Consider the following 58,518-nt stretch of genomic DNA (forward strand, 5'->3'; position numbering starts at 1 on the left):
ATTAACCCTGAGAGATATGAATGCAGTCCTAAACAAGAGATATGCGTGAAACACATTGGGGAAAACTATGACAAATACTGCCTCTCATGTGAAATCCCTGTCTGTTTCCAATGTACAGGGCACAGTAATCACGATGTTAAGGACATTAAAAACGTGTGTGAAAACCAACGACAACAACAAAGAGAAATCATGCAGAAGATCAAGAGTGAGATACTTTATAACAGTTGTATACTTCTATTGGATATCAGAGCAAATATAAAGACTTTTCGCAAACATAAATCGATCAGTCACTCCGCTATGAAAAGAAAAGCCAACAAACTGAAAAACCTGTTTGACGCTGTGATACGTGATGTTTATTTAAGAAGCAAAACCTTATTGTTTCAGAATTCAAATCAACAACTCAGAAAACTACTCGAAGGTATTGCCAATATAGAGAAATATGAACTTCAATCTGAAAAATTACTGAAACAGCCTGTAAGATTTCTTCTATTTTTGAGACAAGCTGGTGTTCCCAAGTCAAAGAACATTCACAAAATGTCCTGTTCTACCCAATCAGAGAAAATCAAGACAGTTGATTTGATTAAATTTATAAGTGAAATCCAAATCACAGAGATAGGAAAAAGACAAGCACAAAATAAATGTCTGCTGAACGTCATGCCTACACCTGTGTTACACAAATCTATCAAAGTTAGAGGTGTTGAGGGAGTACTACACCTGTCCCGTGTGTCTTCAGACAGGGTCTGGATTAGCAATGGAAGAATGCTTTTTCTGATAAGCACAGAAGGTAACGTTATCAATATTCTTAGAAACACAGTTAATTACCAATGGGGTGAATCATGTAGTTTTATGTATAATTATGGAGTGCACTCTTTAAACAACGATGGTGAACTCATTTATCTACATCTCAGAAAGGGGGTTCAAAAACTATCCATTGATAACAGAACGCATTTTAAACTGATCGAGAACCTAGGACCAATGGATCCAAGCTGTGTCTACTGTTCCTTAATTAATGGAGATATTATGGTCGGGGCGTACGATGATTATATGGGAAGGGGCATGGTAACACGGTACAAAAAGTCAGGACAACTCATACAGACAATACAATATGATGAATCCGATCAGCAACTCTACAAATTTCCTGCATTCATCACAGAGAATAACAATAGAGATGTCATTGTGTCTGACGTATTGCGATATGCTGTAGTTGTAACAGATAAAGAAGGAAGACTTCGCTTCTCCTACACAGGACCTCCACGAAGTAAATCTCATCACTTCTTTTACACTACGCATCGATCAGGAACAATATTGGATCCACGTGGAATCTGTACAGACGCTCTGTCACACATATTGGTGTGTGATGATAACACCCACACGGTGCAGATGATTGACAAAGATGGCCACTTTTTGTCTCTGTTACTGACAGAACAAGAGGGAATAGAAAATCCATACAGTCTGAGCTATGATGAAAAGAACCATCTTCTCTGGATTGGTTCATCGCGTCTAAGCCGAGTACATGTATACAGATATATAAACAGGCGGGACATCTTGACAGGTAATAAAACCAGTGACGGATTAAAATGATTCCTCACAATTTCGAGCTATATATAAACGATGTTATACAAAAGCAATTTTTTTGATTCTATCCCAAAAAATCTGCAGTAGTGGTAGAGTGTTTGCTTCGTGATCGGAAAGGCCTGGTGTAACGTTGAATTTTGACCCGGGTTGAAAATTGACCCGGGGGTCATTTTTCAACGTTGAAAATTGAGACTAAAGGTGTTGAATTTAGACCCTTATCCGTTGAAAACTGAACCGGGTCGTGGAATTTTGATCATGAAACCGGTTCAAAATTCAACAGCATAAAACACATACATGTATTTATGACTTGGTTTTCACAACTGTGATTTAATCCATAGGCGTCGGGAACGGGGGGAGAGGGGAGTAAGGATGCTTACCTCTTTTTTTTCCAAAGATAGAAATAAATATAGGCTTTGAACAATGTGAAATTGGTTTAGCCCCCCCCCCTTTTCAACGCGCTTTCAACAGGCACGTTACGGTGTAGTCAAAGAAAGAAGAGTGAGTGGTAGTTTTGAAAAAAGAAATTGGATCCTAAACCAACCCCCCAATAGGATTTTTGGACAACTAGTTTGGACAATGGACAGTGTTTTATTTCTTGTCATTTTTTTCAGATTTGACTTTTTTCTTTTTAAATTAGATACCCCCCCCCCCCCCGCGAACTTTCAATTTGCCAATGTAATTAATGCACACTTAATTCAGTAATTCAGTTATATTCTTAGAATAAAATCTTTAAAAATATCTTAGATTTCAAAGTTACATGTAGCATAAAATCGGAATATTTCGTGTACATGTAATATTTATTTAAAAAGAAATACATTTGTATATGTAAATCCTGAATATTAGTAAACATAGTTACAGAAAATACCATTTAGTTCATAAATTTGTTTATTTATATATTTTTTTTTTTTGCTAACAACACTTCATTTATTTAATTTTAAAATTCCTAATATTAGTATTTGGAAAATGGTGAGAGTTTAACGCATGATGCACGTACGTTTTAATGCTTATTAGGTCACCCGAGTAAACTCAGGTGACCTATTGCTATCCGTTTTCGTCTGTCGTCGTGCGTCGTGCGGTGTGCGGTGCGCTTCGTGCGTTGTGTGTTAACATTTGAACATTTTCAGCTTCTTCTCTTCAACCGCTCAACCAACTTCAACCAATTTTGGCATAAAGCATCTATGGGTGAAGGGGAACAAAAATTTAGAATTTCATGGTCCCTGACCCTGGTGCCTGAGGAGTGGGGCCAAAACCACGAAAATTGGTGTAATCTTTAAGAATCTTCTTCTTTACTCCTGGACATCAGGCAGTTTAACTGTTGGCATGATTGTAATGAGCACTGAGTCCTTTACCAAAATTGTGAAATTTATGGCCCCAGGGTCAGGGGTTCTAGTGCTAGGGTGGGGCTATATAGATTATATAGTGAAAATGCATTATTTCTTTGAACATCTTCTTTTCTGCTCCTGGGTTTTAAAAAAACAACTAAATACATATTTATGATAAGCAAAAGTGCCTCTTCCGAAATTGTGAATTTTATGGCCCCAGGGCCAGGGGTTGTGGTATTAGGGCGGGGCTTTATTGATTATATAGTGAAAACGCATTAATTCTTTGGAAATCTTCTTCTCTGCTTCTGGGTATTAAATAGACTAACTACTACATATTTATGATGAGCAAGAGTGCCTTTACCAAGATTGAGAATTTTTTGTCCCCAGGGTCAGGGGTTGTGGTATTAGGGCGGTGCTCTATTGGAGAAATATAGTGAAAATGCATTAATTCTTTTGACAATCTTCTCTGCTTCTGGGTATTAAATGAACGAACAAAGTACATAGTTATGATGAGCAAGAGTGCCTCTTCCAAAACTGTGAATTTATGGCCCCAGAGGGGCTCTCGTCTTAGGGTGGGGTTCTATTGATTATATAGTGAAAATAGATTCATTCTTTGAAAATCTTTTCCTTTGCTCCTGGGTTTTATGCTAATGATCCAAGAATATATATTTATGATGAAGAAAGGTGCATCTAGCAAAACGTTTATTTTTTATGCCCCCCTCTCCAGGAAATCATCGGGGTGGATGGGGGTGTCATATTCTGAAAATAAATAAATGCTTTGAAATCTGCTCTTTGGTATTAATCAACCATTTTATGATAAAATTTGCAAAATTTTGAAATACCAGGTATGTGGCCCCTGAACCAGTGGTTCCTTTGGAGTGAGGTGAAAAACTGGATATAAAGTGGAAGTGCATTTTCTCTTTGTTTCTCTGATATACCTCTGGGTATTAAGTAAATAAAAGCATGCTAGGTTTATAATTATGATAAGCAATGGTGCATCTTTCAAAAAATTGTGAATTTCATGGCCTCTGGTTTAAAACACGAACCAAAGTTAATTGTTTGAAAGTTGTTACACACTACTCAGGTGACCTATAAGGCCCATGGGCCTCTTGTTTACTTATGCACAACATTAATAACTTGTAGTGTCCAACTTAATTGAAAAACGTATTTTTTCAAAATAAAAGGTTTGATGATTTTTTTCGTATAGTTAATCAAACATTTCAAGAACGAACCTCACAATTAATACATATTTATTATTATACATATTTATTTTGTCAAGTAGATGATGTAAAAGTGGGTGATCTCCCTTTTTTGGGATAAGTACCATACATATTCGAAGAATGTGTGTGTGTTTTTTTGTTTGTTTTTTTTGTATTTGTGACTGGACTATTTTCTTCATTTTTGTTTTTTTTTTAAATAAAACAATGTTTGCCTTACATACACAACCCTGATTTTCAACGTTTTCTTTTTTAGTTTTTGTAATAAAGTAGCCAAATATAACATTGACCCCCCCTCCCCAAATCGGGGAAACACAGGATGATTTGTGAGGAATTTTTGAAGCGGCCCTTCCATCCAATTAGAGAAACATGGTTTGGTTTTCAACAATGGCTAGTTTCCCTTTCTACATTTTGTTTGCTTGTTTGTTTATTGGTTTCGTTTATTTATTTTGTTTATGGTTTTTTGTCACAATATTTCAGAGGGTTTTGATACCATACCCCGCCTCCGAAAAAAAACTTTATGATCCTCTCTCTCTCTCTGTTTCTTTGAAGAGGAATGCGATTTTTAGTTGTTTAGATCAAAAAGTCCATCCCAGATTCTTACTCTAGTTCTCATTCTCAAAGGTTATAAATACTCCGCAAACGATCGATTTTTAGTCCGAGGCAGGCTACTGACAGATAAGTTTGTTACAGGGATTTCACCAACATTGGTTAAAGTCAGCATTATTTATATGTTATAGTCACTATATTGATCTTTTAACAAATATATCCTTTCATTGGAATCATTTTGACCGATGTGTTTAATTCTAATTTTCAGGCTTTTAATTTTGTAAATTTTTTACTGAATTATACAGGGCTCACTTTCTAGAAACCAGCTAGATTTCCAGGATTTCATAGTTTCGGATTTTAGAAAGTATTGTCAAAAGATAAAGTTGTCATGCTTGAAGATAACTGAAATCGTGAACTGATCAAAAGTACATATATACACGGGATGACAACTTCCCAGTTTAAAAAATGTTAAAACTCTAAGGTGGGATCAATATTCAACAGGGTCTATTTTCAACTTGTTGAGGTCATCAGGGAAAAGAAAAAAACTAATATCAAGCTGTTGAAAAATGACCCCGGGTATAAATTCAACGACTTTTGGTCTCAATTTTCAACAGAGAAAAAACACCCCTGGTTCAATATTCAACGTTGAAAAGTGAACCCCGGGTCAATTTTCAACTGGGGCCAATTTTCAACGTTACACCTGATTCGTAAACATAGATAGTAACTGTTCTTTCGCCAAGCGGCACTAAAAATGAAAGTCACGGGTCTTTCGGATATGACCTTTAAAACGTAGGCCCCATGTCACGAATGGCATTGGGACGATAAATAACCCTCACTGCTGAATGGTCCTGAGTGCCGAGTAGAGGTCTAAATTTGAAGCTCTTCGCCGGCACACGGTAACATATCCATATGAAAAAAATCTGGAGTGGGACGTTAAACAATATACAATCAATCAATCACATCTGCAGAAATACACCGATCGTGTTTCTTTTTTTAAATGTTGTTGCTTTATCAAAAAAAATGTAATGTTGCATGTTCACTTGCCGTAGTAATTTTTTTTTCAGACGTTTTAGTGCTTTAAGGTTCTTAAAACCTTTTTTTCAAAGCATACTTAAGTATTGATATTTTGCGATTTATAAGGTGCGGCTCTCAGAGAACTGGTTGACAGAGATAAACTAGATGCGCAAAGTCCAGGTGGAAATGAAGAAAAACCAGAGTTTGACTTTATGTATATTTAATTTGCACTGAAAGTAAAAAAAAAAGGTCCACAAAATGAATTTTTTAACATATTATTAAAGCATTGATTTTAATTTTGATTTCTGTTGTTGTTGTCTATGCACATATATCACAGGTAAGATTATGCTAGACAAGAACAAAATGTATCACAACCTTTTGTCTACACAGCTTCTATGGTAATTATGACCTTAAGATAGGTTGTGGGTTTGATTTTGTCATCAATTTTGGTTCACAATTTCGAAGATTCAAGAGATTGCTATAGGCACAATTGATTAAGACGTCAGTTCATCATAAAGACAACGTTGTGTTGTTCCCCATTTCATCTTCTGAACAAGATGTGTTTGTGAAGCACTATGCACCATCGACAACAACGTACGAAAAAGCTATTTTTTTGCGTATGGGTAACAGACGAGGTCACAAGGTCATTGACCTTGATGTTATTTGAAAGAACTTTATAAGTAGAGTATGCATACAAAAAATAAAGTCTCTATCTCTTATGGTTCAAAAGTTATGGCGAAGATTATAGTTGACAACAGACAGACTGACAAACAGACAAACAGATAAACAGAAAAACAAACAAGCAGACAAACAGACAGGACAAAAACAATATGCGCCCTGGATCTATCGATCCGGGAGCATAAAAATGACTTTATAAATAGTATGTACAAACCAAGTAGATTAATAATACAAATTACATGTTGTTGTACGTCAACTTCGAACATGTATGAACCAAGATCTTTGTTCACTTAATTACAGTCTGAATTCTTATATGATCTTGTGTTATGTCTCAGAACAGAGTTAATGCAATACCAAAGGAAAGGAAACAAATATCTATTGTAAATGTTGCTAAAAGTTAATAACAAGAGGCCCAAGGGCCACATCGCTCACCTGAGCACATCTACTAGAAAAAAGAATATATCAGATCAAAACTGAAAGTTAACCGGGGGGGGGGGGCTTGAATTTTAACCCTCCTGGGTGTCATGATTTGAACAATGTACAATCTACACTACCTGAGGATGATTCCATGTAAATAGAAAAATATCACTAATCATGGCTTTGAAGTACTTGAAAAGAAGATTTTAAAAGGTTTCCCTATATATCCTTATGTACAAATTTGTTCAGCCATTTTGGGCCCAAAACTAGCCCCAGAGGTCATGATTTGAACAAGCTTGAATCTTCACTAACTGAGGATGATTCCACATAAGTTTCGTCTTTCCTGGCCCAAAGGTTCTTGAGAAGAAGATTTTAAAAGTTTTTCCTATATATTCCCATGTAAAACTTTGGTCAGCCATTTTGGCCCTATCCTAGCCCCGGGGGTCATGATTTAAATAAACTTGAATCTACAATACCTGAGGATGATTCCACATGAGTTTCATCTTTCCTGGCATAGTGGTTCTTGAGAAGAAGATTTTTAAAGATTTTTTCTATATATTCCTATGTAAAACTTTGGTCAGCCATTTTGGCCCCACCCTAGCCCCAGGGGTCATGATTTGAACACAATTGAATCTACACTACCTAAGGATAATTTCATTTAAGTTTCATATTTCCTTTCTCAATGATTCTTAAGAAGAAGATTTTAAAAAGATTTTTCCTATATTTTCCTAAGTAAAATTTTGGTTGGCCATTTTGGCCCCACCCTAGCTCCAGGGGTCATGATTTGAACAAATTTGAATCTACACTACCTGAGGATGATTCCACATGAGTTTCATCTTTCCTGGCCCAGTGGTTCTTAAGAAGAAGATTTTTAAAGATTTTTCCTATATATTCCTATGTAAAACTTTGGTCGGCCATTTGGGCCCCACCCTAGCCCCGGGAGTCATGATTTGAACAAACTTGAATCTACACTAACTGAGGATGATTCCACATGAGTTTCATTTTTCCAATTCCAGTGGTTCTTGAGAAGAAGATTTTTAAAAGATTTCTCCTATATATTCCTATGTAAAACTTTGGTCGGCCATTTTGGCCCCACCCTAGCCCCAGGGGTCATGATTTGAACAATCTTGAATCTACACTACCTGAGGATGATTTCACATGAGTTTCATTTTTCCAATTCCAGTGGTTCTTAAGAAGAAGATTTTTAAACATTTTTCCTATATATTCCTATGTAAAACTTTGGTCGGCCATTTTGGCCCCACCATAGCCCCGGGGGTCATGACTTGAACAAACTTCAATCTACACTACCTGAGGATGATTTCACATGAGTTTCATCTTTCCTGGCCCAGTGGTTCTTCAGAAGAGGATTTTTTTAAAATGCTAATAATTTTTCACTAATTCATAATTATCTCCCCTTGGAAGAGGGCGTGGCCCTTCATTTGAACAATCTTGAATCCCCTTCACCCAGGAATACTTTGTGCCAAGTTTGGTTGAAATTGGCCCAGTGGTTCTTGAGAAAAAGATGAAAATGTGAAAAGTTTACGACAACGACAACGACAACAACGACAACGACAACGATAACGACAGACGACGGACAAATTTTGATCAGAAAAGCTCACTTGAGCCTTCGGCTCAGGTGAGCTAAAAATGAGTCAGCGTATAATTTATGATATGCACAAAAAAAACCTTGCTCCTTCATAATTTAGCTTATCCGAAAACTTGAAGGACTGTATGAGGGCAACTTATTATGACCCCGTAAACGAAGTTTCGGGGGGTATATAATTTTCGTCGTCTCCGTCCGTCTGTGTATATGTCTGTCTGTGTGTCTGTCTGTCTGTTTGTTTGTCTGTTTGTCCGCAAAAACTTTAACTTTGCCAATCACTTTTGATTTAGAGGAACTGTGACTTTCATATTTCACACGTGTATTCCATATGACAAGACCTTACTTTGGATACCACCAAATTTGACCTTTTGACCTTGATCTTGGAGTTTGACTCACTTTTACACAAAAATTCCAAACTTTTTCTTTGGCCATATCTTTTGAACAGTAAAAATGAGGATATTTATACTTCACATATGTATTTTTTGTTGGAACACCGGGTACAAGTAAATTCGGCACCTGGTGAATTCGGCACTCAAAGAAAAAGTGAATTCGGCATCTAGTGAACTCGGCACCTAGTGAACTCGGCACCAGAATCTGGTTAATTCGGCATCAGATATTGGTAAATTCGGCACCTTTCATTAAAGCCATATATGGCGTATGTACAATGAAAATTATTATACTAAAATTATAAGAACTTATTAATTGTATCATTACTTTATATAAAGATAAAACTTTTCCGTAAATTACAAAATCTAAGTCAATTGCGTTATAAAGATATCACAATTTAATTTGGATTCTCGGAATTTTCTCCGACTCGGAAGAAAATACAAAAGATTTAAATAACACAATACAGAGAAGATAAAACCGTATCATTAGATGAAAGGAGGTGTTCTCCGTGTTCAGAATTGTATGAAAAGTTTTAATTTAAATGTAGTAAGTATATTTATTTACTTAATTTTGTATTTTTCAAAAATATATTTTATTAATCAGTTACGCCATATATGGCTTTATTAAATCGAGATATTTATTATTTTACTTAAGATTTTTCCTTAATATTTTCCTTTTGACTATTTGTTGATTAATGAATTTGCCTTTAAGAGTTATTAAACATTTAACTGAAATTCATGTATTTTTCCTTGATTTGCAGACACTAGTTTAAAATTATCCGTAAATATTTTCTTTTCTGTTTTATTTATTATTTTGTAAATGTGTTTTTGGTGACATTTCATTTACTGATTTGAAAAAAAAACCCAAAAAACCAACTAATTAATTTTTTTTAACGGATTGATCCGTTTTATAAATGTCGTTTTTGATGGGATGATGCGTTTAAAATAAAATTGTTATGAAATAAAACTGGATACAAATTATATACATTTATATCTACATTTCAGTACTGAAATTTCCTTTAAATATTTGAATTTAATTTTCAAAGTCATCGGTAATCATTATGATTTTTTTTTTTTTTTTTTTTTGTATAAAGTCCCTTCTCAATGAAGAATTTAGAATTTTAATTCGAACTTAAACGTACATCATTGAATATTGTTAAAGTCGTATGTGGCGTATTTTAGATAGGTACAGACTAACAAAAATGAAGATTTTTTAAATTTGTTTTGTTACTTTGTAAAGACAGGACTTCCTGTAAATTACACAATTTAAATCGATATTCGAGATCCAAAACAACCAACCCACCTTTTCCCGACTCGGCATTAAATATCAGAAACATCAGTTTCTAGAAACATGGGGATATCTAAGTTCCAATGCGGTGAAAAAAATAATTTTATAAATACCAAATATGTAAATCTACACATAAATCTCCCATTATTATTATTATTATTTTTCTTTTTAGCTCGAATACGTTAAATAGTTTTTTTTTTTTGAATTCTCAACAAAACGGGATGAAATTCTCACGATATAAAGATATGTTAATGGTTAAGATAATATGCCATCTTCATCTTGCGTGAGGTAGTTGATATCATTGTAGCTTTTATAATTCTTTTATGAAATCCTTCGATACTGAACATATTTTTTAAAAAGTCTTACAGGAATTGGGCACAAAAAAGGAGTTGGGAAGAGTTTGGGGAACATCCGCTACGGTCCCTGTTATATTAACTCTATATAATTTACTATTTGTTAAACTATTCAACGAGTCCGTATTCAGCATTTATTTTATTTACTTCTGTAGTGACCGCTCCCACAAAAAACGTTTTTTTTTGGTCATCATTATATTTGTTACATATTAGATAATCCATTTGACATCTAATTAAAATGTTCTATACTCGGTAATAAAATACATCTGGTTATTAAACACGTGGGTTTACAACCCAAATTACACGACCCCATGTAGATTCCTACCAAGCCTGCTGCTTTTAGAAGAATTTTTTATTGAAGTGAAATTATAATCATTATGTTAATGTCTTTTTATATTGACTTACTGATGAATATATGGAGCATGATGATCTGTTAAAAATAAATATAATCAATGTTTGTTTTTTTTTCAAAGCTCGAAAAACTTGGAAAATAACCGTAATATATGTATATGGACTAAAGCATAGACGATACATTAATTGTACATGTATGCTCCTCGATATTAGTATATAATTTGCTAATATTTTGATACAAGAAAATTGCTATTTTATCATTCACTATCAATAGAAACAGCTATGAAGATCGATGATATTAAAAATATTTCCGTACAATCACATTTTTTCTAGATTCGTGCCGTGTATTCTTTGCTTTGTTTACTTTTATGGTGTATGTTTCGCTGCTGTATTATTTTAATTTTTTGAAACTTTAAATCTAGACAAAGATTTTTAAATAAAAAACCTAAAGTGTGTATAAACTGCAAAACGTCAATTAATTCACCCCTTACATTAGAAACATTGAAAACATTGGCAATAGAAAGATAAAAATAGATGAAAAGTAAGTCGTATAATATAGGTGCCGTATTCACTAGATGCCGAATTTAACCAGGTGCCGAGTTTACTAGGTGCCGAATATACCTGGTGCCGAATTCACTTTGCTTGGTGCCGAGTTCACCAGATGCCGAGTTGACTAGAATTCAAAACACCTTTCATTGGATACTAACAACCTTGACCCTTTGACCTTGACCTTGAAGATGTTGGTACTTGTGAAAATAACCATGGTAATAACTTTTGAACGGTAAGGGGTAGGGCTTTCATACTTTATATGTGTAATCCTTGTGAAAAAAAAACACTTCACTGGATACCAAGAATTTTGACCCTTCGACCTTGAACTTGAGTTTGACCTACTTTAAAAAAGCACACATTGACTATAACTTTTAAAGGCTTATGGCTAGTGCTTTTATACTTTAGATATTTAATTGATGTGACACAACCTTTCGTTTGATAACAAGAACTTTCACCCTTTGACATTGATCTTGGAGTTTAACCTACTTTTTAAAAGAAATAATCTTGGCCATATCTTCTGAACGGTTAGAGTTAGGGCTAGGGCTTCCATACTCTACATAAGTATTCTATGTGGCAAGATCTTTCGTTGGATACAAATTACCTTGAACTTTTGACCTTGACCTTGGAGATTTTTGTACTTATTGAAAAAACTTTAGCATTGATCAACTTTCAAATTTCACAATTGTTTTCCAGTGAAAATATCCTACTTTAGGTACCAATTTATTAAATTTGCGTTAACAAACGTTTAATCTTTGCTATGTTGTCATACGGGGGCATCAGTGTTCCACAAACACTTCTTGTTTATAATTCAAAGGAATTTGCATATTGCACCATCACTGCCAATCAAACAGGGGCAAAATTATTTGAATACTATCAAGATGGATTCATTCATCAACACTAAAAATGCTTGAAATTAAATTACGTGTATTTTCTTTTTAATTATAATAATCATCATGATCATTTCATGATATCCTTCATGTGTATGCTGGGTAACAAATTCCGAAATGCATTTTAAAATTAGATTAAGACACTAAAACAAACGGACTGTAAGACAAATACGTCAATAAACAATTTACAAGTATCAGAAAGTGCATGTATATGCAATTTATTTAATTTATATGTGCTAAATGTAAGTGTTTTTCATTTTGTATACATTGATTTGATTAATAAAAAATCGAATTTTATCATGCCTTCGTAAAGGAAGTTTCGGGGGTATATATTTTTTGTCGTGGCCATCTGTCTGGCTGTATGCCTGTCTGTTTGTCTGCAAAAACTTAAACTTTGCCCTTTACTTTTACTTAAGAGGACCTATGACTCTCACATATTAAACATTGTGTTTTTTGTGAAAAGACCTTTCTTTGGGTACCACCAAATATGACATTTTGACCTTGGAGTTTGGCGCACTTTTATACAAAAAACTTTAACTTTGGCCATATCTTTTGAACAGTAAATACCAGAATTTTTATACTTCACATATATATTTTTTCGGTGGAAAGACCTTTTGTTGGATACCAACAAACTTGAGCTTTGACCTTGACTTTAGAGATTTCCGTACTTATGAAAAAGAATTTAACCTTTGCCATAACTTTTATTTGATACGGGATAAGACTTTCATACTTCATGAATGTAATTTTGTGGAAAGACCCTTCAGTGGATACCAAGAACTTTGACTCGTTGACCTTGGAGTTTTACCTACTTTTAAAAAGCAAATCCTGACTATAACTTTTACAGGGTTAGGATTAGTGCTTTCATACTTTACATATTCAGTACATGTGACTAGACCTTTCATTTGATAGCATGACCTTTGACCCCATGACCTTGACGTTGAATTTTGACCTACTTTTCAAAAAGCTTTACCTTGGCCAACAGTTAGGGCTAGGACATACTTAACATATGTACTCTTTGTGGCAAGTCCTTTCATTGGATACCAAATACCTTCGTCTTTTGACCTAGATCTTGGAGAGTACTGTATTAATAAAAAAAATAAACTTGGCCTACTTTCCTATTTCACAATTGTATTTCCAGTGAGAATACCCTAATTTTGGTACCAATTATGAATTTCTACAAAGAGAGGGGAATATGAATCGGGTTCACAAGTGTGTGTGAAAGTCATTCAATATACTGGGTCTCACCAATAGTTCAATGATTAGAGCGCTGGCACGGTATGCCAGAGGTCATGGGTTCGAGTCCCTATTGAGACTTGACTTTTCATCCCACCTGTGACATTTATTTGAACACAATCCAAATCAAAAAAGGAAAATCAAAATTCCTTTTTTTAAACCCATTATTTCAAATCTGAAGGCATTTTAGGCTACAATATCATTAAATGCAGCTCCTCCAGTCTTTTTTGCAATAGAAAACCCTAAAAATTCAAACTTTTGGATCCTTTATTATTTAACAAAGAGACCTGCGAGGAACGTTCCTCTCAAATAATCTTTAAATATACATGAATCTTTATCAAAAAGACCTGCGAGGAACGTTCCTCTCCCTATCTGAAGTGCACTCAATATATACATGAATCCTAAACAAAGACACCTGTGAGGAATGTTCCTCTCCATATTTTAAGTGAACTCGGTATATACATGAATCTTTAACAAGGAGACCTGCGAGGAACGTTCCTCTCCCACTTAAAATGAACTCAATATATACATGAATCTTTAACAAGAATAAATGTAAGGAACATTCCTCTTCCAGTTTGAAATGAACTCAATATATACATGAATCTTTAACAAGGAGACCTGCGAGGAACGTTCCTGTCCCAATTTGAAATGAACTCAATATATACATGAATCTTTAACAAGGAGACCTGCGAGGAACGTTTCTCTCCTACTTAAAATGAACTAAATATATACATGAATCTTTAACAAAAAAAAAAAAAAAAAAAAAAACTGCGAGGAACGTTCCTCTCTCAATTTCAAGTGAACTCAATATATACATGAATCTTTGACAAAAAGACTTGCGAGGAACGTTCCTCTCCCAATTTCAAATGAACTCAATATATACAGGAATCTTTGACAAAAAGACTTGCGAGGAACGTTCCTCTCCCAATTTCAAATGAACTCAATATATACATGAATCTTTGACAAAAAGACTTGCGAGGAACGTTCCTCTCCCAATTTCAAATGAACTCAATATATAACGTGAATCTTTAACAAGGAGACCTGCGAGGAACGTTCCTCTCCCAATTTGAAATGAACTCAATATATACATGAATCTTTAACAAGGAGACCTGCGAGGAACGTTCCTCTCGCAAAGTTCAAGTGAACTCAATATATACATGAATCCTTTACAAAAAAAAAACCTGCGAGGAACGTTCCTCTCCCAATTTCAAGTGAACTCAACATATACATGAATCTTTAACTAGGAGACCTGCGAGGAACGTTCCTCTCGCAATTTCAAGTGAACTCAATATATACATGAATCTTTAACAAAAAATTTTCGAGGAACGTTCCTCTCCCAATTTGAAATGAACACAATATATACATGAATTCTTAACAAAATACTTGCAGGAAACATTCCTCTCCCAATTTCAAATGAACACAATATATACATGTATCTTTAACAAAAAAACCTGCGATGAACGTTCCTCACCATATTTCAAGTGAACTCTATACATGAATCTTTGACAAAAAGACTTGTGAGGAACGTTCCTCTCCCAATTTCAAATGCACTTATTATATACAATGTCATGAACCTTTAACAAGGAGACCTGCTAGGAACGTTCCTCTCCATAGTTTAAGTAAACTCAATATATACATGAATCTCTAAAAAAGAAACCCTGCGAAGAACGTTCCTTTCACAATTTCAAATGAACTCAACATACATGTATATGTGAATCTTTAACAAGGAGACCTGAGAGGAACATTCCAATGGCAATTAAAAATTAACTTGACAAATACATGAATCTTGATCACACTGAGCTGTAAGGAATGTCCCCCTCCTTTACAATTTTTTTTTCTTAAAACATGAAAAATCAACAAAAAAAGAATTTTTTCTTAATACATGACCGTTCACAGTAGCTCAGTCGGTAGAGCGCTTGCTCCACGATCGGGAGGTCGTGAATTTGAATGTTGGCTGCGAACGACCTAAGTCGATAAAAATGGGTAGCTACTGTTCCTTCACCATGCACTTGGCACTTTTAAGTAAAAGTTGCGGGTCCTTTGGATGAGACCTTTTGGAAGAAACTGAGGCCCCGTGTCAGTGGCAGGCGCTGTCATGATAAAAATCCTTCACTGCTCAATTGCCCTGAGTGCCAAGTAATGGTCAAAATTTGAAGCCCTTCACCGGCATACAGTGACGTCTCCATATGAGTGAAAAATTCTCGAGATGGAAGTTAAACAATATACAATCTTAATACATGAATCAAAGGATATGAATATCTTGATAAAGTTGACGAGACAAGAATATCAGTGGTCTTGTTTAAAGTCATCATTTCCTAAGTTCTGTGCTTTAAACCGTGACCTTGTCAACAAATACAATTTGTCATTGAGTCAAATGCTGACTGACGTTTTCATACCAATTGTTAGTCCATTATTTATATACACTGAATTGAATACAGATTTTTCCGTTATTTCCTGATCATGACAAGGAGCACATGGCGGATACAACTGGTCAGCAGGAGATGCTCACTCCTCCATGGCACTTGATTCCACCTCTGATGTTTCGGAGGTCCGTGCTTGCTCTGCTCCTATTTTGTATTGTTTTATGGACTTTGAGATTAAATACTGTTTGTTATCTCTATATCCTTCATCTCCCTATTCCATTCAGTGTAGTTTACATTTATGAATCCTAATCTGTTTGTATTTTTCTGGCTTTGATGTGTCCTAGTATCTAAAGTTGATTGAAAGATATTGCAGAAGCATAAAGAATATGATGCTATGGGTTATATTAACATTTACACATATACTTGAGCGTTCCTTCTTTCACAGTATGTAACAAGTTGCAGTCCTGGTTGGAATGTGAACAAGATAAGAATGCTATGCAATGCAGAGGATTTTACTGGATTGTCCAATTCACAATGTTGAAGGTATCCATACATTTCTTCCCATTTACACACACAAGAGAACCTGAAAAATGAATTTACAAGTATTATATATGAAAGCACAGAAAAAAGTATACAGTTTATGTATACCATTGAGGGAGTGTATTTACTGAAGCACAGTCAGTTTTATTATAACGATATCAAAAATAAGACTACCAGTATTTCAAAATCCTTAAGTGCAATCCTATTTCTGCACTACCTGAGTATGATTCCATATAAATATGATTATCCAAGGCTTTATTGTCTTGAGAAGATTTCAAAAGATTTTTCCTATAAATTCCTATGTACAACTTTGATTGTCCATTTTAGCCCCATCTTACCCCGGGGTCATATGATTTAAACAAAATTGAATCTACACTACCTGAAGATGCTTCCATATGAGTTTTATCCTTCTTAACAGAGTGGTTATTGAGAAGATATTTTAAACATACCACCAAATTTTCACTGTTCCTTAATTATCTCAACTTGAAAGAAAGCATGGCCCTTCATTTTTAGACACTTGAACCCCCTTCACACATGGATGGTTTGTGGCAAGTTTGTTTGAAATTGGCATAGTGGTTCTTGAGAAGAAGTCAAAAATGTGAAATTTTTACAGACAGATGGGCAGACAGACATACTACAGACAAAATGTGACCAGAAAATCTCACTTGAGCTTTCAACTCAGGTGACCTAAAATGCAGAAATCTGTTCAGCATTGAAAAGTTTAAATATAATGGTAAGAAGTAAGGGCACTGCCAATACACTACCAAGACATGTCATAAATTCATAAAAAAAGTAAAGTTACCTCTGGATTTTCATCTTCATTTGTAAGTATTCTCTGCAGTTCTTCAGGAATTGCTGGGTGTTCCCCCGAGTCAGAGTCCTCAATGGCATTTGGATTGTATTGTGGTATCTTTGGAAGATACCATATTGCCCCTTTTCTTGAATATCTACTGGGATTGCTTTTAGTTTCCTCCAAGAAAGTTACAAACTTTTCCCACCCTGCTCTCTCTGCTGTTGTCATCATCCTTGCCCATATATTAAAACTTTTCTTGACATTAGCCACATCAAGCTTCTCCAATGATGCTGTCAAGATATTGGGAACATTTGTTGGCAGCATTACCGTTCCATTTTCCCTTTCTTTGAAGAAGCTTCCCTGCAAGGACTTCCAGGAATGGTCCACATTTTTTCTGTAGCAGATGTGTACATCCCCTGTCAACTCGTTCAGTCGATACCTTATTAAACATAAAAAAGATATACATTAGCTCCTTTTGTCTTATTCTATTTTTGTTATGATTTTTTTTTCTTCTTTCCATATTATATCTAGCAGAAAAAAGAAAACATTTTTACTCCATAGTCATAATCTCTTAAGCATTAAAATATAAAGTGAAAAGGCTTAACTAACTACATTTTGTAAATCTTTTTGTTGAATCTTCTAACAGTGAATGACTCTTAAAAATGTTAAACTAGAATCAATATGTGATTGAATAATTCCTAATATTCTGATTGTGCCTACACTGCTCCCCACACCTTTCTTAATGTATTTTTACTAAATGTATTTATTTAGTATGAAAATAATGGTTGTCCTTTCTCACATTCTGATACAGGACACTAGCAATCATCTTTCAAAGGACATTTAGTCCACTGTAAAATGTACAAGATGTTCCGAGAACCCACGGGCCTTATAAGTCACTTGAGTATCATGTAATAACTTTCCAAGAATTGAATTTAGTTCATGTTGCAAACCAGAGGCTAATAAATTCTCAATTTATATAGGCACCATTGCTTATCTTAAGTATACGCTTACTTCGGTTACTTAATTTTCAGAGGTAGATCAGAGTAACAAAGAGAAAATGTATTTCCACTTTACCAGTTGTGCACCCCTCCCTACAGGAATCACTGATCCTTGTGCCACATGTAACAACAATATACCTAAACTTTCTTTAGAACATTTGGGTACAAAAATACACAAAAAAGCAAACAGAGGGATACTGGTGTACATGAACGCCACACCACAAAATATCCCTTCCTGAGATCAGTGTCTATAAATATGTTCATATAATTTACTATCTAAAATATTACACACCTAAAGGTGTTGGTCCTTGTGTGGTATTTTACGCCTTTTAAGCAAGGAGATAACCACCCAGATATATCAAGATAACCTCTTAGTTCCTCTGCATTGTAGAGGATGCCACTCATCTCTGGTAGCGTTGCTGCATCTCTGTGTCTGAGATTATCAGCAATGACACTGAACATCTGGTCTATATCCTCATGCGTGTGGCCCACATGAAGAAAGGAAAGTTGGACCTGAAATGTCAAAATAAATGAATAAAAGCACTTAAATCCTAGGATAAGCTTTTAACACCCCCCCCTTTAAATCCCTTTTCAATACCTTTTTAAATACTGTAGAAGTACTTTTTTCCGCGTGGTATTAATTTACGCTATGTACGCGGTTACAAATTTTCCGCGGAAATTTGTCCAAGCGTACTTAATATAAATGTAATGCATTTAGTGACAATCTAGAAAATCCGCGTAATTTTCTATCCGAGGATTAAACAGAAATTGAAATTCCGCGGAATTATGACCCCGTGGAAAAAAGTACGTTTACAGAATTTAATTAAAATTTCAATAATTTAATACCTTTATCAAATCAGACTGGTTACTTAAAATACACTAAATTGTTTTTTTTTTTTTTTTTTTAAATTTTTACCATTTTTCTGTATCTCTTCTTTTGCCCATACTATAAAGAATAAAATTCGTTTGATATCACATTTGGCCCCATGAATTTAAGAAAAACGAAGTACAACTTGAATCAAAACTGCATACTGAAAATTAAAGAGGAAGATACGCTTGATTAAAAAATAATCAAATTTTTGGAGAATGTGTTACGTAAATGGTATTTTTAAATAGTCAAAATATGCATGGAACGCTTTTTTTCGAAAAAATCAATAAATTTTAACGACTAACAAGCGTAATTGAATAGGTCCGCATCATAACACCACTCTTAAATTTTTACATATGAAACATCGTTATGTAAGCTTTTTATTTACAAAAACTTACGATGGTGTTATTGTGCGGACCATTTTTTTTTTATTTTTTCCTATTTACATCATGGTAATGGAAATATACAAGCATATGAAATGTTGTCATATGAACATATAAAATGTGCATGAAAGACAAAATACCAGCTAAGTATCGATCAATCTAATTAAAATTAGATGTTAGATCTGCTCGCATACTCGCTACACTAACATCTAACAACATCCCATAGAGGGTCACGTCAGAGGTCAAATTAGGAACATCTCTAGACTTATTCACTTCGATAACGTCAACAAATATCTGATGATTTTGCCAGCGACAATTTGATTGGTTGATAGAATTTGACCTCTGACGTGACACTCTATGGGATGTTGTTAGATGTTAGTGTAGTGTGGTACCAGAGCCCGACTCATCCGTGTACGACCTATCTCAACTAACATTGATCTCCCTGACCTCCATCTTGCCAGACGTCTGCTAGACATAGCCTGTCTTATTGACCTAATCTGGAGGGATTTGTCAGGTAATTCGTCGACCATTACGACATTGGCGTCGCCGGTAGCTGTGGAATCTGCGAAATTACGCTTTTCTTGGTTACCAACTTGCAACAACATATTTTTTTGTGAAATCACCGAGTATCTCACGAACCACGTGTTTGCTAATGTTGATGTTTCACAACTTGATTTGTAACGAATAAATACAAGTTTTTACTTATTGTAACCCAATTTTTAAGGATTAATTATTGTCAAAACATTAATTTGTTACAGTAAAGTTGATTAATTTTCATATTTTAAGATAAATTCCACCCAAATTTTAGGAAAACAAAAGTCACGTGACCTACTTTCCCTCGCTTTTGGTATATACGGCGCGCATTTCGTGCCATATAATATTCATTGCTTTTCAAATTAATATTATTCCTTGAGTATTTTCTTGATTAATTATTTCAAATTCAATTAGAAAAATAGAGTGATTATCACTGAGATTGTATTTCCTGCATTTTGACAATATAGCCCCATATCCTGTGTAGGTATTGGGGCCACTGGCTCTGCTTTTGCTCTAAACTATCATTCTATTTCCTATTTTGTAACCACTTTGTAAAATAAAATATTCATAACTAACAATGGCTGCTGGTAAACCAATCAATCTGTACAACGCCTCAGAGACAGACCTGAAATCATTGGAGGGTATTGGACAAGCTAAAGCTAAAAGAATTCTCCAGCTTAGGGAAACAAAAGAAGAGTTCGACTTTAATGATGTGGCTGATGTGACCCAGATTGCACTCTCTCAATGGACAGAATGGAGTGAGGCAGGTGTTGTCACCATCCAGAAGGCTCAGCCAGAGACTTCAGCAAACCAGCCGGTACAAAAAGCAGAGGATAAAAGTGCTACGCAACTGCATTTGACCTTACTGGAAATGAACAAAAGCATTCAAATGCTTCGTGATGAAGTCAACTCCTTACGGTCGCAAGTTGTCCTGAAGTCGGATGTTGATTCCATGGGCCAATTGTACAACACGCCACCTGTACTGACCAATCAATTTGATATAGAGAAAAGCATCGACAAGTCGCTTACTCTTACAGCTGACACAGTTCAAACCCCAGCCAAGCCGTCAGAAACAGGGAAGGAACAGAAGCTAATTATAGACAAATTGACATCTGTCATTCCCCCTTCAGGATACATTTCAGATCCTTTCAAAGGGGCCAAACAAAAAACAAGCACACCCCTGAATGGAAAGTTAGAGAGTGCTGATTTCCAAGATCTAACACCAGTTCAGCTGAGCTCTAAGTTTGAACAGGATCTTCACTTCCCATCCAAGAAGAAAGGAAATGGAAATGTTGAAAAGAGGAGCAATGAAAAATGCATATCAACATCTGCTTTGGCTCCTATTACTTCCCAAGATAAACCCAATGTGATGGGGTCTCTGACTCCTAAGGAACAAAGCAGGGGCAGGAAGACCAAAAAGAGTAAACGAAATAGATCGCCATCGTCCAGTTCCTCCTCAGATGATACCATGTCAAAATGGACTCGTACATCAAGGAGCAGATCCAGAAGCAAGAGTCCACAAGTTCAAAAGATGCCCGTATTTAAAGACACTGAAAGCCCAAATTGGGAATCCTTTATTTACCAATTTGAAAGGGTTGCAGCTCATCGTGGATGGTCCTCCCATAAGAAGGCTTTCCGTCTTCTAGATTGTTTAGGGGATGTGGCTCTGGAATATGCCAGGAAAGTGAACAAGAATGGTGACTATAAAGAGCTGAAACGGCAATTAAAACAGAGATTCAGCAGAAAGGAAGTACCTATTCTAGCTCGTCGCCAGCTCCCCTTTACTAGGCAACTGGAAAATGAAAATGTGGAAGAATTTTCTCAGCGTGTCTACTTCCTAGCATTAGATGGTTATGAGAGCTGTCAAGGGAACATGATTGAGGAAATAGTGATAGAAACCTTCCTACGTGGCTGTCGAGATAAAGAAGCTGCTATGAAAGCTATGGATAGAGAACCAACAACACTCCAGAAAGCTGTAAAGTATGTGAAAACAGCCATTGCGAACCATCGTGCTTTATACGGGACCATAGGAAGCACCAGAGTAGCCTCCTATTCTCAACGACAAGTTTCATTCTCGAGCAGGGAGGGATCCCCAACAAGTGAACCTTCTCCTCGTAGGGCTGATACTAAGCTCTCTAAGGAAGACAACAACAATTCTCTGGATAAGCAAATCTTACACCTTACAACTTTAGTTGAGAAATTAACCACAACAATTCAGCAATCCTTTGGCAGAAATCAGAGTAGTTCACCACTATTGAAAGTGCGTTTCCTAGAGAGATCTCAAAGTCCTAGTCGATTACCAGCCAGGGGCCAGCACTTCTCGTCTCCAAACAAAAGAGACAACAATACATCAGATGAAGCGAGAAGCCCAATGAAGGGTGATTTAAACAGAAAAGGGTCAAGCCAGTAGGCCCACACTTGACCCCTGATAAGAGTGGCCTAGGAGATAACGTTGTTACTATTAGGAGGACTTTAGGAAAAAGCATCAAACTAAGTGTCACCATAGGAGAAAAGCCTATTAATGCAATTGTTGACACAGCTGCTATGATAACCCTTGTCAATGATAAAATAGTGCCAGACAGCCAGATAGCTACATCTGAGTTCATAAAGCTTAAGGGGCTAGGTGCCAAAATAGTGCATGGTAGATTGCTCAAGAACGTTCCTCTCAATATTGGTGATCTTCATGTAACTTGGGACTGCTGTGCGGTATCAATGAATGATGACATGATCCTGGGACTAGACTTTCTGGAAGCCAACCACGGGATCATCAACATTAAGAAGGGAGTGCTGTTTCTCGAGGGCAGGAAATTTCCTATAAAGTTGATTTCCGACCCACCTGAAGGGCACCAAAGCTCTCACATCTGGATACGGAGGACAACACGTGTACCGCCTAACACTATTGCCAAAGTATCAGTTCAACTAGATAAACCATTATCAAGTGACTATGTTGTTTCCCCTTTACATCTAAAATGTAATGTTCTTGGATCTTATACCCTACTAAAGGACTTGAGTATAGGACAGCGGGAAATGTTCAGGCAGCATCAACAGCGGCTTTTGGCGAATGGTATGACCATTGATAGACCCTTTACTATAGCAGGGAACCCCGTCATGGCCAGAATTGTTGACAGTCATTTCCACCTCGACCAAATCCTGCGCAGGACCAACTTCAAGACCTGGTTTGAACTAGAGCAGCAGTTCGGTGCAAGGGTTTAGGTGCTACATGCCGTAGCTAACTATGTCTTTCCCTGTCAATGGGAATCTTGGCAGGCACACATATTGGATGCCAAAAACATATCAGTTTCCTTTGGTATCCACCCACATGTTGCTGACCTGGCAGAGCAGTACCTTGACAGGCTCATGGACTTAGTAACACACCAGCATTGTGTAGCCATTGGGGAGGTTGGCATTGATCTCACCACCAACTGCAGATGTAACCCCTGTGCGAGGCCAGTGGCATGTAGGGAGCGTTTGCTGCAGACACAACAGGGCTTTTTAGCAGAGGCCCTTAACTTGGCAAGAGATGTCGGTAAGCCTGTCATTCTACACTGCAGGGATGATGGATCCGGTGAGGCAGCCAAACGCACCTTGGCCATGATCCGTATGATGGACATGACACACCATGCTTTCCATCGACATTGCTTCACAGGTTCTGTGGAGGAGCTACGCCAGTGGGAGATGGAACTGCCTGCAGTGAAATTTGGAGTCACAATGAGATCAGCGCAGGACCCAAATCTGGTGGCCAGGATCCCAGTTGAGCGCTTGTTGTTGGAGACAGATGCTCCATATTTATTACCAGCTCCTGGATGGAAGATGAACCACCCCTGGAACCTAGCATCTCTTGCTGCACAGGTTGCTTCTATCCGCAACACACCAGTTTCATTTATCCTGGAAACAAGTAACAACAATGCCAGGCAGTTCTACAGATTATAATTTTTTTCTTTTTTTTTTCTCATCATGTTCATCAATTATAATTATAGTGTATTTTCTATATTTGTATAGATCAATTACTTCAGAAAAAGTAATTTTTGTTATGCAAGTGTATAAACACATTGTATATTTTTCATGATTACTCTACATTTTTCTTACAACATGTATATGTGAAGGGATTATGTCTCTCACCGGTACTTTGTTGACAAGTAGTCATGATTGGGCAGTATTTGTATGTATATTTTTGTACTTTTGCTCAAGTTGACATTTATATGATTTTGTACAATATTGGGGGGTGGATTTTTTCAAATATCATTACTGATTGATAAAATTCGCCAATGATACCCTTGGCTCTACAAGGAGGGGAGGAGTGTGGTACCACAGCCCGACTCATCCGTGTACGACCTATCTCAACTAACATTGATCTCCCTGACCTCCATCTTGCCAGACGTCTGCTAGACATAGCCTGTCTTATTGACCTAATCTGGAGGGATTTGTCAGGTAATTCGTCGACCATTACGACAGTAGCGAGTATGCGAGTGGATCTAACATCTAATTTTAATTATATTGAGTATCGATGAATACCCTAACAGATGACAAATTCATAACACTCCTATAATTACGAGCGGATCTGTAAGGAGTATCATGATTATTACACCATCTTTCCTTGTATTAGCCATACCTTTTCACTTCCGCGTCTCCGTATCTAAGCGACAGCAGCCTGAGTTCGACTAACATGCAGACGAGATGAATGATCTACATCTAGCAGTTTAGATAAAGTGGAGGTAAATAAAAGGTTTATATACATTTTTCTTTAAAACTATATATACACACAAAGTAAAATTTGTTATGTTCCCCAGGAAGAAAATTAGCACGATTACAGTGGTATTGAAAAATTATGTAATATCTGATATGTATCGATACTGATAGACCCTTTACAAAGTATATATTACGACTTATTAATTTATTTTAGACGGCAACTGAGGGAGACATATATATATATATATATATATATATATATATATATATATATATATATATATATATATATATATATATATATATATATATAAAACAAACAGATATATATCCGTCAATGGAAGTTTTAAAGCTTTAATATTAGTTTTAATATGCGAGTATAACCTAGGTATGCAAGAAAGAGAAAATGAATAATATTCTTATTATACAATAATAATAATGTAATAGAATTAAAATGCAGGGTTTTAAATACCGTGAAAAAAATGTTTTACATTCATTCTTAAACGTAATGCGTATCTATATTCATTTTTCCTAAAAGAAAGACATTATTAACCGTGTTTATGTTTCGTTGAATAGACGTCATTTTACAAAATTGACGTCACAATGGTTTTAAATGAATTTATGTATAGATGAGTCTAATCAATCTATAGATCTACAATTATGAAAAAGGATTTGAAGTTTCTTCACAGAAGAACTCAATATATAGCTATGTGTCATCAATTACATGCCTTCCAACTGGGGGGGGGGGGGTCAAAAGGCAAACATTTTTAATGCCAAATTCTTTAAATACATGCTACATTTCCCTAATATCACTTCATCTTATTGCAGTAACACCTTTAATCTTCTGTTAGTTGCTACTACCAATTTTGATTTTCTTCTTGTATTTTTTTATCATTACTTGTGTGCCCTGATGGGCCCCAAATTGGTATCAATAAATCTTATCTTATCTTATTGTAGTCAAATATTGGGAGGGGGGGGGGGGGTAACCAGCCTGTCAATGAATATTTTCTATAGCAAAAATAATGTTGGGTAAAAAAGTTGCTACATGTACGTGCCTGATACATATAAACTATTTTGGGCACATGTTATTTGATCTGAAAATAAATTACATCATAAGTAATAAAAACAGAGAGAATATTGCAATTAAGAAATCATGAATTTATTTGTCGAAAGGAAAAAAAATGTGACTCGGGAAAAATATAAATAATTACTTTATAATATTGGACTTTTACGAGATGCGCTGACTTTTACAGTTGACGAATCACTCTCACACTAGGACAGTACGGAAGCTCATTTACGTAAAAAATATTTAGCTTTACATTTATTTCAACAAAAATAATGGGGAATTTCAAAGCGCAGGTACGTGTGGACAGGAACCCCCCTCCCGATATTCAACCCCTGGGCTTATTGGGCATTTTTTTTTCACAAAGTATATTTATAACATTTAGTCATCGTGTGTACAATACAGATGTAAGAAAAAATCGCAAAAACCCCAAAATAACCGCAACACAAAAAATATTCCTCTATACATTATAAGAGAGACCTTTCTCTCTTATAATGTCAAGAGGAGTATTTTTTGTGTAATCCAATCAGCCCCAGGTTGAATATCAGGGGGGGGGGGTCCTGTCCACAAATACCCGTACGTGTTTCAAAACACAGATACGTTTTCTCTAACAAAAAAATTATCAATTCGATCTGTACCTCCGTAGATAATACACGTTTAAATGTCCAAGTAAACAGTCGACTGTAAAATTTGGTGCTTCTCGAAAAAGTTGGAGAGCAACACGCATAAAACTGAAGAGATTTTTGTTAATTAAAATACAGTAGAGCACGTTTATAGCGAGCAGAGATATCTCACGTCCTGCAACGTGTTGTTATTCCCTGTTTTGCATGTTTTAGTGTAGAATGGAAAACTAAATAAATGAAATGGATACTGCTAATAATATTTTCAGGGATTGAGAAAAAAACCCATTGATAATAGTATTGGAGACGGTAGAATTAGAGCATATTTTGACAATCCATCATAATTTCAGGACAGAAAATAAAGCGTATTCATAAATTCATCAATTGATTTTTTTTTCGTTCTAACTGTAGTGAATAAAATTTCAAATCATTAAAAGTAGTGGTAATATCTAATCTCTAAATTCTAACAGATGCCAGGCACTGGGAAACGGGAGTTCCCCTGCATTCTATGCAAAAAACGAACAAAAAAAAAATGAAAGGCGAGCACTGACAGCAGAACAAAAGCAGCTGGTGAAAAAAATAGGTGTGTCTGATCCATCTGATAGAGATGTGCTTTGCACTATATGTAGGTTTAAATACCACGTACAGCTGAAAAAGAAGATGGAAAGAAAAACCGCTGCGCCGAAGGATGGTTTATATTCACCGCAACAACAAGGAAACACTTCCAGATATGCCAGGAGTCCACCCTCGGTCACCCTTCCGCTACCATCGTCCGCCACCAGCCATGCCCGTTGTTTCATCTGCAAACGACCTGGGCCTAAACTAATTGTAGTGCCAGCAAGTGAGAGAAACTCTGTTTTTCTGCATCAGAATATCCTTATTCCTTATGGTTCAAGGTGCTGTATTAAACATATGCCAGATGGCAGGTTTAACTCAGAGGCCCTAAAACAGATTCCCGTTTTCTCACAAATATCAAACTTAAACAGGAGCTCCATCCTCGACATTCTACAATACTTGCGAGAAACTGCATTGAGGTACGAAACATCTCGACTTGATTTTGACCGAGAAAATGCTTCCAATGATCAACAGTACACAAGTCTCACTGGTCTTAGCAAACATTCCTTTGACGACCTGTTGTCTTATGTCAGTAAGATTGTTAAGAATACCTCTGTACGCAGTGCTCGGAATAGCCTTGGAATTATTCTTGTTAAGATGAAATCCGGCCTATGCAACAGTATTCTGTCCACCATTTTCAACATATCGAAAGCAAGCGTACGTCGGGCTATTCAATCAGTGCGGAGGGCATTAATGGAAAAATTTGTTCCCCAGAACCTTGGCTTTCAGCACATTACAAGAGAAACTGTCATTCAACAGCACACAAGACCATTAGCTGAATCATTGTTTGGCGGAATAGGAAATCAAGCACTGTTAGTTCTGGACGGCACTTATATATATATCCAGAAAAGCTCCAACTTCACTTTCCAAAGGAAATCATACAGCTTGCACAAAGGACGTCCACTTGTCAAACCGATGGTGATCGTCTCTACTAGCGGTTATTATATCTCTGTTATTGGACCCTATCTTGCGAGGAACAACGACGCGGCCATCCTCCATCACATCATGAGATCAAACAGGGAGGACGTATTGAAATGGATCGAGGAGGACGACGTTTTCATCGTCGACAGGGGATTCAGGGACTCCGTTTCGTACCTTGAAGAACTTGGTATTCAGGCTATTATGCCAGCCTTTATGAAGAAGGGGGAGAAACAGATGTCCACCCAAGATGCAAACACAAGTCGTCTTGTAACTAAGGTAACTGTTGAGATTGAATTTAATTTAATTAGAGTCACGCTTTTTAAGTGTTTGTAAGTTTTATGTGTTTATATACGTTTCTTGCATTTTCTTTAGATTCGATGGGTGGTGGAGTCGGCCAACGCTCGCATTAAGAGATGGAAGTTGCTTGATTGTATTCTACCAACAAGTCAAGTACCTTTTATTGGCGACTTTGTCAAAATTGTATGCAGCATCTCAAACAAGTATTACCCACCACTGTCTTCAGGTTCGTCATAAATATACATATATAAGATTTTATTTTTTTTATATGCAATATTAAAAGTCTGTAAATATTAAAGGTTTCAAATAATTTTGTACAGGTGACAAAGACGCCGATATGGCTATCGCAGCCAAGATGCAGTTTCTTGCAAAACAAGTGAACCACCTTAAGGAGGAAGTTGAATCCAAGAAACTCCACTCACATGTAGCCATATGGAAAAATCCTGCATTTTCTTTAGATTCGATGGGTGGTGGAGTCGGCCAACGCTCGCATTAAGAGATGGAAGTTGCTTGATTGTATTCTACCAACAAGTCAAGTACCTTTCATTGGCGACTTTGTCAAAATTGTATGCAGCGTCTCAAACAAGTATTACCCACCACTGTCTTCAGGTTCGTCATAAATATACATATATAAGATTTTATTTTTTTTCATATGCAATATTAAAAGTCTGTAAATCTTAAAGATTGCAATAACTTTGTACAGGTGACAAGGACGGCGATATGGCTATCGCAGCCAAGATGCAGTTTCTTTCAAAACAAGTGAACCACCTTAAGGAGGAAGTTGAATCCAAGAAACTCCACTCACGTGTAGCCATATGGAAAAATCCTGCAGATCTTGATTCTTTGGGGTTCCCCCATTTAGACGAGGATGAAATTAGGAACATAACTTGCGGGATATACCAGCTCAAACTTGCCAGCAGTTATGCAGCAGAACATTTTCAAGACGGGAGTGATATCTTGATACACAAAGAAGACCCAAGTTTGCTGCGAATCAAAATTCAGAGTAGACATATTTCATCGAAATCATATCTCCTATGGATCCGTTACGACGAATCAAGCATCACCGGATGGTACTGTCGGTGTAAAGCCGGGGCCCGTGTGGTGGGCGTTTGTGCACATGTCGCAGCCGTGATATGGTATTTAGGACTCGGTCACTACAAAGGATCGTTTAAATCTGTCCAAGATTGGGGAAGATTCGTTGATGACGCTACAGTTTTCCCAGACCCAGTAGACGAGTCAGAGTCAGACGAAGATCCAGTTGAGGAGTAAATTAAATTGAAGTTGTTTAATAAGCTCAGAATAAGCATTATAGGTACATGAGGTATTGCAATTCTGAAAGAGATTATCATTTGCTGTTTTCTCATCCATTCTAACTCTGCTTTTTGAACTTGTATCTGATTTTGAAGTAAATATATAATAATTTTCTGTATTCAGTACATATGCTTGTAAGTTTGAGAATGTTCACTGTAATAATGATCATTATTAGTACATTTTTGTTTTTTAATTAACTTTATTACTTCCAAAAATGGCTATCTAGTAGAATATGAAGGTACATCTTATATTATGTATATTCATTTCAATAAAAGCCTTCATTTTTATTTCTTCTTTAAGCCTTCACAGTGTATCTATTTTGGTTACATTTGATATACATCTAGGCCCGTACGTTAAAGTAGGTAGTTAAAGATGAATTTAGATTAAGTTCATTGTAATGTAACAATATTGGAAATCCATGCCGTAAAGTAAATCAAAGTAAATCCTTGTTTACTACACTTCCGTTACTACTTTCGTTTCAAACAGGATTTACCCACAAACAAACACACCATCGATTGTGTTACTATAACCCCTCTAACTCCGTTGTGTTAGGATATAATTCGATGTATAATAATCGTACTCAACAAGATCCTCGTTTAAATAATGCTTCTTATGTAGTATTATCAACACTTGCTGTTGAATATGGACGACATCGAGAAACAAACTTGTTTTTAATCTTCTTTTATCACTCCCCATGAAATTAATTTCAACTGCTTCTTACGACCATATTTATTATAAAATGTAAAATTAAGATATGTTTTATTAAGTGAGTCCAATACAGCATAAAACTTGTAAATTCTATGTTTTTAGAATTGTTTATTTTTGAAATACTCCCAGTAACATTTAATCTCGGTATAAACAGTTTTAACCGACAGCCTCTTTCCGACCAGTAGAAAAATCAAAAACGATTGTTAAAAAGATTTTTTTCTGTTAAATTAAAAAAGGCTTATCATTTTCATTGATAATGTAAATATTTATATTTGTTAAAATAAAATTTAAAATATTAAAATAAAATACAAATTATTTGAAAATCCGACGTAACCTTTTTACTCATAACGTCGCTTAAAGCAACGTCAAAATTGCGCAACGTTATCACAAAGCATGCTATATTTAAATTCAATTAAAAAATAAGTAGAGCATTGGACAATTTTAAATTTGTAATTTTATGAAAATATACACTCCATTAAATTATTTTAAGGCCCATTTTTTGATTTGGACACGGGGCCGAATACAGACCCAAACGAAATTTGTTCTTTATAAAACTAACTATTGTAATTCAGTCTGCAAAATGATTATTAACAGGTACCTCATAAAAAATTCGACGCCTGACTAAAAGCTCCAAGAAAGACAGAACAAACTTATTCTTATTTTCTCTGAAGCAGTTGTCTGCCTGTAGGTAGAGGACAGGAGGCAATGATTTCCCCTGTCAATGTAAAAAACAACATTTTGTTCAAATTCTTAATAACTGGTAAATACACTGCAGGTGTGTGCAACTATCATTGCCCGATGTCCGGGCTACCAATTTTAGAGGTCAGGCTAGCATCGTCCTTTGGGCTTAGCCTAGTAAATCTAAAACTATGTACTGTAGACGTACTTTTTTCCACAGGGTCATAATTTTGTGGAATCTCAATTTCTATTAAATCCACGAATAGGAAATTATGCGGATTACATAGACTGTCAGAATATGTCTTACTTTTATATTAAGTATGCTTGGACAAAATGCTGTGGAAAATTTATGACTGTGTACATAGCGTAAATTAAATTAATACCACGCAGAAAAAAATACTTGTACAGTATATGAATATTTTTGTCGACTTAATTGATGTATGAATAAACTTTGGTTTAAAATCATAATCTTTAATTTTTTTTTAGTCTATATATATTGTGTGTTGATATCGCCAGTTGTTTTAGTGACAATGATAGTTGCTGAATCGCTGCATTTCATTTCCGGAAATATGCATAGCATTTCCAACATTTTTATATTTTATTTCCGACATTTTTTTTCCGACATAATTTTTTTTTTCATTTCCGGAATTTACCTGTGCTGCAATTCAATGTTTTCTCAGTAAAAGAAAATGGAATTTTAAAAGTATGTATGCCAAAATATTAATCATAAAAACATCTATACATATATGCATACATGTAGCACTAAGTCAAGGTAAAAGAGTTTAATGGGCATAAAACTTTTTCACCATATCTGATGTGCACGAAATTAAATGTCAGTGACAGCATCATTCTTATATCCAAGTCACTGATAGATTTACAAAAGTTGATTTCAATGATTTATTTATTCCTTTAAATTTTTCATAAGTAAAGTTATCAAATTTTGTTACTAAAGGTACTACTTATGTATTTGAAAATGTCGGAAATGAAAACAAAAAAATGTCGGAAATGAAAACTAAAAAATGTCGGTAATGAAAAGTTGATAATTACCAAAAATTACAGAAAAGAAATGCAGCCGATAGAATAGGGAGAAGTACCTGGCAATAAAAATGCACAAACTATTATTTGTTTAATTTATTTCAACTTATCGGACTAGTATCTTTGTTATTGCCACTAGCCCAACCGGTTAGTAACTATTTTTTTTTAATTGCACACCCCTGCACTGTAAATTTTTATACGGAATATTTCTGTTTTTTACCTTTGAGTGGTTCCATAACACTTTCATCAAAACATTCAGTGTAAGATTGGAATCATGTTTGTACTGGTGCAGGTCTGTAAACAGATATTTTCTATTCAGGCCATGACACAAAACTCCTACATCTATATCTACATTATACAGCGTTCCATCAAACATGATGAGTATACGCTGGCCCTGCGCAAACGGACCTCTAAAATTAAATCAAAAAGTAGGAGAGAAAAAAAAAAATTTACAAATAAAAATTAAAAACTAAATGCCATGAAAAGTTTAAATTAAACAAGTGCTTTAGGAACAATTTACATTGTGCATAAAAAAGTGTATATCTATATATATTTACAATGTACTCTAGCTGATTTGTTCTGAATATAAGAGTTATGGAACATAACTTAGGACCAGAGTTCTGAACTGGTCCAGAGAGGCCGCTGCCACCACTGAGTGTGGGAGAGTATTCCAAAGAATCACTGTGTGGGGAAAGAAACTAAATTTATAATAGTCAGTTCGTGTACTGAAGGTCTGAAAGTGAAGAGAACTGGTATTACGTGTGATGGTCGTTGTCTGAGGTACAAGATAAAGGCTTTGATCTATAGCTACTAATTTGTGTGTAATTTTATACAACATTATCAATCTACATATTTTTCTTCTGTGATCTAATGTTGGCCAATTTAGATGGTGTAACATGTTTGAAACACTACTTGTATTATGGTATCTATGTGTGACATAGCGTGCAGCTCGTCTTTGTACATTTTCTAATTTGTCTTTAAGTTTTTTTGTATGTGGTGCCCAGACTGAAGAACACTATTCAAGGTTGGACCTGACCATTGATTTATATGCCAAAGATTTTGTTTCTTCAGTTTTTATCTGCAAATTTCTTTTTAAAAAACCCAATATCTTGTTTGCCTTAGAAGTTATATTATTGATATGAGGTTCCCAGGACATGTTGTAGGATAATGTTACCCCTAAATATTTTGCTGTCTTTATAGATTCTAATGTGTGTCCTTTTAAATTATAGTTATATTTTACTGGTGTGCGAGATCTTGTGATACTGAGTGAATTGCATTTTTGAGGATGAAATTGCATTCCCCAGACATGTTCCCAATTAGCTAAGGAGTCAAGATCTTTTTGGAGGATTTTACAGTCATTTTGATTATGAATGGGTCGATAAAGGATGCAGTCATCGGCAAAGAGCCTTGTATTAGATGTGACAGATGATGGTAGGTCATTTATAAAAATTAAAAATAGAAGGGGCCCAAGGACTGACCCTCCAGTAACATGCACATTCAATTGCCTTGTTGCTGCAAACTCCTATAATGAGAATTAAATATTATTACAGAAGGAAGGCAGTGAGACATAAAAAAGTAAAAAAAAAATTGATTTCATCTCTGTATTTCTTGAAATTTCATCACCATCCCTTCACAATTATATCACATATTGCTCATCAAAATACAAGATCTTGCCAATAAACATATTATCTTTATAAATAATACATGTACATGAAGAATTGTTTACAAAATGTAATATCAGATTTGTTTGTGTGTTTGTTGTTTTACGTTCATCTCAAGAATTCTTCACTTATATGGAGAAGCTACCACTTGCCAGTGGAGAACTGCAAATTTTGACCTACTATGGCGCTTGGGGCCATTGAGCAGGGAGGGATCTTTTTAGCTCCAGCACCTATTATGACATGGAATCTTGGTTTTTTGGTTGCGGGATAATTTGAATACTGATCCCGATCACAGAATAAAGAAGAAGAAAAACTGGGGAGGGTGGACAATCGAGAAATATTTTAATAATGGCCTAATATTTTTCCTATTCACTCGGTAAAGGTAAATACCTAATAACAATGTGTTTTCTCTTCGATAATATTTGTACCTTGCTTGGTCTTCCCTTAAAATGAGGAATGTTTGTTTTGGACTGATCCATTCCATCGATTATGAGGCTTATGTATCTATCAGGTCGTCGTCTGCTTACTGTTCTTCGTCTGTAATATGCTGATTTCTCTTTCCTATAATATAATTATATGTCTAAATTAATTTGCAGAATCATGATAGCATATTTTATGTGCCCATATTTTGAGTTTTGCTATATAATATCAATTATGGGTACACCACAAATAACAACATCAATGTTGTATTGTTATTGTATTAATGGAAAACTGTGAAAATCATTTCAAGCAATTTACTCATTTTTAGTAGAAAGATGCAGGGACCTATACACTAATTAAAGTATATAGGTTCCTGGAAGATATGATACTGTTTAATATTTATTTACATTTGTCTGTGCAGATGTTCTTGTTTCTTTAGAAAAATTTCCTTTTTTTCTGGGTTTAATTGCTTGTGTAGTTCTCTGTCAAGCTTGTCACATGTAGTGCATCTTGTAAACAAGTTACTCTGTAATACATAATAGAAAGGTATTCATTGATATGAATTAACCGAACAAAAGAACAGTTAATTAATGTTATGTGGTAGTTGTACTTTTCTTTATATTTTTAGGATATGTATTTTAAATTGTACACATTATTCTCATTCTTTATTTTATTCATTCAGTCATTCGGTCATTCACTCATTCATTCAGCGCTGCGCAATGCGAGTTACTAACACTCTATGTTGTCTTGTTCAGTGTCTGTTATAAACCTAAATACCCCTATTTAGCTAAGTGTTGTATTCCAGGTAGACTACCAGGTAATGTTGTGAATGGGTTATTCCATTATGTAGTGGGACATTGATTTCTATTGGTCAGTGTGGTTGATTGGTTGTAAGGTAGAATTGGCGGGAATTACTATAATGATTTCCCTTATTCTGAAGGGTGTATACATGTATATAGTGGTAATACCTATTTGATAGTGTTGGAGACACCACCCTTATTCCTGTAAGTAATTTAATAAATAATTAAATTACTAAATAAGTATCTAAATAATTTCTTTATGAATGAGATATCTAAATAATTAATTTTAATCTAAACTTGCTAAATAAAGTGTGAGTGTGTAAGGAATGTATATAAAGATTTATAAAGAACTATGAAAAGCAAGTTAACCATTTTAATCTATTCTTGCATCCTAAATAAGGGATTTGAGAGTTTGTTGTAATTTTTAAGTATTGTTAATTAGGTCAGATATTTGAAGTGAAGTCAGATTGGTTTAGCTAGGAGTTAAGAATTCACCTTATTCCATAAATGGGTATGTGTTTGTGTATTGATCAGATTGATTAATGTAAATATTGTTTATAAGTTATTTCTATGAATTAGAAGTAAAGTTTAATGGTTTAAAGAGATAATTAAACTGAATGAAATGTGACCTAATTATTTTAAACGGTATAAATGAATTATAAATGAATGTGTTAAAGATGCGATTATCTGTTTGTATTGTCTTTGTTTTGTTTTATGTGTGTGTGCTTATATGTTACTGTTATTGTAGGGTTGATTTGATCCTATCCTATTCCTATCTTACACCAAAATAAATTTGGATCCACACCCTGAGCAATCGATCTTGTTGTTTTATATTGAACAAGAACCGGTTACAAAAAATGGCGCCTAACAGCATTAGACAACCGATTGGTGGCCGATGACTACTACCGACTACTACTCACTATTCCCGGAAGTAACATTCCTGGAGTGCGGCGGACAGGTGGTTGTGTTTATGTGTATTGTGCACGTGTTCTGTGTATTCGTTCCATATGTGATGTGAACTGTGACGCCTGTGTTGTTTAAATGTACGTACAGTCTGTATGATTACAGAATCATGGATCACAAAATCGCCAGCTGGTAAGACTGTTTGTTTTTGATACTTTATGAGCTCAAACTTTCGTGCATGAAACTGCAGTTACAGTATTACCCAGTGACGTGACTGACATCAGCTGATTCTATATTTAGAGTTATAAGGTCATTTTGCTATAGCTGTTTATTTTGCATTTGTGTTTATTTTTTTGTGTGTCTTGGTCATAATTATTTTTTGTGGTTGTTTATTATTTGAAAGAAAGTTGAGAGCGGGTCGAGAAAGTGTAAATATTACTCTAAACGTAAAGGTTTAAATTTTTCAATTATATCTGGAATTAAACTTTCGCCTTAAACTACATTTTATTATCTGCCCTTGACATTCCTTAGCCATATCCGGTGTAAACAAAACCACGTTGTCTTGAAAGAAAAGAGTATTTCATTCATTGATCCCTCACTGCAGTGTTATTATTTGAAGGTTTGTTCGTTCAGTTCTTAGTAAAAGGTTGACATTCGATTGTTTATTGCATTAAACTAGATTCAAATCCAAACTTTGCAGTTTTTATAAAAATGTAGGTCAAATACCCAAGTAATTGTCCTCAGTCAACAACATTGAAATATTTTTGTCTTGTCTTGTGTGTTTACTAAACTTGCGCTTGCTTAATTAGTTAATTAGTCTTTATTAATTAGAATATATTTAGTAGATTTTTCTTAAAATTTCACTTAGAATTTTGCTGACATTTTTTTCATTTGTTCATTGATAAAATAATTAATTGCTGAAATTATTTATTGACATTTGCATTTCAGGAACTTCTTTGTCATTACAATTTTGATAATTTTTTTATTACAGATTTTTTTTTTCAGATTACATAGCAACTTTGATTAGTAGATTTTGCTAGTATTTATTTAATTTATTCTTCAAATTCTTTTGCAGGTAAACTTTAGAGATTAATTAGATGTAGAGATTAATTGGATTATAGCAATTAATTATTAAATGATGTCAGAAGTAAGTATCAGATGCAGCCTTCTGTGACAATGCAATATGGTCAAGGATATGTATCTAGAGGAAGAGGTCAGTATTCAGGCTTTGCATCAAGAGGAAGAGGTCAGTATTCAGGATTTGCATCAAGAGGAAGAGGTCAGTATTCAGGCTTTGCATCTAGAGGAAGAGGATATTACGAAGAAAGAAACATTGACAGATACGGAGTCAACAGTAATGAATCAGAGTCTGAACAAGTACCTGTAGACCCACAGAATAGAAACAAGGATGAAGGAGATATAGTGTGCTACAGATGTGGTCAGTTAGGGCATTTAAGTTATGGATGTAGAGTCAAACTGGACCACCGACGTTTAAACTACACCAGGCCTGTTTCGAGACGCGGACGGTAGGCCTTAGTAATACTGAGCGTCACAAAAGAGGAATTATTGGAGATCCGACAGAAGTTGAGCTGACTGTAAATGGCATTAAAACACATTCTTTGTTGGACACTGGATCAACAGTTTCAACAATTTGCCAGTCCTTTTATGATGAATATTTACAAGATATCGATATTCATAGCATCCAAGAAACATTTAACTTCAGTGTGCAGATGGAAGTCATTTACCGTACAAAGGAGTCATAGATTTACAGATATCATCACCAGGATTGGAAAATAATACAGTACATTCTGGATGTTTTCTTCTCGTAGATGATACCAATTACCATAGGAACCTTCCAGTTCTCTTAGGGACCAATATCCTAAACATGATTATGGATAGTTGTAAGGAGACTCGTGGTGAGCGGTTCCTACAGAAAACAGATCTCACATGACTTGGTACTCAACATTTAGATGTTTGACAGTTCGAGAAAAAGAGCTACCCAAAAATGGCTACAGGATAGGAGTCATCAAATCTGCTGAGAGGGAGCCAATAACGATCCCATCAAACTTTGAGGTGACTATTGAAGGATTTACTGATAAGATAGTTCCCTACCATCAGACAGTTGCTCTTATTCAGGCCACTGAGAGATCTGCCATACCAAAGGACTTGGATATAATTCCAAAGATTATGGATTATCAGATTCGAGAACCAGTAGCAGTAGCAGTCAGCAATGTGACAACAAGAACAGTCAGAATTCAGCCGAATTCCATTATAGCTGAAATTCAGCCAGTCACTATTCAAGAATTATCAGAGCAACCAACACCAGAAAGTACATTAGGGAAAGAAGAATTCAATATTGCTGAGGATAATGTAAGCAGAGACCAATACTTAAAAGCTCAAGAAATGACCGACAGAAACAAGGACATGTTCTCGAAGGGACATATAGATATTGGGCACGTTACAACAGTAAAACACAAAATAGAATTAACAGATGAAACGCCATTCAAGCAAAGACACCGATGTATTCCACCAAACATATATAAAGAAGTTAGGGACCACCTACATCAACTTATGGAAGCAGGAGTGATACGACGATCCAAATCATCCTTCTCCAGCAACGTTGTACTAGTAAGAAAGAAGAACGGAGAGTTAAGGATGTGTGTAGACTACAGACAACTAAACAACAAGACAAAGAAAGATGCATATGCCCTACCAAGAATAGAAGACATCTTAGACAGTCTCTCAGGAAATTCTTACTTCACCGTATTAGACGCAAAATCTGGTTACCATCAAATTGAAATCGAAGAAAGCCAGAAGGAAAGAACAGCTTTTACTGTAGGGCCACTAGGTTATTATGAGTATAACCGAATGCCGTTTGGACTATCCAACAGCCCGGCGACATACCAACGACTAATGGAGGATTGCCTCGGTGATTTACATTTGAACATCTGCTTCATATTTTTAGATGACATCATAATTTTTTCTAAGACTTTCGAAGAACATCTGAATCGACTTCAACAAGTTTTTGATAAACTTAGAGACGTAGGGCTGAAATTATCACAGAAAAGTGCACTTTCTTCCAGAAAAGAGTAAAATATGTAGGACATATTGTATCCAACGACGGCATGGAGACGGACACAGACAAAACAAGTAAAGTTATCAACTGGCCAACCCCTACAACAGCAGAGGAGGTTAGGAAGTTCCTTGGATTTGTTGGCTATTATCGTAAATTTATTAAGAACTTCAGTAAGATCGCTAAGCCATTATGCCAGTTAATGCCTAACCCAACAGAGAGCAAGAAGTCAGCTAAGAAAAATTCAGCAAAGAAGTGGGGATGGGGTTCAGAAGAACAAGACGCATTTGACCATTTGAAAGAAGCTTTAATATCATCCCCGATCCTAGGCTATGCAGACTATAACATTCCGTTTGAGCTCTACACAGATGCAAGCCATCACGGACTAGGGGCAGTACTTTATCAAGAACAGAATGGAAAGAAGAGAGTAATCAGTTATGCAAGCAGAGGGCTGACCAAGGCAGAAAAGAATTACCCTGCCCACAAATTAGAATTTTTAGCTTTAAAATGGGCATTGTGTGACAAGTTCAAGGATTATTTGTTAGGAAGCAAGACGAAAGTGCTAACAGATAACAATCCACTCACTTACATTCTAACTTCTGCTAAATTAGATTCCACAGGGCACAGATGGTTAGCCGCCTTAGCAAATTTTGATCTAGAGATCCAGTATAGACCAGGCAGAAACAACTCGGATGCAGATGGACTTTCCAGACTTACTAATTCTGAAATTCAAAATTTTTCTATTTCTACAGATTCTTTCAAAGCCTTGTGTCATTCCATAGAAGCTCAGGTTCCATATGTAGAGAATTTTTCTTTAGATTTAGGTATTTTGAATCAGATTAATTCTCCTACAGGTAATTTTCAATTTCAAGCAATCAACTGGGAGACATCTCAGCACAAAGACCCTATACTGAGGAACTGGATACAGCATGTTAGATCAGGAAGGAAGCCAAGAATGGATGAACTACCACCTACTCATCATTCATTAGCATTAATCAGAAACTTTCATTCTTTTATTTTAGAAGATGGAGTGCTGAAGAGAAAAGTGGAAATAGATGGAACCACTAGGAAGCAGCTAGTAGTACCCGTCGATTTGATTCCAGTCATCCTTAAGAGTCTACACAACGACTTTGGTCATCCAGGTAGAGATCGACTTATCTCCCTTGTCAAAGACCGTTTTTACTGGAATTGGCAGAATCAAGATATTGACTTATGGATTAAGAGATGCCAGCGATGTCTTAGAAGAAAAGTCCCTACCAACCAGCGAGCACCTCTTATTCCAATCCGGACATCTTATCCACTGGAATTGGTCTGTATGGACTTCCTCACATTAGAGCCATCCAAAGGAGGTCTCCAACACATCCTAATCATAACAGACCACTTTACAAGGTTTGCCCAGGCCATACCAACCAAGAACCAGACAGCAAAAACAACAGCCGAGGCCTTATACCAAAACTTCATCACCAAATATGGATTTCCAACCAGGGTACACAGCGACCAAGGAGCAAACTTCGACGGAAAAAATTATTAAGGAACTGTGTCAGATCACAGGAATGAAGAAGTCCCGAACAACACCATACCATCCCATGGGGAATGGGATGTGTGAACGATTTAATCGTACACTCTTAGATATGCTTGGTACACTACAGCCATCCCAGAAATCCAACTGGAAGATGTATTTGTCACCATTAGTACAGGCATACAATAGCACCAGGCATGAAAGTACCGGACAGTCCCCACGTTTCCTGATGTTCGGAAGAGAGCCCCGATTGCCAGTAGATTTAGCTTTTGGGCTAAACAACAGTGAGGGCAAGTCATTAACAAAGTATGTAGCTTATTTAAGAAGCAGAATGAGTACAGCATACAAGTTGGCTATGGATTCAGCAGAGAAAGCTAGGAGGAAACAGGGTAAGTACTATGATTTAAAGGTACGGGGTGCAAATTTACAGGTTGGCGACAGAGTTTTAGTTAAAGTTTTGACATTCGATGGAAAGCACAAGATAGCGGATAGATGGGAAGAAGAGCCCTATTTGATTCACAACCAGCCAAATCCTGATATCCCAGTCTTTGTGGTGAAGAGGGAAGATGGCATTGGAAGAACTAAGACTCTTCATAGGAATCTATTACTGCCAATTGGATGCATCGACCCAGATGAGCAGGAAAAAATTACCAATAGACCAAAACCAAAACCCAGGAAAAAGAAGCCGCAAAACACACTAAGAGTAGAAACAGATCAAGCTAGAGAGGAACATGTAGTAGAAGAAAGTTCCAGTGACTCGGAAGTTGACTATTATTTCACGGTACCGGTACCAACAGCTAGAAAAGCTCCAGCTGATGACCCACATGTCATCACTACTGACGGAGCTGAAGAAGCTGAGAGAGTAGAGGAGCAGAGGTCTGAGCCAGAGAGGGTAGCCCGGAAAGACCCTGAACCCCAGGTGGAAGAGGGTAATGGCTCTGAGCCCAGTGAGAATACAGACAGAGTATTAAGAAGATCAAGGAGAGAGAAAAGACCACCAAAACGGTTTAAGGAGTATCAAGTTTACGAAGTAAGTACTGATGACAGGAGTAAGAGTAAAGTAGATATCCTTAGACAAATGTTGGAGGATACTGACGTTCCAGAGGAACGGTTGATCTTATTGAGAGGTCTGAAGGACCTGATTACCAAACTTTAGTACAACTATGTTTTTATGACTTTATTGTATATAGCAGGTTATGGCGTTACGCTGAGATTAATGAAATGACAGGGACGTCATTTCTCAAGCGGGGGGAGTTTGTGGTAGTTGTACTTTTTATATTTTTAGGATATGTATTTTAAATTTTACACATTATTCTCATTCTTTCTTTTATTCATTCAGTCATTCACTCATTCATTCAGCGCTGCGCAATGCGATTTACTAACACTCTATGTTGTCTTGTTCAGTGTCTGTTATAAACCTAAATACCCCTATTTAGTTAGGTATTGTATTCCAGGTAGACTAATGTTGTGAATGGGTTATTCCATTATGTAGTGGGACATTGATTTCTATTGGTCGGTGTGGTTGATTGGTTCTAAGAACACAATCCAAAACAAAAAGGGAAAATCAAAATTCCCTTTTTTTCACCCAAGGTTTACAATCTGAAGTCATTTTGTGTTAAAATCCTATTAAGTGTCTCCACAAATTTCCTTTTTGAAGATTTTTTTTTAAGTATTTGAGGAACGTTCCTCTTTCTACACTTCAGATGCATTTGTTATGACCAGACTTTTGAGGAACGTTCCTCTCTCTGAACTTCTGGTGCATTTGGTATAACTAGAGATTTGAGGAACGTTCCTCTCTCTGAACTTCTGGTGCATTTGGTATGACCAGACATTTGAGGAACATTCCCCTCTCTAAACTAAGATGAATTTATTATCACCAGACATTTGAGTAACGTTCCTCTCTTACAGATGTGCACATACAGTGTGTATTTTTAAATCCCTTATGAATGAACACATCAGGCATTTGAGGAACATTACTCTCTCAAATTATCTTATTATCGTAGGTATCTCATGAATATTCAAATATTAGGCATTAAAGGAACGGTTCTCTTCCAATTTCAAATATCGATACTATATACACCATGTACACTGGAGGAACGTTCCTCTTCAAACTATTGACACTGGATTTACTAGTCTAAACACAACATATCTGAGGAGCGTTCCTCATCCAATTTCAAATATTGATACTATATACACTGGAGGAACATTCCTCTTTCAACTTGAAACTGTATTTACAAGTTTTAACACACAATATCACAAACGTTCATCAGTCAATTTCAATTGATAATACATACTACATGTATATAAACAGTACATTTTTGAGGAACGTTCCTCTACCAAAATCCTATCAAAAACACTACAACCATGAATCTTAATACACTGAACGTTCCTCTCCCCATTTCAAAATTTGTCACTGAACTGGAGGAACATTCCTCTTCCCACCGTTGACAATGGATTCATGTCGAATACTCCTCTTCTGATTTCAAATGTTATTATACAACTTTTTACATGAATCAGAGTATAATTGGATTTGAAGAAAGCTGTACACCCAGGTACTCCCTAATGTAAAAGAGTAGATAATCCTGTTGATTTCATAAAGTCAAATTTAAAGGTTGAGACTATTCTGACACAGAAAAATAATGCCTGCTTAAAATTTTGGCAACCTTTTGCTTTACAGACATCAAACTTAGTATACTGGTTCTCCCAAAGGAATAAAGACCCCTACTGATTTTCTATTATATATAATATATGTTATCAAATGCTGTACATGGCAGGAAATAAATTAATTATGTTGAATACAAGTAAAACATGTTTAAAAAGCAGTGCCAGGGATCGAGGGATGATTTTGCATTATTATGAGCGGAATTCGTTATTGAAGATAAAAATACATAATTAAGTCACAGGGAATATTAAAGCACTTCGCTGTAACTCAATTCAACATAAGTGTGTTGGCAAAAATCATGTATTACTGTATTTTGTTAATTTTTTTTTTATTATTTATCATCTACTTATCTCAATTTATTTATTTATTTTTGGGGGGTGGGAGTGGAGTTGGGTGGGGTCCGTGCCCATACTAATTCTTTTTTTTGGCTTCCTAACACAGGAAACTTTGATTGAGAATTTGCTCCTTAAAAAATTACCCCCCCCACCCCCCCCCCTTGCCACTGAACTTATCCTATATACTTTCTAAAAATATGCAAAATATACATATTTATGTAGTGTTTTTAATTTGTACTACCGGGTATATTTTTTAATTTGTAAACTGGCATGATATAACATGTCCATGTATTAATTAACTATACATAATTGATAACAGACGTACACTCTATTTTGAATTAAAATTTTACACAGAGCTGGTATATTTTATATGCCAAGTCAGTGTCTTATTTGCTTTTTTAATTCAAACATTAATTGATTTGATAAAGAGAACAATAGCTGTGTTTCACCTAGTTCAATCCAAAAATCATCCGTTCTTCACTAGATGCTCAGCACTGTTAATTCTGATGGTTTTAGAGCAGAGCAGAACACATTCAACGAGGCTCAAAGGAATAATCTAGTGTGTCAAAGAATTAATGTGTTTAGATGAAACAGAGCCGTATATTTTGTTTATGTATGGCCAATGCTGAAATCTTAAACTGTGAGACAATTATCGCTTCGTCGGCTCCACTAAGTGGTGACTGGTCAAATGTTTATTCTTTCCCAAGATATCGTTAGCTCTTTTACTTGTGTGTATGAACAGGAGTACTTAATATATTAAAATCATGAGTTTTTCTTTGCTAGCAATACAGTGACCTTGTCTGATATCATACCCTGCTATAAAAACATGTTAAAATTTTACTATAAATTGGTTACTTTGAAATATTATGGAAAAAAACCCACAAATTCAATAAATTATTATAATCAATATTGTATCCTTTTAAACTATATGCTGCAGTTAGAATAATAAGGATAAAATTTAAAAAAAATAATTATAAAAGATTTAAACACTTTTTTGAAACAATTTACCGGGAAATCATTTCTATTTTTATAAAAATTCTTGGCATATTTTGTTGTGTTGTCAACTGCAAGGATTATGATCAAAGCTTAAGTACACGTGTACAATTTATAAAAACATATAACACAAAACCTTTTTCTTAAAGTTTTTTTTTGTCATTCTATATATTTATCTTTTAAAAAAAAAATAAATAAATACAAACTCACATTTTCTGATTGCATTAATTGTTTTAACAGATTTTTAATATTAAACAAATTGGAATACAGTCCAAAATAGAGTGAATATGAAGTTTCTTTTAGTTGTCAATTATCACTATCCCACTGAAAAATATATTTCATTCTAAAAAAAAATCCAAAGGTGGCATCTTGTTTATATTCCTACTTACACCTATTGTTAAGGATTAGTGTAATACTTTAACAATAACTTAAGTATACGTATTATTTAATTATAAATAAGTATTTATAATTCAGATCTTAAAAAAATTGTTTATTAGTTATTCATTTTATATGTATGGTCGATCGGCAGATCATGTCGTGTGTACTCAGTGTCCGGTCCCTGATAAAAGAAAAAAAGTATTACCAAAAATACGAGTAACAGTTTCACTAGTTGATACTTCTATCATTTTATGCATATAACCATAATTTTGTTATTATTTATTTATTAGGTTAAAGCGGAGAAAAAATGCACTATTCAGTTTCATTAGAAAGGTTCATTTTTATAAAACATGCCTGATATGTACACCAATGAAATTCTTATTCTTAGAAACTCAGTGTATGTAATTTCAAAGAGTTTAAGACAATCTTCTTAAATTATTTCTACATAATGAAAGCAGATAAGACCGGGGTTTTGTAAATTGACCTCAAGATTTACAGATAACATAGTCTTTTGACCTTGCTGCAGCTGGCTAAATTATTAAATCCCAAATGACCAACACTGCAATCCAAGATATAGGAAATCTTTGAAATTCAGATTGCATTTTTCTGAAATTAACAATTAAATCAAAGATAGTTTCATTATCAAAGTATCTATCTTTGAAAAGGGGGAAGGAAGATGAGCAATAGCCAATCAATAAAACAAACAACTGTATAACTGTATTACTCAGTACAACATTTCTTTTGATACATGTGCTAATAATTTAATAAAATATTCTAAATCAATAAAACATTTTTAAGGTTTTTTTTTTTGTTGAAAATATGGATTCTTATTCCTGCTTATGTAAGATCTGATAATAAAGTGCAGGACATGCTGTTTTCACATTATTATTATTATTAATATTTTTTTTTACAAAATAATTCTTTGGAATGTTTCTTTGCATTTAATATGTACAAACCAGATTTTAGCCTGAGATTTGTTATTCCCGAACCAGAATAATTAGTAAAGTTTTACAGCGTATATAAAGTTCATTACATTTTTTGTTTTTTAAATATATTGAAACTATCCAGATTTTAAGGAGTAAAATTTAAAACTCTAAAAAGATCTTGATTCTCTCACTGTTTGGGTTCTGTTCTACAATGTAAATTGCTTCAATCTTCTGACTGCAGAGACATGTTTATCTAAAACACGATCAAGTCATCATAGCATCAGCACTGATCTTTACTGTCCATGAAGTCACAGGGGACAGATAGTTGCCAGAGCTGATCGCCTATAGCCAGTGTTCCATGAGCATATATGATTGGCAGTGATTAATAACAACTACACTGTGAGCTGGGGCCAGGAAGACATCAAGGTCTCAAAGTCTTTATCTTGAACGTAGAGAATGATGCTGGAATTAGGGTTACTAGACAAATCCCTATTATAGAATCAATTCTTCAATTTTAAGAAATACTAATTTAAGTACAACGCTAAATGTCTTAAACATAAAACATTAAAATGCGTTAAATCATACCTACGCTCACTTATTAAAATATCAACTTCCGCCAAATATAGTACACTCTAAATATAAAACATTTACAGTATTTCATTAAAATAGTATGAGAAAAAAAGAAAGTGTCAATTTTGCAATATTCTTAATACAGTATGGAAATGCTTTCATAATCCATGGGCAATTTAAAGTTCAAAATTTTAATTTAAGTTTTGCAATTTTTTTTATATCGATTTTTCCAGTCTATTTAATATTTAGATTAGACATCAAAACTTGTTATTATGTACAGATTGTTTCGATTATTCTAACTTTGCCTGAATCACATCTTTGATAATACGACATGCTGCTGTACTGAATGTGACATTTTTCCTACAGAAGATGACATCCAAGAAACTTGTTGAAGCTGTTTTACTGTGACTGATGAAAAAATGCTATGACCTTTGGAGACCAAGGAATTGGAATCGTCTCTATTAATAGGGAAAGATGTAACCAAGAAAGAAACATGGTTGACCTTCATCACAACTTTGGTTTAATTTCATGGTAGAAAGGAAAAATACTGTGGGTTTTAACCTTTTAACCAAGACATTTTAATATGTGATCAAACTGCCATTCAGTGAAAAAGTCCTTTGAGTTGATACATAAACACTGCACATTGCACATGCTTGTTCCGAAGTGAAAAATTTGTTTGTTCCTGTACCTAGTTTATATTATGCTTTAAGAAAGCCTTAATTCAAAAAGTACTTTTTAAATGACAAACTGATTTTTCATATATATTTTGTAGAGTGTGTACAGATAAAAATTGTTTCTATGAATATGTACTGCATTTCATATAAAAGAGAGAAATGTTTCCCAAATTCTTCATGTACGATAAAAACTAATATAATATCACAAAACACATGATAATGTTAGAGAGGAATGTTCCTTTAAAGTTATTTTTAAATGGGCTTTGCAATGTATCAACAGATATATCCATTACAAGACAGAGGAACGTTCCTCAAATGCGCGGGTTGCAAGATTCATGAGGTATACGTAATCAACAGAAATACAACCATTTGTGAGAGGAACGTTCCTTAAATGCCCGATTTAATATGAATAAGGTATCAACATATACAAATCTGAGAGAGGAACGTTCTTCAAACATGTAAGTATCCTGTGTGTACAATGTTAAATTTTAGTGAGGAACGTTCCTCAGATGCCTAATGTTTGACAATTCCTGAGACAACCATTTGTGAGAGGAACATTCCTCAAATGTCTGATATTTGACAATCCTTGAGATGCCTACAGTAATAATTCAATTCAAGCGAGGAACGTTCCTCAAATGCCTGATGTTTGACCATTCATGAGATGTCTTCAGAAAAAGTGAATTTGAGAGAGGAACGTTCCTCAAATGTTAAGATTCTTTAAGTATTTAAAAATACACGCTGTATTTGCACATGTAAGACAGGAACGTTACTCAAATGTCAGGTGATAATAAATTCATCTTAGTTTAGAGAGAGGAACGTTCCTCAAATCTCTGGTCATAACAAATGCATCTGAAGTGTATAAAGAGGAACGTTCCTCAAATCTCTGGTCATAACAAATGCACCAGAAGTGTAGAAAGAGGAACGTTCCTCAAATCTCTGGTCATAACAAATGCATCTGAAGTGTAGTAAGAGGAAGGTTCCTCAAATCTCTGGTCATAACAAATGCATCTGAAGTGTAGAAAGAGAAACGTTCCCCAAATCTCTGGTCATAAAAAATGCATCTGAAGTGTAGTAAGAGGAAGGTTCCTCAAATCTCTGGTCATAACAAATGCATCTGAAGTGTAGAAAGAGGAACGTTCCTCAAATACTTAAAGAAAATTTCAAAAAGGGAACTTGTAGAGACACATATAAGGATTTTAAGACCAAAATGACTTCATATTGTAAACCTTGGGTGAAAAAAAGGGAATTTTGATTTTCCCTTTTAGTTTTGGATTGTTTTTAAGGTAGAATTGGCGGGAATTACTATAATGATTTCCCTTATTCTGGAAACTGGTTTCTGAAGGGTGTATACATGTATACAGTGATAATACCTATTTCATAGTGTTGGAGACGCCACTGTGGCTACGCACTTTGAAAAAATTACGCACTTTGAAAAAATTTTTCAAAGTGCGTTAAAATTGGGACAAAATCAACGCACTTTGAAAAAAAATTTCAAAAGTGCGTTAAATTTTGGACCAACTCAACGCACTTTGAAAAACATTTTCAAAGTGCGTTAAGAATCTACATCAATATGTTTTACCATGGAGACACTTAACGCACTTTGAAAAAAAAAAATCACATTTTAGTCATGGAAAGATTTTATTTGTTATTTATCTTTCAAAAAACTAAGCCTAACCCTAACCTCAAAAATGAATTGATTTACTCCCGTCGAAAAGAGGAGAAGACGGGTATAAGATCCCTCAGTCCAAATCTTTATCTTTCCAATACATAGGTGTCGGTAACAAACAGGGGAGGGGAGCAATAAACCTAAAAAGGGTACGCTGCATTTTCAATGCTTATACGATGTATAAATCTTTCCAAAATAAGAGGGGGCTTAGCCCCCACCCATCCCCCCTGGCCCTATCGCCCAGTCTCGATGTCTATGCTATACTCAAAGCATTCATATAATTATGTATTTACCTAACTGGTATGATGTTGAAAACTTTCAATAATAAATGAGTTAATTAAAACAGATGAAAACTAGAAATTTTTCAGTACAGTAAAAGGTATGAGAGAGAAAGAATTTTTTTTAGTTTTGAACAATCAAATTGGCCCCTTTTTATTATGATAAATGCTAAGTTGCTTGAAGCTGTCCTCTGTTAGTGCCCCCTTTACACCTTTACATCTACTTATCAAAGACTAGAATTAAAAAAAAAAAAAGAAGAAGAAACGAATTAATGAACTTAAACAATCGTCACTCTTTTTTTCAAGACCCTTTAATTTTCCATTTTATTTTATCAAAACCTTAAATATTAAAACGTCAATGTCTGAGGTCCTACAGTGACTTATCATAAAAAAAAAATTATCAAACCAAGATCTGTTTTTTATCATACCGATTATTTGAAGGAATATTGATCAATCTTTACATTTTTTTCAAAGTGCGTTAATATGGTCGATATTAGCGCACTTTGAAAAAAAATTATTTTTTTCAAAGTGCGTTAGCTTGGTCCCAAATTTTAACGCACTTTGAAAAATTTTTTCAAAGTGCGTAATTTTTCAAAGTGCGTTGTAACACACCACCCTTATTCCTGTAAGTAATTTAATAAATAATTAAACTACTAAATAAGTATCTAAATAATTTCTTTATGAATGAGATATCTAAATAATTAATTTTAATCTAAACTTGCTAAATAAAGTGCGAGTGTGTAAGGCATGTATATAAAGATTTATAAAGAACTATGAAAAGCAAGTTAACCATTTTAATCTATTCTTGCATCCTAAATAAGGGATTTGAGAGTTTGTTGTAATTTTTAAGTATTGTTAATTAGGTCAGATATTTGAAGTGAAGTCAGATTGGTTTAGCTAGGAGTTAGGAATTCACCTTATTCCGTAAATGGATATGTGTTTGTGTATTGATCAGATTGATTAATGTGAATATTGTTTATAAGTTATTTCTATGAATTAGAAGTAAAGTATAATGGTTTAAAGAGCTAGTTAAACTGAGTGATGTGTGACCTAATTATTTTAAACGGTATAAATGTAAATAAATGCTTGTGTTAAAGATGTGATTATCTGTTCGTATTGTCTTTGTATTGTTTTTGTGTGTGTGTGTGCTTATATGTTACTGTTATTGTAGGGTTGATTTGATCCTATCCTATTCCTATCTTACACCAAAATAAATTTGGATCCACACCCTGAGCAATCGATCTTGTTGTTTTATATTGAACAAGAACCGGTTACAGTTACACCAGAAAATGATGAACTTATAGACTCTAAAACTATACAATTGCTTAAATAGGAAAATTTCTCACCTGTTTAATTTTCACATGCGGAAAGTGTTCATTCCAAATGTTGAGGAAAGTCTGAAAAGTGTTATGGGTCAGAATAACCCTAAATGCCAGCAAAGATCAATAACACAATTTAAACTTAACAATAATTTATTTACAGTAATATATAATAAGTATATGAAACATAAAATACAAACTTAGCAAGAATCTAATTATAAAAATACATACATCAGAGTGTCCTTTGCTGCACACAATGTCCCAGTGAAAATTATATCCCAGTAATACCTCAATGATGCTTATACGACAAAGTATCTCTATGCATCGAATTGACAGGGTATTTATACAGTATCATAAATCTAGAATATTCTAGAAATTTTTAAATCATGATATTACTGGAACAATCTGGACATACACAAAATTTAAGAATGTTCTAGAAAAAATGACCGAACATGTTGACCACTCTGGAATGTTCAAGAAACTTAATGTTACTAATTATATACATAATGAAACAATGAAACAATACAAATACAACACATCTCACAACACCTCCCCCCTTAAAAGTTTGAATGTCAATGAAAACTTATCTTGTTAAAACATATGTACATTAATACAAAATCTAATTTGTTCATGATACTCTGGACAAGGCATCTGCAATAACATTGTCTTTGCCTTTGATATGCTTAATTATTATGTTGTATTCTTGTAACAACAAACTCCATCTAGTCAGTCTTTGATTCTTGTTTGACAATTTATGCAAAAATGTCAGGGGGTTGTGATCTGTATATACAAGAATTGGATGCAAAGTAACATTCAGATAAACATCAAAATGCTGTAAGGCTAACAACAAAGCAAGGCATTCCTTTTCAATGGTGGAATACTTTTGTTGACATTTTGTAGGTTTCTTTGAAAAATAAGAAACAACTCTATCTACCTTATCACTATGTTCTTGAAACAAAGCTGCCCCGATTCCAACATCACTAGCATCAACAGTTAACTTAAATTGCTTAGCAAAATCTGGAGTTGACAGAACTGGATTGCTCATAAGGACAGATTTGATTTTATGAAATGATTTTTCACAGTCCTTTGTCCATTCAAAGTTAACCCTCTTTTGTAAAAGATTTGTAAGTGGACTAACTACTGAGGAAAAATTTGGTCAAAATTTTCTGTAAAACCCAGCCATGCCCAAAAACCTCATTAACTCTTTCTTGTTTGTAGGAATCGGGAACTTTGCAATAGCTTCCACTTTAGCCATAATGGGTGTAACATAACCTTGACCTACTTTATGACCTAAATATTCTACATAAGCATGACAAAATTCGCTCTTCTCAAGATTCACAGTTAAGTTTGCTTTAGCTAAAATGTCAAAGAAAACACGCATGATTCGGAGACGTTCGTCCCATGTGTTGCTGTATATGACGACATCATCAATGTAGGCCTCGCATCCCTCAAGGTCTTGAAGAAGGGAGTGAATCATCCTTTGGAATGTAGCCGGTGCGTTTTTCATGCCAAAAGGCATTACTTTATACTGGTAAAGTCCATCTGGTGTAGCAAAAGCAGATATTTCTTTTGCTCTTTCTGTTAACGGTACTTGCCAGTAGCATTTCAACAGGTCAAATTTACTGACAAATTTCGCGTTTCCAATGTTGTCAATACAGTCATCGATTCTAGGTATTGGGTATGAATCAGTTTTGGTAACAGAATTCACCTTTATAAAGTCTGTACATAATCGGTAGGTACCGTCCTGTTTTGGTACAAGAATACATGGTGAGCTCCAATCACTTTTACTAGGTTCAACAATGTCATTGTCCAACATGTACTGCACTTCCCTTCTTAGGTATTGCGATTTTATTGGATTCAGACGGTACGGATGTTGTTTGATAGGCAGAACGTCACTCACTATGACATCATGACAAGCTGCATTAGTTTTCTTTCTAACATCCGAAAAGATTTGATGATACTCATTCATCAAGTTTTTAACTTGTTCTTTTTGGTGAATGTTCAAATGTCCAAGTTTGGCATCAAAATCAGCCAAAATTTCTGAGTTTTTCAAGCGGACACTCTGATTACAATCTTTCTCATTCAACTCTACACTCGTATCACTCTCAATACAATTTTGAACAGTCTTAGCGTTGGCTAAAGTGGAAACTGGTTTTACAGAATTTCGGTCACACCTTTCAAAATACTCTTTTACTCTGTTAATGTGACAAACCCGTTTCTCTTTACGTCGACCTGGTATCTTAACTACATAGTTTACATCACTGATCTTACTTTCAATTTCATAAGGGCCATAAAATTTGGCCTGTAAAGGATGACCAGGAATAGGTAAAAATACAAGAACCTTATCACCTGGCTTAAACACCCTATTTCTGACATCTTTGTCATACCACATTTTCATTTTCATCTGAGAACTCTTCAAATTTTTTTGTGCTAATTTAGAAGCATTGTTAAGTTTTTCTTTGAAATCAGACACATAATCTAAAAGATTAAGATCACTAGTCTCAGTCAGCCACTTTTCCTTCAACAATTTCAAAGGACCTCTAACTGTATGACCGAACACCAATTCAAAAGGACTGAACCCAAGAGACTCCTGGACTGCTTCTCGTGCAGCAAATAGCACAGGATGAACCCCTCCATCCCAGTCTTTCTCATATTGGTAAAAATAGGTCTTCAGCATTGTTTTTAAGGTCTGGTGAAAACGTTCTAGCGCCCCCTGGGACTCAGGATGATAAGCAGTTGATCTATATTGCCTTATACCCAACTCATGCATAACTTGCTGGAACAACCCCGACATAAAATTTGAGCCTTGATCCGACTGAATTGCCTTGGGTGCTCCTACAAAACTGAAAAACTGGGTTAGGGCCTTAACTATGCTGTTTGCCTTTATATTCCTTAGAGGTATGGCTTCAGGAAATCGAGTGGATGTACACATAATGGTAAGTAAATACTGGTTTCCAGATCTAGTCCTAGGCAAAGGTCCTACACAATCCACCAACACTCGACTAAATGGTTCTTCAAAAGCTGGAATGGGTTGGAGAGGAGCAGATGGTATCTTCTGATTTGGTTTACCTACCATCTGACAGACATGGCATGACTTGCAAAACTTCGAAACATCCTTTCTTAGCTTAGGCCAATAAAAATGACTCAAAATCCTATTATAAGTCTTATTGACACCTAAATGACCAGCCATAGGTGTATCGTGAGCTAAACTCATGAAATCTCGACGATAAGCAGCTGGGACCACTATCTGGTGAACAACACGCCACACTTCATCTGGAGAAGCGTCAGGTGGTCGCCATTTTCGCATAAGGATGCCATCTTTCATATAGAAGCATTCTTCAACTTTAGTAGCCTCTTCTGGTGGAAGTGCCCTCTTACTAAGTTGAATGATATCTTGGTCTTTATGTTGTTCAGAGAGTAAACGTTCTCGGCTGAGGATGTCCTTGCCTTGGCTAACTAGTGGATGCAACTCATCATCCTCACAACCAAATTTTGATAAAATTTCTTTCTTCTCTTGCTTCTTGATATTGTGTGGTTCCATGCTTGTTTGAGTGCCATCAAGGTCAGAAAAGAAAGTGTCATTCAAATCAATGTCAGTAGAGGAATTTGCCCTGTGAAAGGCTTGAATATGGTCAGCCTCCATTTCTTGTCTTCTGGCCATTGCTCTAGTAACAGCACAGGCTGGATATATGTCATCATCTTCATCATAACATGTGACATCTGGATTGAGTTTCTCACAAACTATAGGATCTGGTACAACTTTTCCACCAGCTAAATCGTTGCCTAGCAACAACGAAATGCCTGGAACGGGAAGAGTAGGTCGAACACCTACGATAACAGTTCCAGTAACTAAAACTGACTTCAAACTAATTCTATGCAGGGGAACATCAATGACGCCTAGCTCCACACCCTGTAATAAAACTGACCCACCAGTAGAAGTCTGCTCAGACAAAGGAAGCACGCCCTCTAACAATAACGTCTGTGCAGCACCAGTATCTCTCAAAATCTGGACAGGTTTAATTTCGCTAGAGTCACCGAGTGAAACAAATCCCTGAGACATAAAGGGCTTATAATCCTCCATAGAATCAATAGAACTGGACTATGAACCCTGGACATCAGGAGTGTCAGAACAAATCGAAACTAAGGCTTCTCTATCACCTCTAACTGCCGCACAAGCGTGTGGTTGAGTTTTATCAAAATCATTTTTTCTCTTAAGTTTAAAGCATTCACTGATCAGATGACCTTTTTTCTTACAATAACTACAAGTTGGAAGCGACCCTATTCCAGAAGATCCTTCAAAACGTCCTGGACCGGACTTAGAACCACCTTGGGATGGAGACTGGGAACTTGTGAAAGACTGAGACCCTGAACCACTCTTTTTATATGTGTCTGAATTGGTAGAATTACTGCTAGTCTGAGATCTTGAAACAAAATTCTTCTTATGAGACAGAGCATAAGTATTAGATATGACTGCTGCCTCTTCAAGAGTTTTCACATTCTTATCTTCTAAATGTATTTTCAAATCTTGAGTAACACATTCCTTAAACTCTTCTACCAGGATGACTTGGCGCAAATTAGCAAAAGTTTTATCAAGTTTCTTAGATCTAAACCAATGATCAAATAAATCTTTCTCTCGTGAAAATTCAACAAATGTTTGATTATCAAACTTTCTATACTTTCTGAAATTTTGTCTATACGCTTCAGGTACTAATTCATATGCTTTTAATATTGCTGCTTTGACCTTCTCATAGTCTGAACTTTCAGCTACCCCTAATGCAGAGTATACCTCAGCTGCTTTGCCAACCAGTACACTTTGTAACATTGTTGACCAAACGTGTTGTGGCCATTTAAGATTCTCTGCGACTTTTTCGAATTGGGGAAAATATTTGTCTACAGATTTTTTTTGAAATTTCGGAACTAACCTAATATTTTTTGCTGCACCAAATTCATTCTTGACAAATGACGGTTCTGGTTGGTGCTGTAATCTTAATTTCTCTAACTCAAAGTTCATTTCACGCTCTTTTTTCTCGCTCTTCTCTTTCTGCTGCTAATTTGTCAAATTTCTGTTCACGCTCTCGTTCTTCAAATCTCATTTTTTCTAACTCTACTTGGTACTGAAATTCTGACATTTTGTAAGATTCTGATTTAAGTGTATAATCTGGAAGATCATATTTTCCAAAGATGTTTTCTTCAACTAGTTTGTTTGCAACCTTTATTCTAATGTTTTGCTTTCTCTGAGAAGATTTAACCTCTAACCCAAGATGCAAACCTAACGCGATCAAGTCATCCTTTTTTAATGTATCAAAAACCTGAACACTTGGCGAATTAAGAAAGTCTGTGACCGAAAATACCATGTTGATTTTTGCTGGCTGATAATCAAATTTAACGGTTCAATAAACAAAATTCTGACAATAAACTGCAAAAGTGCAAGACATTCTTTATCCCGGACGAGCCCCAATTCTGTTATGGGTCAGAATAACCCTAAATTCCAGCAAAGATCAATAACACAATTTAAACTTAACAATAATTTATTTACAGTAATATATAATAAGTATATGAAACATAAAGTACAAACTTAGCAAGAATCTAAAAATACATACATCAGAGTGTCCTTTGCTGCACACAATGTCCCAGTGAAAATTATATCCCAGTGATACCTCAATGATGCTTATACGACAAAGTATCTCTATGCATCGAATTGACAGGGTATTTATACAGTATTATAAATCTAGAATATTCTAGAAATTATTAAATCATGACATTACTGGAACAATCTGGACATACACAAAATTTAAGAATGTTCTAGAAACAATGACCGAACATATTGACCACTCTGGAATGTTCAAGAAACTTAATGTTACTAATTATATACATAATGAAACAATGAAACAATACAAATACAACACACCTCACAACAAAAGTAACACAAGCCATGTTCTCTTCCTCTGCATCCTTTTTATATCCAGCATAAATTTCATTTTTTTCTTAAACCAAAGGGCAGCCAAATTTCTTGGATGTGAGGTGGATTTTCTCCTCTCATTGCTGTATATTCTCCAAACCAATTGATGACATAAAGTCTTTTTTGTGATGTTGTCCTTCTTTCGTTAGAGTGTTGCACTTCACTTGTCAACCATGTTCTTCGTTCCTTGTAATAGATTGATTTCTTAATTTCATAAGCAATCAACCAACTCTTTTAGCAAACCTTGTGGCCTTTAAGAATGAATTTAAAGGTTCCCCTTTTTACACACTGAAAGTAATCAAACTTTCTTTAAACCTTTTTGGCCTCTCTGTGGTATTCAGACTCCATAATGTTGAATGGCAATTTTCAATCAATTCTCTTGTGAAGAAGCTTTGCCTTGTACATTTCTTTGGACAAGTACATTGTTCTTGAGAGGCTCTTTTAATAGTGCTTTTGGAGATCTTCTTTTCTTGAAGTCGAGTTCTTGATGACAGAGCAACTGAAATATGATTAATTAATATGAATGCATAATACAATTAGGTATCGATTTATGCTGACAAAGTCAGACAAACAAAATTGCCGATTCCAATACACCCACCCCCCAGTACTATCCCCACCCCGAGAATAATTAGTTTTATTTGTATTACACAGTATCAAATTAGTTTATTCATGTTATCAAGTTGTCTCATCATTGTCAATAACGATTTAAAGTCCCTGAAGTTATTAATTTCTTAACCATGCAATGAAAATCGGTTCGCCATTTGAAAGACATTAGTGCCGTACCAAGGATGACAGAGAATTGTACTGCATGGTTTAGTATGTACATTTAATTACTCTGCAAAGTTCAGGGGAACACACACATACACACACACCTAGATTCACATTTTCAATAATAGCATCATAATATTCATATTAAGTAGCTAGTGTCTCACATCTCACAATATGTCACAATACATGAAAGCAAGGATTTGTCTGAGCATGTGGAGTGAGTTTAGACAGGTGGCATGGGCATATAAGATTACTCAAACATGTCACCATAGAATGTGTTCATAGCTTGTCCTAGCTTGAGTCGCTAAGAATGGGATCTCTGCCTTCCAAAGTCGAGATCACCTATAAGCACGGTGTTTTAAACAAACAGACATTACAAAGTGGAAACATTGGACATATTTATCTCCGCTTACATAGATCTTATCTATTAATAGCGAGCGCAGCGAGGCAGCGCGAAGCGCCGCTCGCGTAGCGAGCTCAATAGACTAACGTGTACGAAAGGAGGAAATTCGGGTTGAAATCTGCACATTGTTCCAAGAAATTTTTATGAGTCCACGTGAAAAAATTCCAAACTCCCAATAATCCTTTGCGGTGCATAGCAACATGTTGGCTAAAACATAGCAACAACTTACTTAAAAAAAATAACAAACAACGATTTAATGCAATCTCCATGCCACAAAACTATCGTTTGTGTTCGACTTTTTATTTGACGTCATACTTTCGTCACTTAAACGGCTCGGGTATTTAAGATTTTGTATGAAACTTCCGACAAGTTCGGAATCTCGATCCCGATGCCTGGGAAATGAAGATAGGCAGTGCAAGTAAAAGCTGTGTAAAGATTTTTGATATAGTAAATAACTGCGCTCGCCCCAACAGTCGCACCGTATAACATATTATAACATATTATATGAATAAAAACATGAAAAACAACGTTGCACCTAACTTAGACAGACCCGAGCTTTTCCTGTACATGTAATCAGAAGCCAGACGTTTAAAAGATATGGCAAAAAAACCACTTACTTGTATCTATGAATAGCGAAAATGTATTACATAGACACAAAAAGTAGTAAAACGTGCCACTTCTCTCAATTTTTAATCAAATAAATCGCATCCAACAGCTCTCCAAACGATCAATGTTGAAACTGAAGGAGCACTTCCGTCATAATGTCACACATGCGCATTAACGGCATATAGAATATTCCGAAGATTGAACCCGATTACTATTATGCTTGTGACTCGTGAAAACGAATGCTTGGCCGTCTATGCATTAAATATTCAACTTATTATTTAAACCATACTTATTTAAGTTCTATTAACGATAGTTTTAAATGCTTAAAACGATTTTTACACCCAAATCCTAAAAGTATTGTCGTTAAAAAGATTTTTCAAAAAGTCATTTTTCAGCTAATTTGGTTTTAAATGTGAAATTTTCTTGTTTGATGCCGCTGCCCCACTTAATTTTCATCCCATATATTATTTAGAGAGACTGTTGGAAAATAACATGTTAAATTTAAAAAGAAATCTGTACATGCTGTAGTTAGAATATCAAGCAGCAATTTATTTTTACTAAATGAAGTTCATAATTTTGAGTTCAATATGTTTAATTCGCCCTAGAAAGTAATATTAAGTGGATCAGCAGTTTAAAAAAAATAATTAAACCTTAAAACAAGCATATTTTCTTTTTAATTCATATGTTAATTTTTTTTTTTTTTTTTTTTTAATTTTAGAAAGCTAGCATAAATGTCTGAATTGCATGCATTTCCGCAATTTCAGGAGGAA

General features: G+C 35.1%; 2 protein-coding genes and 1 pseudogene across 2 annotated transcripts; 2 read left to right on the top strand and 1 right to left on the bottom strand.

Annotated features, from left to right (window-relative positions):
• Window positions 1-297: 297 nt before the first annotated feature.
• LOC134239544 (uncharacterized) lies at window positions 298-1,581 on the top strand. Its single transcript, XM_062721711.1, has one exon. It carries the CDS (start codon window positions 298-300, stop codon window positions 1,579-1,581), a length of 1,284 nt encoding a protein of 427 aa, XP_062577695.1.
• Window positions 1,582-15,414: 13,833 nt separating this feature from the next.
• Window positions 15,415-56,470, bottom strand: LOC134239542 (uncharacterized; annotated as a pseudogene).
• On the top strand, window positions 26,719-29,372 carry LOC134239543 (uncharacterized). Its single transcript, XM_062721710.1, has 3 exons — window positions 26,719-28,082; window positions 28,179-28,329; window positions 28,807-29,372. The coding sequence occupies exons 1-3, from the start codon at window positions 26,931-26,933 to the stop codon at window positions 29,370-29,372; spliced, it is 1,869 nt and encodes a 622-aa protein (XP_062577694.1). The 5' UTR covers window positions 26,719-26,930.
• Window positions 56,471-58,518: the final 2,048 nt, after the last annotated feature.

Source organism: Saccostrea cucullata, unplaced genomic scaffold (genome assembly GCF_032062105.1).
Source record: "Saccostrea cucullata isolate Sc308-1 unplaced genomic scaffold, CSIRO_AGI_Scuc_v1 ctg12392, whole genome shotgun sequence".
Lineage (NCBI taxonomy): Eukaryota > Metazoa > Mollusca > Bivalvia > Ostreida > Ostreidae > Saccostrea > Saccostrea cuccullata.

Bases quoted from the DNA above. Each gene is read 5' to 3' on its own strand.
- LOC134239544 (XM_062721711.1), top strand. From the start codon at position 298: ATGAAAAGAAAAGCCAACAAACTGAAAAACCTGTTTGACGCTGTGATA.
- LOC134239543 (XM_062721710.1), top strand. From the start codon at position 26,931: ATGGAAAGAAAAACCGCTGCGCCGAAGGATGGTTTATATTCACCGCAA. The intron at 28,083-28,178 runs GTAACTGTTGAG...CATTTTCTTTAG, and splicing joins CAAGTCGTCTTGTAACTAAG to ATTCGATGGGTGGTGGAGTC. The intron at 28,330-28,806 runs GTTCGTCATAAA...AACTTTGTACAG, and splicing joins TTACCCACCACTGTCTTCAG to GTGACAAGGACGGCGATATG.